Source organism: Mustela nivalis (assembly GCF_964662115.1).
Source record: "Mustela nivalis genome assembly, chromosome: 13".
In the NCBI taxonomy this organism is placed as follows: Eukaryota; Metazoa; Chordata; class Mammalia; order Carnivora; family Mustelidae; genus Mustela; species Mustela nivalis.
In genome coordinates this window covers 43144004-43216092 of record NC_139032.1, presented here as the reverse complement: position 1 = coordinate 43216092, position 72089 = coordinate 43144004, and the positions used below count along the sequence as shown (strand labels likewise).

The following is a 72089-nucleotide window of genomic DNA, read 5'->3' as shown; positions in this document are numbered from 1 at the left end:
TAACTTCTGCTTCTAGCCATCAAGAGCAACAGACACCAGATATGCCCTGCTGCTTTAAACAACTTGAAGATGATACAAAATATATAAAAATTTTCAGACACTGGACACAAGCAGCAAAGGACTATAATCCCTGAAGGGAAACTAATGAGGCAAACTGTATGATTACTTCAGGTTACTATGAAAAGGCAGTTTTCAAGCTATAGTGAAGGAAGGGGAAACCCAAACAGAGCTCACTCTCATTAAGTGGGGCAGGCACACACTGGAGTTCAGGAAATCCAAGGTAGATAGAATTTGAAAGGCAAAGTAATGGAGAATTAAACTGCATACAGAAAAAATTCCAGAGAGCACTCTTTGAGTATTGATCTGTCCATGACTGAGAAGAAAATACTTCATGCAAAGGAGAGAACCACTGGAAAGCAATAGAATGGATCATTTTCAGAGGTCACAAAAAGGCTGAAAATAGTTCATGTTCCCATCAGTCAGAATGGAAAGGCCTTGTAATATATACAGGGCATTAGGTAGAGTCACCAAAAAAGTCAGGGCTTAATAATGGAAATAAATTCACCCTAGTCAGGAAGGAAGGTTACCCTTGATCTATACTAACAAAGTTTAAAAAATATCAGACGGATCCACAAATAATTGTATTTAAGAACAAAGTTCAATATTCTTTAAAGGAATATAAACACTAAATATAAATTTACAATATTGAGAATCCTGTGAAAAATTACCAAACATGGGAATGCAAACTGGTGCAGTTACTGTGAAAAACATTATGAGTGTTCCTCAAAAGATTAAAAACAGGGGGTGTCTGGGTGGCTCAGTGGGTTAAAGCCTCTGCCTTCTGCTCAGGTCATGATCCCAGAGTCCTGGAATCAAGCCCCGCATTGGTCTGTCTGCTCAGCGGGGAGCCTGCTTCCTCCTCTCTCTCTCTCTCTCTCTCTCTGCCTGCCTCTCTGCCTACTTGTAATCTCTGTCAAATAAATAAAATCTTAAAAAAAAAACTGAACTAAACTGAAAACAAAAGTACCCTATAACTACTAGGTATTTACCCAAAGAACACAAAAACACTGAATCAAAAGAATATATGCACCTCTATATTTATTGCAGCATTATTTACAATAGCCAAATTGTGGAAGCAGCCTGTGTCTAAGCCTATGTTTGTTGATAGATGAATGGATAAAGATGTGATGTATACATATATACACATACACAATGTATATGTACATATACATATGTCTACATATATACGTATATGTATATATATACATGTATATATACATGTATATATACATATACAATGGAATATTATTCCACCATAAAAAAGAATGAAATCTTGCCATTTGCAACAACATGGATTTAGCGAGAGAGTATATATAATCTAAGCAAAAGAAGCCAGTCAGAGAAAGACAAACTGCATATGACTTAGTCATGTGTGAATTTTAAGAAACAAAACAAAGGGGAAAAAAAGACAAACCGACAAACCAAAAAAAAAAACCAGACTCTTACTTACAGAAAACAAATGGATGGTGACCAAAAGGGAGGTGGGTGGGGGGCTAGGTGAAATAGGTGACGGGGATTAAAACTACACTTACCTTGATGAACACTGAGTAATATATGGACTTGCTGAATCACTATATAGTACACCTGAAATGAATACAACACTGTTTGCTAGCTATATTGGAATTAAAACTTTTTAAAAATTATCAGGCATGCAAAAAAGCAGAAATATGATCTAAACTGTGGAGACATATCAAGGACTCAGATAATGGAACAGGAAATTCAAGGACTTTAAAATGGCCTTTTATAAATATTAAAGGAGCACCTGGGTAGCTCAGTTAGTTAACGATCCAACTCTTGATTTGGTTCAGGCCATGATTTCAGGATCATGAGACCCAGCCCCATGGCTGGATCCCCACTGGAGTCTGCTAGAGATTCTCTCTCCTTCTGCCCCCCCCCCCACCACATGTGCTTTATCTCTCTTTATCTCTCTTTAAAATAATAAATAAATACGTCTTTTAAAAGTTAAAAAAAAAAAAAAGTAAAGTATACTCAAGAGGGGTGCCTGGGTGGCTCAGTCAGTTGAGCACCCAGCTCTTGGTTTCAGCTCAAGGCATGATCACAGGGCCCAGTGACAGGCTCCATGCTCAGTGCCAAGTCTGCTTGAGATACTCCACCTCTCCCTCTCTCTCTGCACCCCCTACTCATGTGTACTCTCTCTTAAATCAATCAATCAATCAATTCTTTAAGGAAAAAATTAATATAATAGGGAGAAATGGAAGATTTAAAAAACTAAAAGAACTTCTAGGTGTGAAAAAAATGTAGTTTCTGAAATGAAAAATACACTGGAAGAGATTAATAGCAGATTGGACATTGCATATGAAGATATCATAAATCTTGAAAATAAAGAAATAGAAATTCTTCAAAACAGAGTTGAAATATAGTCTTACCATTGCCTAAGATCCTTTAGCTGAATGACTACGTTTTATTTATGAGTATGATAGTATTTTCCAAACAATACCATCTAAATGATACTGTGTTCATCTGAATAATTAACAATTCTCCGCAGTGAAAAGTCATTTAAAAGAAATCTCAAAGAAAAAAATACTACGGGGTTTTCTAAAGACTCTATATGCATTCAATGCAAACAAAAGTAATAATATTTAGAAATTAACAATCTTAGGGTGTTTCGTGGCTCAATCGGTTAAGCATCTATCTTCAGTTCAGGTCATGTTTTTGGAGTCCTGGGATGGAGCCCTGCGTGGAACTCCCTGCTCAACAGGGAGTTTGCTTCTCCCTTTCTGTCTCCCTCTGCCTCATGCTCTCTCTCTCTCTCTCAAATAAATAAATCTCAAAAAAAAAAAAAAAGAAAAGAAAAGAAAAGAAATAATAATCTCTATTTTAACTTCACTATGAAAAATCTGCTCCATCATACATTCCCTTGTGGTAGAACAGAATTAATCTATAAAATTTCTCATAAAAACACAAGTAAGAAATATATACATGGTGATAGTTGTCTTTTGCTCTCTTACAGCACAGCCACTAATGGAACTTCTGTATTTTAAAGAAATAATTTTTCAAAACTCCTTTTAAAATCTAACAAATCAGCGGTGCCTGGGTGGCTCAGTGGGTTAAAGCTCTGCCTTTGACTTGGGTCATGATCTCAGGGTCCTGGGGTCAAGACCCGCATCGGGCTCTCTGCTCGGCAGGAAGACTGCTTCCTCCTCTCTCTCTCTGCCTGCATTATGGTGGAATAGGAGATTTCAGCCATCATCACCAACAGAAACACAGATTTTGACAACCACACAAGGGTGATCGTATCTTTTTAAGAGGCCAGAGTCCAACAGAGAAATCCCAATACCTTGTTGCAGCAAAATATATCTGAGAATCAACACAGTGACAAGAGTAAGAACAGTTTCACTTTACCAGTTTCAGCTAAAACTTTGAGTTTCAGCTCAATGCCAACAGAGACCTCCTCAGGCTATGATTTCTCCCAAGGGAGAGTAAAAGCATAATGAGTATCAGGTTTCCCCAGTCATGTGGGATACTGCCTAAAAATTCCATTTGTTTCTCCCTTCCCCCCAAAATATTGGGGAGATTACTATGGTTGAATAGTTTGGGAGCAACTAGGAATAGGGAAAACTGGTGAGACCTCATAATAACAAGGGTGTGGGAATCATCAACAAAGAGTCTTTGACAAATGACCTCATGGACTCTATAAAGAAACCTATCCATGAACCCTGTATGAAGCATCACATATGGAATCCCTCAACTAACCTACATGTACACCCAGAATTCTGTGCAACCCTCTAACCTCATAGCCAGTACTTTGTAAGTACCCAAAAAGGCTTGTCACACAAGCCTCTGTTGGTTGTGCAGCCAGATAGCTCAACTCTGCTGAATTTAGAGGAGGCATATAACCTTGAGCACTTCAGGACGCTGACCTAGGTGAAATAAAAAAAGAGACTCTCACCACATGAGCTGGCTATGCAGAATCAAAAGAAAACAGAATTCTACCAACTACCCTCAAGGCAGAACAAGAGGATATGGTTAGAATATGCATTTAAAAAAAGTATGAGAAACTCCCAAATCCCTAACCAGGCTAACTAGGGAAGTTCTTTCTCTCTCAAAGTCTATCAATCAAGACTGAAGGAGGTGACTGCTCCTTCAAATATGAAGACAGCAATGCAAGACTTCAAGGAACATGAAAATGAAGGAAACATGACAAAACCAAAGAGATAAAAAATTTCAAGTGACCAACTACAAGGAAATAATTATCAATTAATTTCCTGTTAAGACTTTCAAAATAAATTTTTTAAAAGATTTTATTTATTTATTTGACAGAGATCACAAGTAGGCAGAGAGGCAGGCAAGGGGTTGGGGGGAGCAGGCTCCCTGCTGAGCAGAGAGCCTAATGCGGGGCTCAATCCCAGGACCCTGAGATCATGACCTGATCCAAAGGCAGAGGCTTAACCCACTGAGCCACCCAGGTGCCCCCAAAAGAAATGTTTTTTAAAAGTTGGGCATGCTATAAGAGAACACACATAGGCAACTAAATAAGATGAGGAAAACAATACATAAAAAAACCAAGAACTTCAACAAAAGAGAAAGAATCCATAAAAAATGAAACAAATTCTGGACCTGAAGAATACAGTGAACAAAATGAAAAAATGCAATAGTCAAGAGTAGACATAATCAAACATTAAAAAAAATATGTGAAATTGAAGACAAATCATTCAAATATCCAGTTGGAGGGGGGATTAAAAATGAAGAAAACATTGAATGTATGGAATGTATTGAATGTATGGAAAACATATTAAATGTATGGAATGTATAGTGATTTTAAAAAATCACTATATGTATTATGGAAGTCAAAGAAGGAGAAAAGAGGCGGGAAAAGGGTTAGCAAACTTATTTAAACAATAGGTAAAAACTTCCTAAATCACGAAGCTGTAAAAACTCCAATCAAAATCACACAGAGACACAGTTTAGCAAAGTTCTCAAAAATCAAAGACAAATACAGAGTTTTAAAAACACCAAAAGAAAAGCAACTCCTAACATATAAATAAACATTATAAGGCCCTCAGTGGATTTTTCAGAACAGATCTTGCAGGCCAGGAAAGAGTGAGATGCTTTACTCAAAGTTCTAAAAGAAAAAAAGTGCCAACCAAGAACAATATACCCAGCAAAGCTGTCCTTCAGAAATGAAGGAGAGATACAGACCTTCTCAGAAAACAAAAGCCGAGGAAATTTGTCACCACTGGATCTACCTTACAAGAAATGCTAAAGGGATCTCTTTAAATGGAAATAGCTGAACACTAACAAGAAAACACAAGAAATTATAACACCAACTGGTAAAGGTAAGGATATAGTCAGATTCAGAATACTCTTAATACTGGTGTTATAAAATTTCTTTGTAGTATAAATTTTAAAAGGCAAAAGTATTAAAAATAAATATAAATGTAATAATATATAATAATATAACATATAAATATAATAATATAAAATATATTAATATATATTAATAATACATATAAATATAATAATTGGCTAACAGATATAAAATATAAAAAGATATAAAGGATGACCACAGTACAATATTGTGAGGGTACAGGAAGTAAAAGGGTAAGCTTTTATGAGGCTGAAGTTATGTTGTTATCAGCTTAAAATGCTCTATTATAACTAATTGCATTTTCCATAAACTTCATGGTAACCACAAAGAAAAAACCTGCAGTAGATACACAAATGACACAGAGAAAAAAAAATCAAAGCATATAATTTACAGAAAATCATTAAATCACAAAGTAAGACAGCAATAAAGGAAGAGAAGAACAACAAATCAGCCAGAAAAAAAAATTAATGAGATGGAAATAGTAAGGACTTAACTATCAATAATTACTTTAAATGTAATTCTACAAACAAAACACAGAGAGTCCAATGGTTTAAAAAAAAAAAACTTAACAATATGCTGCCACAAAGAGTCTCAATTTACCTTAAAGGACACCTATAGAATGAAAAATATATATATACATATATATAGTGCAAAATAGATTTTAAGTCTCTCTCTATATATATAATGCTATATATATTATATATATAATTTATATGTATACATAATGTATATTATATATAATGCAAAATATATATATATATATATACATCGTGCAAAATAAACTTTAAATCAAAAACTGTCACAAGAGACAAATAAGGTCATTATATAATGATAAAGGGTTCAATTCATCAAGAAGATATAACAATTGTAAACATGTAGGCCCTCAACACTGGAGCACCTTAATATATGAAGCAAACAGTAACAGGACTGAAGTGAGAAATATACAGTAATATAATAACAACAGGTGATTTTAATAACTGAACCGCCTCTTTTCTCCTTCTTTGACTTCCATAATACATATAGTGATTATTTAAAATAGTATTCCATACATTCCATATGTTTTCTTCGTTTTTAATCCCCCCTCCAACTGGAACCAGCAGTTCTGAAATGAGGTACATAGCAATAAATACCTATAATAACAAAGAAGATCTCAAACAACATAACTTTACACCTCAAGGAACTTGGAAAATAATAAATTAAGGCAAAAGGTAGAAGTAGGAAGGAAATAATAAAGATTAAGGCAGAAACATATGAAATACAGACTCTAGAAAAATCAAAGAAACTAAGAATTGATTTATTAAAAAGATAATAAAAATAGACAAACCTTTAGAAAGACTAACAAAAAAGAGAGAAGACTTAAATGAAATTACAAATGAAACAAGACATATTACAAGAAACCCAACACAAATACAAAGGACAGTTAGAGAAAATTAAATGCCAACAAAATGGATAACTTAGAGAAAAAGGATAAATTCCAGAAAAAGACAACTTAAGACTGAATCACAAAGAAACAGTAAATATGGAAAGACCTAAGGAGATTGAATTAAATCAAAAACCTCCCAACAAAGAAAAGCTGAGGTCCTAATAGTTCACTGATGAATTCTACCAAATACTTAAAGAATTAACACTGGCCCTTCAAAAACTCTTAAAAAGAATTAAAGAAAACAGTGGTGCCTGGGTGGCTCAGTGGGTTAAAATCTCTGCCTTTAGCTCAGGTCATGATCCCAGGGTCCTAGGATGAAGCCCCACATCAGGCTCTCTGCTTAGCAGGGAGCATGCTTCCTCCCCTCTTTCTCTCTGCCTACCTCTCTGCCTACTTGTGATCACTGTCTGTCAAATAAATAAATAAAATCTTTAAAAAAAAGAATTAAAGAAAAGAAGACACATCTAAATTCACTTTATTAATCCAGCATTACTCTGACAGCAAAATAAGACAAGGGAACTACAAGAAAAGTGCAGACCAATATTCCTGATGAACACAGATGCAATAGTCCTCAACAAAATACTGGCAAGCCAAATTTGTCAACATATTAAAAGAATCATACAAATCCAAGAGATATTTGTCATTGGGATATAAGGATGGCTCAGTATATGAAAAGCAATAAACATGAAACACCACATTAAAAGAATAAAGGATAAAATTCATATAAAATCATCTCAATAAATGCAGATAAAACTTTAGCAAACTACATCTTTCATGATAAAAAAAACACTCAACAATTGGGTATCAAAGGAATATACCTCAACATGATAAGGGACATATATGATGAGCCCACAGCTTATCATAATATTCAGATATTATAAATATTATGAATATTAACATAATATTCAGCAGTGAAAGACTGAAAATTTTCTATGATCAGTAACAAGAAAGGGTGCACACTCTCATTACTATATATCATAGTACAGGAGATCCTAGCCAGAATAATCTGGCAAGAAAAAAGAAAGAAAAGGCACCCAAATTGGAAAGAAAGAAGAAATACTGCCTTCGTTTCCAGATGTTATGATTTTATATGCAGAAAATCCAAAGACTCCACCAAAAATACCTGGCAATGATCTTGGCAATCAATGAATTCAAGAAAGTTGAAGGACACAAAATTATCACACAGAGATCAGTTGTGTTTCTATATATCAACAACTAAAGGAAATAACTAAAGGAAACAACTAAAAGGAAATAAAACAATTCCATTCACAGCAGCATCAATAGCAGCAATGTCCACACAGCAGCATCAAAAACATAAATATAAACTAGAAAGTGAGAAACCTGTACAATTAAAACTACATGACGTTGATGAAAGAAACTGAAAAGGACAAATGGAAAGATTAGCCCACATTCCTGGACTGGGGTAATTAATATTGTTAAATTGTCCATACTACCCAAAGTCATCTATAGATTCAAAACCCCTATGTAAATTCCAAAGTTGCTTTTCACAGAAATAGAAAAGAAACAATACTAAAACTTGTATGGAACCATAAAAGAACTGCATTGATAAATCAATCCTGAGAAACAAAAAGAATACAGGAGGCATCATACTTCCTATTTTCAAACTATACATGAAACTATAATAATCAATATAGTAAGGACCTAGCATAAAAATAGATACAACCAATGATACACAATCAAGGGTCAGATATAACCAAAAATATGTGGCCATTAAGGGAGGCAAGAGTATGCAATGAAGAAAGACATGCCTCTTTAATAAATGGTTTTGACAAAACTGGAAAATCACAAGCAGAGTGAATTTGTACCCCTATCTTATACCACTTACAAAAATTAACTTGGAGTAGCTTAAAGATTTAAAGAACTAAAGCCATAAAAGTCCTAAAAGAAAATGAAGAGGATACTCCTTGAAAATGATCTTGGCAACAATTTTTGGATATGGTATCAAAAGCATAAGAAACAAAGCAAAAATAAAAAAGTGGGACTACATCAAACTAGAAAGCATATGCACAGCAAAACAATCAATCAATAAAATGAAAAGGCAACCTAAAGAATGAAAGAATATTTACAGATCATATAGCTAATAAAGGGTTAATATGCAAAATATGTAAAAAAAAGTCATACAGCTCAATGCATTTAAGAAGTAGGAAGAGGGCCTAAATTGTTATCTTCCCAAACAAAACATTAAATGGCCAATAGATAAATGAAAAGGTGTTCTAATCATTAATCACTGTGGAAATGCAAATAAAATCAAAACAAGATGTCACCTCACACCCATCATCAAAAGACAAGGAGATAATAACTACTAGGAAGGGTACAACAAAAAAAGAAACCCTATGTTCTTTTGGTGGGGATGTAAATTAGTACAACCACTATGGAAAACAGTATGGACATTCCTAAAAAATTAAAACAGAACTATTGTGTGGCGTTTTTAAACACAGGAACCTGGGGAAGATGTCAGAGCTCACACCCACCTTGTCAGACAACACACTAAGGCAAGAACTATATGTACTGCAACTAACTAAAAACAACCTGCAGAGTAGTAGAACAGATCTTCCATAACTATTCAGAGAGAGAAGACCACATCAAAGAGGGAGGGAAGGGCAGAGACACAGTGAGGAATAAAAGGCCTAGTTTGACTAATCACAAATGGGAAGAATATCATACACATGAAGAAACGAGGAGATCAGAACCTATACCAGGCCTAGCTCTATGGACCTGCAATGGGAAGATGAGTCCCCATTGTGTCTGGCTTTGAAAACCAATGGGGCCTTAACTCAGGAGCTTTAAAAAATCAGCAGGGCTTAACTCTGGGAGAGCTGGAAGGCTCTAAGAAACCATGGCTCCACTACTAGAGAGCCAGCATCCTAAATAACAGCCTGGGACATGGCACAGATGCACCAGTTCAAAAAGCACCTGGGAGATTTAGTAACTAAATCTAGGAGTGACTAAATAAAGGAGATTTAGTGACTAGTTTTAGGAGGTATGCTGGAGGGGTAGGGATCTACAGGAGATTTTTTCAGGAACAAAGTGCTGGTAGGTGCCATTTTTCCTGCCCTCTGCCAGTGGCAATAGCTGTATGCTTGTAGGAAGGAATTCAACACACTCCTCTTACCTTGTTAGCACCACGTGCCCCACCTAACCTGCCTGCCTCAGCAAGCACCCCTATAAAGTTACTCCTGCCCTGCCACACCCAATACACAGCCCCAGCCAGAACCAGAGCCCCTACAAAGTAACTCCTGCCCCAGCGATGGGAGAATATAACCCCACAGACCAGTACACCAACAGTTCTTGCAGCTAGGCTCCTTAGCTGGCAGCACAGGAAGCAGGCCCTGACCATTGGGGGACATGAAGCTGTCACAGTGGCTAATTACAGAGAGGTGAGCAAAGAGCCAGCTCCACCCACCAGCAAGCTCATCACAACTACAGCTGGGCCTCTCAACAACACAGAAAGCAAACCCTGCCCAGTGTGCCTACAGCAGGTGAAGTGAGTCCTTGAAACCAGCTAGGATGAGAGAGCCAGCCCCACTCACCACCATACCCATGATAACTGCAACTCAGCTACAACATAAGAACACATGCAGCCCACAGAGGAGATACCCCTACAATACATGGCTCTGGTAACCAGGAGGATTTTCTACAGGGCACCACAGGACCCCTTCTATATAAGGTCACTACTTTCAATACCAGGAGATGTAGCTGGCATATTGAGCACAGAAAAAAACACAGTGTTGGAAAAATGAAGACAAGGAGGAATATGTCACAAATGAAAGAAAAACAAAATCAGAGGAAAAAAAGCTAAATGAAACAGATAAGCAATATGCCTGATAAAGAGTTCAAAATAATGGTCATAAAGATACTTACTGGACTTAAGAAAAAAGTGGATGTACTCAAAGAAAACACCAACAAAGAGATAGAAAAGATAAAAAATAACCAATCAGAGTTGAAGAATATGAGAACTAAAATTAAAAATACACTACAGGGCATCAACAGCAGATTACAGGAGGCAAAAGAACAAATCAGTTATCTGCGGGACAGAGGAACGGATGGCAGCCAAGATAATAAGACACTAAAAGAGTAAAGAAAAAGGAATCCAAGCATATCATTTAAAAAAAAAAAAAAACACATCAGACCACAAGGGAGGAGAGCAAAAAAGAAAGGAACAGAGAACTACAAAATAATAAGAAAACAATTTTAACAAAATGGCATTAAGTACATACCTATCAATAATTATTATTATTTTTTTTTAATTTTTTATTTTTTATAAACATATATTTTTAGTCTCCAAGGGTACAGGTCTGTGAATCACCAGGTTTACACACTTCACAGCACTCACCAAAGCACATACCCTCCCCAATGTCCATAATCCCAACCCCTTCTCCAATCCCCCTCCCCCCAGCAACCCTCAGTTTGTTTTGTGAGATTAAGAGTCACTTATGGTTTGTCTCCCTCCCATTCCCATCTTGTTTCATTTATTCTTCTTCTACCCACTTAAGCCCCCATGTTGCATCACCACTTCCTCATATCAGGGAGATCATATGATAGTTGTCTTACTCTGCTTCACTTATTTCGCTAAGCATGATACGCTCTAGTTCCATCCATGTTGTCGCAAATGGCAAGATTTCATTTCTTTTGATGGCTGCATAGTATTCCATTGTATATATATACCACATCTTCTTGATCCATTCATCTGTTGATGGACATCTAGGTTCTTTCCATAGTTTGGCTATTGTGAACATTGCTGCTATAAACATTCAGGTGCACGTGCCCCTTTGGATCACTACGTTTGTATCTTTAGGGTAAATACCCAATAGTGCAATCGCTGGGTCATAGGGCAATTCTATTTTCAACATTTTGAGGAACCTCCATGCTGTTTTCCAGAGTGGTTGAACCAGCTTGCATTCCCACCAACAGTGTAGGAGGGTTCCCCTTTCTCCGCATCCTCACCAGCATCTGTCATTTCCTGACTTGTTGATTTTAGCCATTCTGACTGGTGTGAGGTGATATCTCATTGTGGTTTTGATTTGTATTTCCCTGATGCCGAGTGATATGGAGCACTTTTTCATGTGTCTGTTGGCCATCTGGATGTCTTCTTTGCAGAAATGTCTGTTCATGTCCTCTGCCCATTTCTTGATTGGATTATTTGTTCTTTGGGTGTTGAGTTTGCTAAGTTCTTTATAGATTCTGGACACTAGTCCTTTATCTGATATGTCGTTTGCAAATATCTTCTCCCAGTCTGTCAGAAGTCAAATTATCACTCTTCGCAGATGATAGGATACTATATGTGGAAAACCCAAAAGACTCACTCCAAAACTGCTAGAACTTGTACAGGAATTCAGTAAAGTGTCAGGATATAAAATCAATGCACAGAAATCAGTTGCATTTCTCTACACCAACAGCAAGACAGAAGAAAGAGAAATTAAGGAGTCAATCCCATTTACAACTGCACCCAAAACCATAAGATACCTAGGAATAAACCTAACCAAAGAGGCACAGAATCTATACTCAGAAAACTATAAAGTACTCATGAAAGAAATTGAGGAAGACACAAAGAAATGGAAAAATGTTCCATGCTCCTGGATTGGAAGAATAAATATTGTGAAAATGTCTATGCTACCTAAAGCAATCCACACATTTAATGCAATTCCTATCAAAGTACCATCCATATTTTTCAAAGAAATGGAACAAATAATTCTAAAATTTATATGGAACCAGAAAAGACCTCGAATAGCCAAAGGGATATTGAAAAAGAAAGCCAACGTTGGTGGCATCACAATTCCGGACTTCAAGCTCTATTACAAAGCTGTCATCATCAAGACAGCATGGTACTGGCACAAAAACAGACACATAGATCAATGGAACAGAATAGAGAGCCCAGAAATAGACCCTCAACTCTATGGTCAACTAATCTTCGACAAAGCAGGAAAGAATGTCCAATGGAAAAAAGACAGCCTCTTCAATAAATGGTGCTGGGAAAACTGGACAGCCACATGCAGAAAAATGAAATTGGACCATTTCCTTACACCACACACAAAAACAGACTCAAAATGGATGAAGGACCTCAATGTGCGAAAGGAATCCATCAAAATCCTTGAGGAGAACACAGGCAGCAACCTCTTCGACCTCAGCCACAGCAACATCTTCCTAGGAACAGCGCCAAAGGCAAGGGAAGCAAGGGCAAAAATGAACTATTGGGATTTCATCAAGATCAAAAGCTTTTGCACAGCAAAGGAAACAGTTAACAAAATCAATAATTATTTTTAATGAAAACAGACATGAACTAACTGAATAGATAAAAAAATAAGACTCATATGTATCCTGACTACAAGAGACTCACTTTAGACCTTTAGACACCCACTTTAGATACCCACAGATGTCTGTGGGTAGAAAATGAAGATGGAAATGGAAAATGAATGGAAAATGAAGAAATGGAAAAAGACATTCCATGCAAATGGAAGTGGGAAAAATAAAGTAGGGGTAGCAATACATATATCAGATTTTAAAACAAAGACAGGTAAAGGGCATTACATAATGATAAACAAGAGAATATAAAATTGTACAAATGTATGCACTTAACATGGCAATAAATAAATACACAAAGCAAATTCTGAAAGTCACAAAGAGAGAAACTGATATTAACATATAATAATAGTAGGTGTATTGAACATCCCATTTATGTCAGAGGATAGATCATTCATACAAAATCAGTAAGTAAACTATTGACATTGGACAACACGTTAGACCAGATGGACTTAAGAGATATACACAAAACATTCCATCAAAAAAGAGAAGAATAATTCTCAAGTATACATGAAACATTCTCCAGGACAGATAACATGTGAAGCCACAAAACAAGTGTCCATAAATTATTAAAGAAGACTGAAAACATTATCATGCATCATTTCCAAGCACAACGGTATGAAACTAGGTATCAGTTACAAGAAAAAACACAAATACACGCAGGCTAAACAACATGCTACTAAATAATCAGTGGGTCAACTAAGAAATCAAAGAGGAAAGAAATAATACATGGTGACAAATGAAAATGAAAACATAACAGTCCAACTCTTTGGGACACAGAAAAATCAATCCTAAGAGTGAAGTAGCAATACAGACCTACCTCAAAATACAAGAAAAATTTCAAAAATCTAATCTTATATCTTAATAAACTAGAAAAATGAACAAACTATTTCCAAAGTTAGTAGAATGAAGGAAATAATAAAGATTAGATTGAAAAAAACAGAAAAGATGAAAGAAACTAAAGGCTGTTTCTTTGAAAAGATATCCGAATTGGTAACTTTTACTCAGTCTCATCAAGATAAAAAAAGAAAGAACTCAAGTAAATAAAATTAGAAATTAAGAACAAAAATTACAACCACAACTGCAGAAATATAAAATGTAAAATAATATTATGAAAAATTATGTGCCAACAAATTGGGCAACCTAGAAAAAAATAAATTCCTATAAATAAATAATCTTCCAAACTGAATCATGAAGAAATAGAAAATTTGAACAGACTGATTACTAGTTACAAAATTAAAATGGAAATTTAAAAACTCCCAACAGGAGCAGTCAGGAGTCTTGGTCAGTAAAGCATCTGCCTTTGGCTCAAGTCATGCTATCAGGGTTCTGGGATCCAGTCCCATGTCAGGCTCCAAATAGGGAGCCTGCTTCTCCCTCTCCTTCTGCCCTCCCCCCGGCTCATGTGCTCCCTCTTTCTCTCTCTCAAATGAATAAATAAAATCTTAAAAACAACAACAACAACAAAAAAACCTCCCAACAAACCAAGGTCCAGGACCAGATAGCTTTACAGGTGAACCCCACCAAATATTTAAAGAAGAGTTAATTATCTTTTCCTCTCAAACTATTGCAAAAAAATAGAAGAAGGAAAACTTCCAAATTTACCCTATGAGGCCAGCATTATCTCAGTATCAAAACCAGACAAATATGACAAAAACCAAAACTTCAGGTTAATATCCTTGATGTACATACATGCAAAATTCCTCAAAAAATATTAGCAAATCAAAATCAACAATACCTTAAAAGAATCACTCACCACTGGAACTTATTCCAGGGATGCAAGGATGTTTCAATATTCACAAATCATTATGATACATCACATTAACAAGAGAAATGATAAAAGCCATATGAACATCTCAATAGATGCAAAAAAAAGCATTTGAAAAAAACAAAACATCCATTCATGATAAAAGCTCTCAAAAAGCTGGTTTTAAAGGAAACATATCTCAATATAATAAAGGCCATATATAAAAAATCCACAGCTAACATCCTAGTAAACGAGAAAAAGCTAAAAGCTTTTCCTGTAAGGTCAGGAACAAGACAAGGATGTCCACTTTCGCTTTTTTTTAACATAGTACTGGAAGTCCTAACCACATCAATCAGACAAGAAAAATAAATTAAAAGTATCCAAATTATAAAGGAAGAAGTAAAACTACCATCATTTGCAGTCAACATGATACTATATATAGAAAACCTTAAAGACTCTACCAAAAAAAAACTACTAGAATACTGGATTCAGTTACAGGATACAAAATTAATATACAGAAATCTGTTGCATATCTATACTCTAATTAAAAAATAGCAGAAAAAGAAATTGAGAAAACAATTGCATTTACCATTCCACCAAAAATAAAATACTTGGGAAAAAACAAAGGGTTGGTGAACAAACTATACTATGAGAACAGTAAGACTTTGATGAAATAAATTGATGATAACACAAATGAAAAGAAACACTATGCTCATGGATTGAAAGAATTAATATTTTTTAAATATCCCTATTACCCAAAGCAATGCAGATTCAATGCAATCCCTATCAAAATACCAACAGTATTTTTCACAGAACTAGAAAGAAGAATCCTAAAATTTGAATGGAACCACAAAAGACCCCAAAGACCCAAAGCAATCTTGAAAAGGAAGAACAAAGCTGGAGATATCACAATCTCAAATTTCAAGACAAACACAAAGCTACAACAAGATATGGTACTGGTAGAAAAACAGACTCATAGATCAATAGAATAGGACAGAGCGCCCAGAAATAAACACATGCTTCTTTGGTCAGTTAATCCAATGACAAAGGAGGCAAGAATATATAATGGGGGAAAAGATAGTCTCTTCAATAAATGATTATGGGAAAACTGGACAGCTACATGCAAAAGAATGAAACTGGACCATTTTCTAAAATCATATACAAAAATAAACTCAAATTGGATAAAAGGCCTAAATGTGAGAGCTGAAATCATAAAACTCCTGGAAGAAAACATACACAGTAGTCTCTTGGACATTGCCCTTAGCAATATATTTATGGAAATGTCTCCTGAGGCAAGGGAAACAAAAGCAAAAATAAACAACCAGGACTATATCAAAATAAAAAGCTTTGCACAGCACTGGAAACCATCAACAAAACCAAAAGGCAGCCTACTAACTGGGAGTAGATATTTGCAAATAATATATCCAATAAGGGGTTAATATCCAAAATATATAAAGGACTTATACAATCCAATACTAATTTCTCCAAATAATCCAATTTAAAAATGGGCAAGTGACCCGAATAAACACTTTTCCAAAGAAAACATACAGATGGACAAGAGATACATGAAATCATGCTAAACATCACTCATCATTGGGGGATGCAAATCAAAACCACAAGGAGATATCACTTCACACCAGTCAGAATGGCTAGTATCAAAAAAATAAATAATTAAGAAGTGTTGTCAAGAATGTGAAGAAAAAGGAACCCTCATGCACTGTTGGAATTGTTCACCGACACAACCACTGTGGAAAATAGTACTGTGGCTCCTCAAAAAGTTAAAAACAAAAATATTATATGTTCCACTAATTCCATTACTGGGTATTTACCCAAAGAAAACAAAAACACTAATTCAAAAGATATATGCACTTCTGAGGCATTATTTACAACAGCCAAGATATGAAAGCAACCTAAGGGTCTGTCTATAGATGAATGGATAATGAAGTGATATACACACAGACACACATATATACACACAGACACACACACACAGAGGAATATTCCTTAGGCATATACATGCCTAACATGGAAGGGCCTTTATTTCACTTATGCTAATGCGTCACTTATGCATTCACTTAATGCATAAGTGACGTATTTCACTTATGCTAAGTGAAATAAATGATACAGAGAAAGACAAAAATTAAATGATTTCACTTATATGTAGAATCTAAAATACAAAACAAATGAATAAATAAACAAAGAGAAACAAACACAAATATAAAGAATAGATTGGTGGTTGCCAGAGAGGACAGAAATGGGGGACAGCAAAAGAAGTAAAGGGGATTAAGAGATTAAAAAGTACAGTTATAAAATAAGTCACAGAAGGGAAAAGGACAGCATGGGGAATATAGTCAGTAGTACTGTAATAACCATATGGTGACAGTTGGTGATTTTACCTAACATTGTACACACTGAGTAATGTACAAAATTATAGAATCACTATGTTGTACACCCAAAACTAATGTACCACTCTATGTCAACCGTACTCCAATATTAAAAATAAATGTGTATATATTTATAATTACATTTATACTACCATGAACTACTGTGTGATTCAGTAGTCAAACTTCTGGGTATCTATGCAAAGGCAATGAAATCTGGATCTTCAAGAGATATTTATCTATACTCCTATGTTCATTCTAGCATTATTCATAATATCCAAAATACAGAAACAACCTAATTTGCAATCAATGGATAAAGAGATGCAGAAAATTTGGTACATGTATTGAATGAAATGTTATCCAACCTTAAAATACAAAAAAAAAAAATCTTTCTGTGACAACATAGATGGAAGGTATTATCTTAAGTGAAATACATCAGATGCAGAAAAACAAATACTTCAAAATCTCACTTAAATGTAGAATTTGAAAAAGCTGAACTCACAAAAGCAGAGAGTATATGGTATTTTCCAGGTGTTGGACATGTGGGAAATGCAGAGATGTTGGTCAGAGAGTATACTGTTTAGTTATGTAGGACAAATAAGGTCTGGAGATATAATGTATAGCACAGTGACTACAGTTATTAATACTATATTACATACTTGAAATTTGCTATGGAATTAGACCTTAAGTAGTCTAACCATAAGGAAAAAAGTACTATGAGAGATAACGGATATGTTAATTAGCCTGATTATAGTTATGATTTCACAATTCAGATATACATCAAAAATTCCATTAAAATAGCAACATTCACACCCACTCACTTTAAGGATCCCCGATAAAGGAAAACTGGGCTTATCTCATGACCTCAATGGGAAACTTCAAACAGTTGACTATTTTTCCATTTTGACCAGAAGATATTTACTTTACACCTGACTGCTTCTTAAGCACAGATTTATATACTAGCTTTCACATGTTAGGTGCATTTCTTATCTGGTGAATATAACCATATCTGAATATTAAAGGAAAATATAAATAATATTATCTTTGCTATGCAAATTAGAAATGCCTTTGGGATAAAACAAGGCCTCCAGGTATTTTCAAATAAGCAGAAGCAGAAGTGTATTTCATGTTCAGTTTACTTCCCAACTACTTTAAATACTATTGATCTCAGCATTGTTTATATATAATTATATCTGGTTCATTTTCCTTTGAAACATTTATTTTTGATGATAACGTGAAAATTTACCAAAGGCATTGAAGGGAATAGGTAAGCCTTTATCGAAGTTACTGAATGGCCAAAGAGTATTGTTGGGGTCTCATGTGAACATTTTAAAGTTACCACAATTGTTTGGATTTTTTTATTGCTCAAGACTCTATTTCAACATTTACATGTCTTTTCTTATTGTTTTAAAAAAGCAGGAAATATTTGTTCATAAGCTAATCTTTAATGTTACAGATAGTTTTCAAAAGTCCAATATATAGTAAAACACTGTAATCCTACTCAAGGGGGTTTGAGGGTTACTCTTTTCTTCCTGGTTTATATTCCCCCAAATAACCTTATCAAGTGATAAATCTATTAAAACAATGAGGATTGTTTGGTCTTACTTCCAGATAAGACAATGAATATGCCTGCATTCATAAGTATGATATAGTTTAGATTTACAATTGATTTTAATATGTTTTAGTTTGAGAGCACCTGAGTGACTTAGTTAAGCATCATGATTTAGGCTCAATTCATGATCTTGGGGTCATGGGACTGAGCCCCACACTGGGCTCCACTGTCAGTGCAGTGTCTGCCCCCCCTACCTCTGCCCCTCCCTCTGCTCATTCTCTCTATAAAATAAATAAAATATGGGGCGCCTGGGTGGCTCAGTGGGTTAAAGCCTCTGCTTTCGGCTCAGATCATGATCCCAGTGTCCTGGGATCAAGCCCCACATCAGGCTCTGAGCTCAGCAGGGAGCCTGCTTCCTCCTCTCTCTCTGCCTATGTCTCTGCCTACTTGTGATCTCAGTCAAATAAATAAATAAAATCTTTAAAAATGTTTTAGCTTGTTTACTAATTATAAATTGATTATACACTCACCCCACCACCAACACACACATAAAAGTAAATAATTCCCAATGGCAATTAATGGCCTAAACTTAACTACTAGAATTCTGGAATACTGTTGTCTACACATAAATGAAGATAAGATACTTTGAAGACAAAGACCCTCCAGAAACAACTAATGATCTATTTCACTTGACTTTATGAGTAACTTTATCAGTTTTATAAATGTTAGAGCTATCCCAGCTGAAAATCTCCCATTACAATTCACCTTAACTATGTTCAACTGAATAAAGCTCTAGGTCAGGTATAGCAGACAGGCTTTCTAACCTGTGCGAAAGCAGAGAGCTGACTGGAATGCTGTTTTAATTCAAGACTCAGTAGGAAAGAGAATTGTGAACAATCAGTAAAGACCACTAAGAAATGGAAGGGGAAGAATGATGACACAATGGCTAGGTATTTGTCTCCCTCCCCCAGAGTAAAAGCTTCACCTATCAACTGCTTAAATCCCAGAGTAGATTTTAACAATGTCATGTCTCTCAGTCCAATTAACTCCTAAATACAGTGTCAAAATATAAGTTTTTAAAATATGATCATCTTCCACTTATAGGAAAAAGTATTCCAAGGATTTCTATGTCTCCTTCAAAGTACAACTAAAAATCCTGGGAATTATATATAAAACCAGAAAACTGTGAAGGTGGAGGAAAAATGACAGGCTGAGAATCTTGGAGCTCAAGGAACAACACGGTGATGAGTTCCCTGGATTTTTCTTTTTGCCTCACATATCACAGATTTGGAGCTGGAAAAGTTGACAGCCTAGAAATGTCAATACATGCAGAAAAAAAGAAAGAAAGAAAGGAAGGAAGGAAGGAAGGAAGGAAGGAAGGAAGGAAGGAAGGAAGGGTCTCAGCAAAAGCCTGTTCTATCTAGCCAAAAAGATCAGAAAAGAGGCGGCCTAACAAGAAAGAAAACTTTAGACATTAACCACTCAATCTCAATCTATCACCATGAGAAAGAACAATGTGGCCCCACTACCACCCACACCAACAAGGGCCAGGTGGGGAACCCAGATTTCAATCCATGCAAGGCTGTACTAAAACTTCCCACCCTCCCCTTCCCAACTGGGGCAATGTCTGAACTTTCACTATTCTGGAGAATTTTTACAATTAGATCTTGAACATCATCCACACCTGCAACAAATCCCACAAGCCAAAAGATCTTCTCTAACAGGAAAAAGTAATCGGAACTTTCACCACTGAATGGAGGTGAGTGAAGGAAAAAGAATAAGGAGGTACTCTAGCTCCTCCCAGCCAGAGTACAGCAGTGAAGGCCTAGCAGAGAGTGGTTAACTCCTGTACCCACACAGCAGTAATGAAAAGCCCTTCCCCACTACTTAGGTATCAACAAAGGCCAAGAAGATGTCAACAAATACTAAGAAAGGAACCTGAACTTCTAATCTCTTCTAAAGAGAAAGAGAGGCACCACTTCTTCCCCTAATGGAGTGATATCAAAGAAAGCCAGTCTAAACAGGTTTAAGTTAAGACATGGAGTCCAACATGTCCAGTTGCAATTTAAAAAAAAAAAAAAAAATCACTCATCATACCAAGAGCCAGAAATATATAAAACTGAATTTTTAAAAAATCAATAGAGGCTAATACCAAGAGGACAGAACTGTTAGAATTATCCAACTAAATTTTTAAGCAAACCATCCTGAAAATGCTTTAACAAGCAATTATAAAGATACAAGAAACAAACGAGAAACCTCAGCAAAGTCACAAAAAGCCTCAGCAAAGAGACAGATGTACAAAGAAAAATTAAATGGAAATTTTAGAAAAGTACAAAAAACAAAATAATCCCGCAGAGGACAGAGTAAAGAATCAGTGAACCAGAAAAGAAAAACAGAAATTAGACAAATAGTTCTTACTTCCCTTAAAGACACCAACATTGTCTCCACAAACATTTCTACAAATCCTCCAACAGATTATAATCATTAATGTTTTTCAAAATTCTAGAAGTTTTACTCAGGTTTTCAAGGGTTATTTTCTTATAACTCTATGATGCCAAAAATAAAACATCAGCATAAATGAACAAAGTATTAATTACGTTGGATGCATTAATGTAAAGGACTTTTACACATCAAATACTTTAGAAAAGCAACATTTATAACACTTATAACTAGACTTAGCAACAAGTGTACTGTAATTCCTAGACATTTATGTTTGGTCAAGAATACATCTTTTTACCACATTCAACCTTTCAAAATAAAATTCCTCATTTTTAAATTTTAAATGCCTAGTCAATTTTAGAATGAAATCCAGAAAATAAAAAGAAACATCCATAGAAAAACCTTGGGCATTCCTACCTTTCATAATTACGAAAACTATATGATTTAAAGGCAGTAAACAACCCAAGTACTCGCAGTTATTTTGAATAATTTCCCAACACTCTGACACCGTATGTATTTTATTCACATGAAATTCTGAAAGTACTCACAGATTTCTTGACCTACTGGCATAGTAAATGAAATTTTATTCACAGGAAATTCTAAAAGTACTCATAGATTCTTGACCTACTGGCATAGTAAATGAAATTTTATTCACATGAAATTCTAAAAGTACTCATAGATTTCTTGACCTACAGGTATAGTAAATTAAAGTAATAAAACTATCATTAAGCATCTCCAAGCAGATATCCAAAAAAGAGAAGAAATCAAGAAAAAGGTAGTTCCATGTGCATTACTGTTACACTAGTTTCAGGTATACATAGTGATTCAACTTTATATATTATGCTACACTCACAAGTTTCACTACCCTATGTCATCCTACAAAGCTATTACAGTATCAGTGACTGTATTCCCTATGCCATGTTTTTATTCCCATTACTTATTCATTCTATAACTGGTAACCTGTATCTCCTACTCCCCTTCATTCAGTTTGCCCATCCTCCCATTCCCCTCCGCTCTGGCAACCATTAGTTTGTTGTCTATATTTATAGATATGGTTGTTTATTAATTTAGTTTTTTTAGATTCTACATATAAGTGAAGTGATATGGTATTTGTCTTTCTCTGATTTATTTCACTTAGCATATATCCTCTAGGTTGATCCATGTCACAAATATGGAGCTTTCATCATTTGTTACGACTGTATAATATTACATTGCACACAGATACTGCATCTTCCTTTTTCATTCATCTATCAAAGCACACTTAGGCTGCTTCTATATCTTGCTTATTATATATAATGCTAAAATAAATACAGGGCATTTATCTTTTTAAATTAGTGTCTTTTTTTTCTTTGGATAAATACCCAGTAGTAGAATTATTGGTCATATGGTAATTCTATTTTTAATTTTTTGCGTAACTTCCATACAGTTTTCCATATTGACTGCACCAGGATGCATTCCTACCAAGAGTGCACTAGGGTTCTTTTTTTCCCCATACCCTCACCAACACTTATTTCTTGAATTGTCTTTTTTATTTTAGCCATTCGGACAGGTACAAGGTGATATCCCATTGTGGTTCTGATTTACACTTCCCTGATGATTAGTGATGTTGAGTATTTCTTCGTGTGTCTGCTGGACATCTGTATGTCTTCTTTGGAAAAACATACTACCCCAAGCAATCAACCCCTATCAAAACACCAGAAGCATTTTTCACCAAACTAGAACAAATAATACTAAAATTTGTATGGAATCACAAAAGATACCAGAGCGCCAAAGCAATCTTGAGAAAGAAAAGTAAAGCTAGGTATCACAAGATTTCAAGATGTAGTACAAAGCTGCATTAATCAAAACAGTATGGTACTAGCACAAAAAAACATAGATCAATGGAACGGAATAGAAAGCCCAGAAAAAAATCCCATGTTAATATGGTCAATTAATCCTCAATAAAAGAGGCAAGAATATACAATAGGAAAAGACAGTCTCTTCAATAAATGGTGCTGGGAAATCTAAACAGCAACATGTAAAAGAATGGAACTAGACCAAACTTCTTTTCACCATACACAAAAATAAACTCAAAGTACATTAAAGGCCTAGATGTGAAACCTAAAAGTGTTTTAGAAAATGTTTAAGCAATAGCTATTTTAAAATTTTCAAGAAAAAAAAAAAGGAATTAAGTTTTAAAAATAAAATAACCCCAAGATCTCAGCAGCTTAACACCCAACTACATACAGTTGATTTCCACTAGCACAAGTTAGAGATGGATGGAAAGGGAAAGTGTCTGGCTTTGAGTCACTCAAAGTCCCAGCTTCTGGCATCTTGTGGATCCTTTGAATCCTCTGAATCCCTCCCATTCAGCTGGTAGACAGGACCAGAGAGCTGGTGTAAGAGTGCCTGGCCTAAAAAGTATCTTTCCTGTGCCAGGCCTTAAAGTGGGATATATTATTCCCACCCACAATTCATTTGCCAGAATTCAATTGTAATGTCACGCCTAAAGGCAAAAGAAACAGGAAAACAGCCTAGTTGTATGCCCAGAAAAAAAGAAAGTAAGCCCTAGCAGTCTCTGCCATAATAGTATCAGTACCTTATTAGAAGTCTGAAGAAATGGTATAATAATACCTGAAACATTTTCTATACATACTAGTATTCCCTATATTGCAGGTACAGTGGGCTTGACCACAAGGCTGTAAGCATCAAAAGGCTACATGACCCTTTTTCATCATTGTATTCACAGTGTCTGGTATAACACTTTATCACCCATATGGTTTGCAAATATTTTCTCCCATTCTGTAGTAGCCTTTCATTCTGTGTCCTGTGCTATTTTATTTTGAGGTAGTCCCACTTCTCTTTTGTTGCTTACACTTTTGGTCATTACCCAGAAATCACATCCAATACCAATGTCATATAGTTAGTCCCCTATGTTTCTTTTTAGTGGTTTTATAGATTTTGGTCTTAAATTTAAATCCTTAACTCCTTTTGAGTTGACTTTTCTGTACAATATAAGAAAGGATTCCAATTTCATTTTTTTGTATGTGAATAGCCAATTTTCCCAACACCACTGTTGAAAAGACTATCTTTTACCCATTTGGCACTATTACAAAAAAATCAGTGACCATGTCTGCATGGATTTATTTCTGAGCTTTCTGTTCTGCTCTATTGGTCTATATGTCTGTTATGATCGTACCATACTCTTTTGAATACTGTCACTTTGTAATATTATCATTTTAATTTTGAAAGCAGGAAGTATGATGCCTCCATATTTGTTCTTGCTCAAAATTGCTTTGGATATTAGAGCCTATTTGTGGATCCACATTTTAAGATTATTCTTTTTTTAAAAAAAAAAAATGCTATTGCGGGAGAGAGGGGGTGCCTGGGTGGCTCAGTGGATTAAAGCCTCTACCTTCGGCTCAGGTCATGATCCCAAGGTCCTGGGATGGAGCCCCGCATCGGGCTGCTCTGCTCTGCAGGGAGCCTGCTTCCCTCCTCCCCCTCTGCCTTCCTCTCTGCCTACTTGTGATCTCTCTGGCAAATTAAAAAAAAATATTGGGCGCCTGGGTGGCTCAGTGGGTTAAAGCGTCTGCCTTCAGCTCGGGTCATGATCCCAGGATCCTGGGATCAAGCCCCGCATTGGTCTGTCTGCTCAGCGGGGAGCCTGCTTCCTCCTCTCTCTCTGTCTGCCTCTCTGCCTAGTTGTGATTTCTCTCTGTCAAATAAATAAAATATTTTTTAAAAAATGTTATTGGGATTTTGATAGAGATGGCATTAATTTGTACAGTGAGATGAGTACTATGGACACTTTAATTAAATATTAAGTCTTCCAATCCAGGAACACAGGATGTCTTTACATTTAATTATCTTCTTAATTTTTTTCTTTGATGTATTAGCTTTCAGTGTACAGGCCTTTTACCCACTTTAAGTTTATTCCTAAATATTTTATTCTTTCTTATGATATTATAAGGAAATAGCTTTCTTACTTTCCTTTTAGAACAGTTCTTTGTTGGCATATACAAATGCAACTCATTTTTGTATACTGATTTTATATCCTGTAAATTTACCAAATTCACTTTTACCAAGTTTTTCTGTGGAGTCTTTAGGGTTTTCTACATGCAGATTATGTCATCTCCAGAAACAGTTTTTCTTCTTTCCAATCTGTTGTCTTTTACTTATTTTGCTTATCTAATTTCTCTGGCTAAGACTTCCAAAACTGTGTTAAGCAGAAGGGCAGAAAGTAGGAATCCCTGCATTTGTCCTGCTCTTTAAAAAAGCTTTCAGCTTTTCACCATTAAATATTTTTTGTTAGCTGTCAGCTTTTCATGTGGTTTTTCTTATGCTGAGGTAAACTCCTTCTATAGTTTGTTGAGAGATTTTTATTATGAAATGATGTCAAATTCTGTCAAATGCTTTTTCTGAATCGATATGATCATGTGATTTTTATCCTTCTTAATGTGATATATCACATTTATTTAGGATCCCAGGACCCTGGGATCATGACCTGAGCCGAAGGCAAAGGCTTTAACCCACTGAGCCACCCAGGTGCCCTGGTATATGATCCTTTAAAGACCTGTTGAATTTAGGTTGCTAGCATTTTGTTGAGGTTTTTTGCATCAATGTTCATCAGGGATGTTGGTCTGCAGTTTTCTTTTTTCATAGTGTTCTTTTCTAGCTTTGGTATCAGACTAATGCAAGTTTTGTGAAATGAGTTTAGATGTGTTTCCTTTCCTTTGGGTTTCTGGAAGAGTTTAAGTATTAGTATTAATTCTTCTTTAATTTTGGTAGAATTCACCAGTAAAGCCATCTGCTCCTACGATTTTCCTTGCTAGAAAGTTTTTTTTTTTTTTTTTTTTTAAAGATTTTATTTATTTATTTGACAGACAGAAATCACAAGTAGGCAGAGAAGCAGGCAGAGAGAGAGAAGGGGAAACAGGCTCCTGCTGAGCAGAGAGCCCTATGTGGGGCTCGATCCCAGGATCCTGAGACCATGACCTGAGCCGAAGGCAGAGACTTAATCCACTGAGCCACCCAGGCGCCCCGCTAGAAAGTTTTTGATTACTGTTTCAGTCTCCTTATTCATTTAAGGATTTTCAGATTTTCTATTTCTTCATGCTTCAGTCTTTGTAGGTTGTTTTCTGAAATTTATCCATTTCTCTTAGGTTATTCAATTTTTTGACATTTATTTGTTCATAGTAGTCTCTTATGCTCCCTTTATCTCAGTGACATCAGTTGTAATGTCTCTTCTTTCATTTCTGAATTTCTTCCTTCGAGTCTTCTTATTCTAGCTAGAGTTGTATCAGTTCTATTGATCTTTTCAAAAAACAAACTCCCAGTTTCATTAATTTTTTCCCAGTTTTTTTTTCTTATTGCTTATATAGTCTCTTTCATTTATTTATGCTCTGTATTTCCTCCCATCTGCCAACTTTTTACTACCTTGTTCTTTTTCATGTTCGTTAGGTGTAAATTTTTTTTAATCTTTCTTCTTTTTTAATGTAGATCTTTACCACTATAAAACTGCCTTTATCTTTTGCTGCATCCCATAATGCTTGGTATATTATGTTTTCTTTTTTCTTTTTTTAAGATTTTATTTATTTGACAAAGAGAGACAGCTAGAGAGGAACACAAGCAGAGGGTGTGGGAGAGGGAGAAGCAGACTTCCCACTGAGCGACACAGGGCTAGACCTCAGGACCCTGGGATCTTGACCTGAGCCTAAGGCAGATGCCTAACAACTGTGTCATCCAGGCGTCCCAGTATATTGTTTTCATTTTCACTTGTCTCAAGATATTTTATTTCTTTTGACTTCTGTTTAACCCATTGATCGTGCAGAAGTGTTGTTTAATTTTCATATATTTGTGAATTTTTCAGTTATCCTTTTGCTACTGATTTCTAAGTTCATTCTATTCTCATTAGAAAAAAATACTGATGATTTTATTTTTTTTATATTTGTTGAGACTTGTTACCTAAATGTGATTTACCTTGCAAATGTTCCATCTGCATTTGAGAACAATGTGTGAGTATTCTGCTGCTGTGGGGTAGAATGTATGTTACCTCTCTGTTAGGTCCATTTGGTCATCAATGCTGTTAAAGTCCTCTGTTTCTTTATTGCTATTCTGTCTGGATATTCCATCTATTGTTGAAAATGGGGTACTGTAGACCCTAGTATTACTGTTTTGTTATCTATTTCTCTCTTTAGATTTGTCAGTGTTTCCTTTATACATTTAGGTGGCCGGATGTTAAGGACAAATTGTTACAATTATTGTATCTTCCTGATGAATTAACTCGTCACTATAAAATGACTTTCATTGTATCTGGTAACTTAAAATGTTTTAAAGTCTACTCTGTCTAATATACATTTATTCATTCAGCTACGCTAGGTCTTTAGTTTGGAGAATTAAATGAATTTACATTTAGGGGCACCTGGGTGGCTCAGTGGGTTAGGCCGCTGCATTCGGCTCAGGTCATGATCTCAGGGTCCTGGGATCAAGTCCCGTATCGGGCTCTCTGCTCAGCAGGGAGCCTGCTTCCTCCTCTCTCTCTGCCTTCCTCTCCATCTACTTGTGATTTCTCTCTGTCAGATAAATAAATAAAATCTTAAAAAAAAAAATGAATTTACATTTAAAATAATGATTGATAGGTAAGAACTTTATACAGTCATTTTAAGAAATTGTTTTCTCTCTCTTAATTACTTTATTCTTTTCTTCCCTTGCTATCTTCCATTAAAATTGTTTGATTTTATGCTTTGATTCCTTTCTTTTTCTTTTGTGTATCTTCCACAGGCATTTTCTTTATGGTTATCAGGATGTTAATATAATACATTTTAAATTGTAACAGTCTGTTACAAGCTGGTAAGAACCTAACTTCAAGCCATACAAAAACTATGTTTACTCTCATCCACACTATTATTGATGATGTCACAATGTTTTCATATATTGAATATCTGTAAATATTTTACATTTACAATTATTCTTAAGACTTCTGTCTTTAACTTTTCTACTAGAGTTAAGTGATTTATATACCACCATTATGGTATTACAGTATCCTGATTCATATAGTCACTTTAGCAGTGAATTTTACTTTTATATACTTTCATGTTGCTCATTAGTATCCTTTTGTTTCAATGTGAAGAACTCCCTTTAGCATTTCTGGCATGGCAGTTTTAGCTTTGATGAATGACCATAGCTTTTGCTTACCTAGGAAAGTCCATTGCTTCTTCATTTTTGAAGAACAGTTTCGCTGGGGATGGTATTCTTAGATGGCAGGGTTTATTTTCTTTCTTCAGAACTTTGAGTATATCATCTCCTCCCTTTTGGCCTATAAGATTTCTGCTGAGAAATCTACTTATATTCTTATGAAATTCTCTTATATAGGACTACTTTTCCTGCTTTCAAAATTCTCTCTTTGCCTTTGCCCTTTGGCCATTTGATTATACAGCTGACACTTGAACAACCTAGGCACTAGGGATCCTGAGCCCATGCACAATCAAAAATCCACATATAACTTATGATTCCTCCAAAAATTAACAACTAATAACCCAAGCCGACCAGAAGCCTTATCAAGAATATAAACAGTCAATTAACACATATTTTGTATGTTCTATGTATTATATACCATATTCTTACAATAAAGTTCAAGAAAAGAGAATATTTAAAAAATCAAAGGAGAAAATACACTGATAGTATTCTATTTATGGAAAAAAATCTGCAAAACCTGCACAGTTCAAATCTGTGTTATTCAAGGGTCAACTGGAGTTTGATTCTGTGTATAATTCTTTAAGTTCACCCTACTTGGAGTCCTCTGAGCTTCGTCAATATTGATGTCCATTTCACTACCCAAACTTAACAAAATTTTAGGTCATTAGTTCTTTAAGTAAGCTTTCTCCACCTTTCTCTTTCTTCTGGGACACCCATAATACATATTAAATCATTAATGTTGATCTATAAATCGTTTAGGCTTTCTTCACTCCTTTTCATTCTTTCTTTTTGCTCCTCTAACTGCATAATTTCAAAGGACTTGTCTTCAAATTCACTGATTCTTTCATCTGCTGAATCAAGCTTACGATTAAACCATCTAGTGAATTTTCTAGTTGTTACTGTATTTTTCTGGTTCAGAATTTCTATTGTTCTTTTTTTATAGTCTCTCTTAGTTGATATTTCTTTTCTCATGTATCATTCTTTCAATTTCCTTTAATCATCGGTGTTCTCTTATAACTTGGTGAACTTCTTAAAAATCATTATTATTGTTTGCCAGGCAATTCATAAATGTCCATTTCCTTAGTTAGATTTATTTTATTCCTTGGAGTGTTTAATGTTTCCCCATTCTTCATACTCCTTGTGGTTTTGCACTGCTTTCTGTGCATTTTCAAAAACAGCCACCTCTCCCAAGTCTTTTGAACTGACTTTGACAGGAAAAGATCCCTACCAATAAGCCCAACATGAAATCCTAGGAGCCTCTCAAACAACAAGTACCAACCATTTTTCCTTGTTTTTAACTGTTTTCTCCACAGTATGCCAGTTCAATTAGTGCTCTTGGTGAGACAGAGAGCAGCACACTGAAAGTCTAGGATTCTGGAGGCACTCTCCACTCCTCTCCCTCCCTTCTGAGAAGAAGCTCAGTTTCTGTGCTTCTTTAAAAAAAATAAATAAATAAATTACTAAATTACACGGTTAACTCATGGTGTACAACAACCACAAGTTTCAGGACCTCTTAAAACTATTTCCTAACATTACCTTCTTAATATACAAATACACTTACTTATGTTCAAGATACTGGTTTCCACTGCCTTATAATTTAGTAGCATTCACTCGCTTGCTCATTCATTCATTCATTCATTCGGCGCCTTTCTGCACTAATACAAGGACTACGTTAAGCACTTGGAAAACATGTATCATATGATCTTTATCCTCACAATGTTCAATCAGAAAGGCAAAAGACTGACACATATAAATAACAAAATATAAATGCTATTAAAGTAGATTCAGGAAACTACAGACCTATATGAGCAGAATAGGTCTCTGCGTATGGTTTACTTAAGGATATTTAATGAATCACAAGAACACAACATCAACTTAAATGTGTTTTATTGTGCTCTTATCACTGAGTTAATTTCTGTAAAAGGGGAAAAATACTATAGTTACTATGATATAAAATAAATGCATAAGTATCTCAATATGTTACCTAAACCAGAAAACCAAGTAAGAATCTAATTAACATCTTCTCATCTAATTTCAAATCAATAATCAGCATAAGAAGCTATTCAACCCACTGAAAGCAAAAAAAAAAAAAAAAAAAGAGAGAACTTTACCCCACATCATTAGAAATGTTTCTGGTAAGCTCACTTAAGTTTATTGTTCTATGTCATGTGATCTACAAGCCATCCTGCCCACCAAACCACCTCTCTCCATCCATCCTCAGGTACAGTAACAAAAAAAGCAAATTCAGTGAGTCAGGGAAACATCTAGGTAGGAATTAATTACATCATCAAAAAGAGATTTTTGAAGCTCCTAAGTATATAAAGTCCACCCACAAATTTCTGCTCCATCACTAAAGCAAAAGAAATGGAAATGCAAATTTCCAATTACACAATTTTCATTATTTTGAAACTTTTAAACTTAACAATACTTTTATGATGCACTTTCTTCTTTGAGTTTATGCTTAATGGTGGCTTCAAGAACTGCTGGTGACTCCTTCAAGAATACTATTCTGGGGGCACCTGGGTGGCTCAGTGGGTTAAAGCCTCTGCTTTCGGCTCAGGTCATGATCCCAGGGTCCTGGGATCGAGCCCCACATCGGGCTCTCTGCTCAGCAGGGAGCCTGCTTCCTCCTCTCTCTCTGTCTGCCTCTCTGCCTACTTGTGATCTCTGTCTGTCAAATAAATAAATAAATCTTTAAAAAAAATACTATTCTGATTCTCTTCATATTTTACTCTGTTCCACTCACACAGCTTAGAGTATCTCTAGTGAAAGCAGTTAAAATCATAATACAGAATGTTAAGGTAGTGATACTCAAAACGCATAACTGTGAATTGGTTATTACTGGTTTACTATGAAATAAGGCAAAACAAGTAACAAAACTTTCTCAAAGAAAGCGTAAGTTTTAATTTACATCCCGGCACATGATCTTTACTGTTTGTTAAGAACACAAGTCTGCAGACCACATTTAGATCACTGCCCTAAGACATTTAAATGAATGCAAAATAATAGAAAAGAACAGAAAGTATGTAAAAATGAATTAAAATAGTAGCAAATGCAGTAAGTAAAGAGAGAGATGAATTTGTAGACAGGAAAACAAATAAATGTAGTGGAAGAAATAGACTAACAAGCTATAGCCCTTCTCTGAAAAAATAAGTAGCAGCAAAGAAATGCAGTAAGTCACTTCCTGGGATTCTCTGTCATCATAGGTGAATGACAAGCTGCAATACCTTAAGGCAGAGCTACACAAAATGGAGGACTGTTAGAAAAGCCCATAAAATCATTTACATAATTTTAGTAAGCAAATTAATTAATTTAGTAAGCAAATTAAATAATTTCAGTAAGCAAAATAATAGCAGTTTCTACTGTTCTATTTCAACCTCAAAATAATGTATTACAAAATTTAAAAAGTCAGAATGAAGTCTGTGTCTAAGACAAAGGTAATGAACTTTGGCTATACATATTTATAGTTATTCAAAGAAAGTTGAGTAATTCAAGTTTCTATAGTTCCTAATGTACTGATATTCTATGAAACTCCACGTTACTGTTTCTTAAACATTTATCATCCTACCTACTGAAGTGGCAATGTTACCTTATGCATTCAAAGATAAAATACAGTGGCAATATCTTATGGCACTAATAATATACCGAAGTGAGGTTAATATGTAATGGCAAGGCAACTGCATTTGTAGGGCTAATAAACAAGTGATATATCCAAAATGTGCTTTTGGCAGTAGTTCATAATAAAATCATAAAATGATAGGTAAACTCAAAATATAAAATAGTATTTTCTAGGGGCACCTGGGTGGTTCAGTGGGTTGAAGCCTGTGCCTTCGGCTCAGGTCATGATCTCAGGGTCCTGGGATTGAGCCCCGCATCGCATCGGGCTCTCTGCTCAGCAGGGAGCCTGCTTCCCCCTCTTTCTCTGCCTGCCTCTCTGCCTACTTGTGATCTCTGTCTGTCAAATAAATAAATAAAATCTAAAAAAAAAATAAAAATAAAAAATAAAATAGTATTTCCTACAAATTCATAAGGAAAATACAATATATAGAAATGTTTTCTATTTGTGTCATATTATTCTATTGGGAAATCAAAATTTTATTTTCAATAATAAACTTTTTAGAATTAGTGAAACTGTTTTACATCTTTTTTCAGAGATCAAGGAAAGAATTACACTAATATGAATATACTCAATCACAGTACTCAGCAAACTCTATCACAAATTGTCTCTACAAATTTTTCTCTGACTAGACAGTACTCTAGACAGCTAGGCACAGAGCTATCTTTATCTAACTTTCAGCACAGTGTCTGACACTCAGACAACACTCAGTTGATATTCGTTGAATGAGTAAATTTGGTAGAAATATTTACTTTAGTGATGGCTATACATTTCTGAATTTCATAACCTGGTTTCCTTGCAACATTTGATAGCCTCCAGACTACCAAATCCAAAGGTAATAAGGTTCTTTGAGGTATATATTAAAAAGGTCTTAGAGGCACCTGGCTGTGTCAGTTGGTAGAACACCTGACTGTTGATCTCAAGGTTGTGAATTTGAAGCCCATGTTAAATGCAGAGATTACTTAAAAATAAATCTTAATGGAGCACCTGGGTGGCCCAGTGAGTTAAGCCTCTGCCTTTGGCTCAGGTTATGATCTCAGTGTCCTGGGATCAAGCCATAGGGCTCCCTGCTCAGTGGGGAGCCTGCTTCCCCCTCTCTCTGCCTGCCTCTCTGCCTACTTGTGATCTCTCTCTCCGTGTCAAATAAATAAAACCTTAAAAATCAATCAATCAATCAATCTTAAGGAAAAAAAAGAAAAGAAAAACCTTTTAAAAAATGCTAGAATTTTCATTAGTTATCTTTACCCTAAACTCTATAAATCATATTCTTTGGTGCCGTGCCTTAAATATTGCTTTGTCTCAAAGTGAAGATATAAAACAGAATTCACGTTTAAAAAAGAAATCAGTAAGATATTCAGAGCTGAAATACCAAGAGCCTAGACAGAGAGAATGGAAATTAAGGACACAGAGGAATTACTGGATCTGACTGACAAAAAGAGAAAGTGACTGAGGTTGGTTAAGCCTCTGACTCTTGATTTTTGGCTCAGGTCTTGACTTAGGGTTGTGAAATGGAGCCCTCCATTAGGCTCTGTGCTGGGTGTGCAGCCTGCGTGGGAATTTCTCTCTCCCATTCTCTCTGACACTCCCTCACACACTCTCTCTCTTTTTCTCTCTCTCAAAAAAAAAAAAATAAAAAAGAAAAAACAGAGAGAGAGAGAGAAAGTAACTGAACATGGGAATTGATTTTCTTCAAAAAGAGACCAAATAGTATCAAAGATTACCTTCAAGATGTGAAATTTAGAGAAAAGAAGAAAATTGTATGCTTGCAATAGTAAAATAGTTATACAGTTTAAAAAAAAAAGTTACATAGTAAAAATAAATAAATAAATAAATAAGCCTCAAAGGAGAAGCCATTAAGTTCTATAAATAATATACTGAATTTGAAGGGCACTACAGGACGTGAATTAGAAATGCCATAGGAAAAGGATATAGAAAGATACATAAAAGAAAAAGTCCAAGGGTGCCTAGGTGGCTCAGTCATTAAGTGTTTGCCTTTCAGTTCCGGTCATGATCCCAGAATCCTGGTATCAAGCCCTGCATCGGGCCCTCTGCTCTGTGGGAAGCCTGCTTCTCCCTCTCCCACTCCCCCTGCTTGTGTTCCATCTCTCACTGTGTATCTCTGTTAAACAAATAAATAAAATCTTAAAAAAAAAAAAAAAAAAGAAAGAAAAGAAAAAATCCACATAAAAGAATATAAAATGGCTCTCAGACTTCAGTCATGCCTAGTAAGAAAAATGGAAGTTAAAATTATTTCAGGATATCATTTTTTACCTTTCAGATACACAAGAATACAAAAATTTGAAAAAATGTGATGGCGAGGATGTGGGGAAAATAGGCACCTTCTTACATTGCTAGTAGAAATATAAATTGGCCCAATTTGGTAATACCTATCAAAATTACAACTCTACAAATATTTTGTAAGTTTTGATCTAGTGTATAAATCTAACTTTAACAAATTCTCCCAAAATTTAGGAGCTTACAACAATACTGAAAGCCTGACATCTATCATGACGATGAGCTCTACTGACCCATTCCCTACTGAAACTGGTGAACGTTATTTTAAAAGTCACTGAAAACTTCTGTAATGGTCCTTAGGGCAAATGAAGAAATATCTTTTCAAGAAAATCTCCAAAAAAATCAGTAAGAAAGGCAACCATTTATAGAAATTAAAAGGGAAAAAACTGGGAAACTCACAAGAATGAGGAAATTAAACCCACTCCTAAATAAACACTAGGTCAAAGAGGAAATAAAAAAAAAACAGAAAATACTTTGAGATGAATGAAAATGAAAACACAAAATATCAAAACATAGATATAGCTAAAGCAGTGCTCAGACGAAAATTTATGGCTCTAAATAACTATATTAAGGAAGAAGAAAGGTCTAAAGTCAATAACCTACTGTTCCACCATTAGTGAAAAAGTAAGAGCTAACAAAATCTAAAGCAAGCAAAAAGGAAGAATAATAAAGATTAGGGAAATATTAATGAAACAGAATTAGAAAAGCAACAGAAAAAAACTGATAAAACCAAAGGCTGTTTTATTTTTAAAGACTGATCAATAAAACTGAGAAGGTTTTACCTAGGTTGGCCACAATAGAGAGAGAAGTCACCAATCAGAATCAGAAATAAGAAAAGAGGGTATTACCACCAATGTAATAAAAATGAAAAGGATTATAAAGGAATGCTATGAAAAATTATATGCCAGCAAAATAAACAACCTAGAAAAGACAAATTCCTAAAAAGACACAAATTAACAAAATTGACTCAAGAAAAAAGTAGAAAACCTGAACCAATCTATTCAATTAGCAATTAAAAAATTATCCACAAAGCCCAGGACTGGAGGGGTTTATGGCTGAATTCCATCAAACATTTAAAGAACAATTAATACCAGCTTTTCAATAAACCTTCTAAAAAAAATAAAAGAAAGGAAACACTTCTCTTCCCTTAAGTGCCATATTACCCTAATATAAAAAACAAAGACATCACGAGGGGAAAAAGAAAAAGCAACGAAAGACTAATACCTCTTATGAACACCTAAAAGTCCTCAACAAAATACTAACAAACCAAATCCAACAACATTTCAAAAAAATTATACATGATAACCACCAAATGGAATTTACCCCAGGAATATAAAGTTATCTGAAAATCAATTAAGGTAATACATTGTAGAATGGAAAACAAAAAACACACAATCATCTCAATATACAAAGAACATACATTTGAGGGCACCTGTGGGGCTCAGTCAGTTGACTAACTGCCTTCGGCTCAGGTCATGATCTTGGGAGTCCTAGGAGCAAGTGCCGCATCAGGCTCCCTGATCAGCAGGGAGTCTGCTTCTCCTTCTAACCCTCCCCACTCTTGTGCTCTCTCTCTAATTCTCTCTATTTCAAAATAAAAAAATAAAATCTTTTTTACAATTTTTAAAAATACATTTGACAAAATCCAACAACCTTTGGATTAAAAAAACAAACTATGAATAGATGGGAACTTCCTAAACCGGCCAAAGGACACCTATGAAAACCCCACAGGTAACATTACACCTAATGGTAAAGGACTGCATGCTTTCTCCCTGTGACCAAGAATAGAACAGGGATTTAAAAAAATAATAATAGGGGCGCCTGGGTGGCTCAGTGGGTTAAAGCCTCTGCCTTCAGCTCAGGTCATGATCCCAGGGTCCTGGGATGGAGCCCTGCATCGGGCTCTCTGCTCGGCAGAAGCTTGCTTTCTCCTCTCTCTCTTTCTGCCTGCCTCTCCGCCTACAGACAGATTTCTGTCTGTCAAATAAATAAATAAAATCTTAAATAATAATAATAATTATAATAATAATAATATTGTTGTTATTATTATTATAATAAAACAAGGATGTTGGCTCTGACCTCATCCGTTCAACAATGTACTGGAGTTCTCACCGGGCAAGTAGGCAAGAGAAAGAAAGAAAACACATCAGAGTTAAAAGGAAGAAGCAAAACTATCTATATTTATAGATAATACGATCTTACAGAAAATCCTAAAGAATCCACTAAAAAATGAATTAGAATAAATGAGTTCAGTACACTTGCAGGTTACAAGATCAATATGCAGAAATCAATTGTAATCTACACAGTTACACTAACCAATCTGAAAATAAGGTTAAGAAAATAATTCCATCTATAACAGAATCATAAATAGTAAAATACTTAGAAATAAATTTATCCAAAACAGTGCAAAATATAAACTCTAAAAACATTGTCGAAAGAAATTTTAGACTAAAAATTGGAAAAAATCCCACATTCATGATATAGAAATTTAACATTGTTAAGATAGCAATAGTCCCCAAACTGATCTACAAATTCAACATAATCCCTATCAGAATTCTAGATCACTTCTTTGTAGAAATTGATAAACTGACAGTAAAATTCACTTGGAATTATAAGGGACCCAGAATAGCCAAAACACTCTTGAAAACAAAGAAGCAGGATTCACTTCTGGTTTCAAACCTAGTACACAACAACAGTCATCAGGACAGTTTAACACTAGAATGAGAATGGACATACAAACCAATAGAATAGCACTAAGAATTCAAGAAAAAAAACTCATGCATCCCTGGTCAACCTATTTTTAACAAATGCAAGACCATCCAAGGTGGGGGCGGGGAGGGGGCGGTGGTTGGAGCACGCACAGATAGTCTTTTCAGCAGGTGCTGGGACATCTGGCTATCCACATGCAAAAGAATGAAACTGGATCCTTAATCTATAACATTTACAAAACTTAACTCAAAATGGATCAAAGACAGAAATGCACTATTATTACTGTGTATGAGGAAGGGACAGGAATAGCTGGAGACAGGAGTGAGAGGGAGACTCCCCATCGCATATTCTTTAACGCTTTTAAAATGCTGAATCATATAATCATATAGCCATATTAGCTAATCAAAAAAATTAAAAAATTTAAAGATAATATATATTAAAAAGTCGCAAAAAGTTAAAGAATTCCAGTTAATAGAGAAGAAATAAAAAACACATAAAATCACAACTTTTGGCTCCTACTGAAATAATAAATTCAGATAATCAATGTATACTCAAATTAGGTGAAACGCTGATAGAGAAGTGAACACTTGCAGGGCACCAGTACATTACTGTATTTACTTTCTAGATTACCTGTTGGCCATAAGGTAAAAATACAACTTTATAATGGAGGGATCACACTGTCATCACATTAATGCACTAAGACTATCATTACTGAAAGGAGCACAATCAGACAATATGTGCTTTCATTTGAGATATGCTACGGAGCAATTTATGAAATATTTGCCAAAAAAGTTGAACCTTAACATAATAAAGCTTTAGATTTACCTTTCAGTTTGTAATAATTAAAGAATAGAAGTCTGAGTGATAACACAAGGAAGCAATCAAGTGAATCCAGAATACAAGACTTACTAAAGGATAACTAACAACCACGGTGGTTTAACAAGCTGATGCCATTAAAAAGAAGAAGAATACAGAATGTTCAAGACTAAAGAGACACTGATCAAAGTTATCAGAAAAAGATCTGGATAATGGGGAGCCTGGGTGGCTCAGTGGGTTAAGCCAATGCCTTCGGCTCAGGTCATGATCTCAGGGTCCTGTGATTGAGTCCCACCTCGGGCTCTCTGCTCAGCAGGGGGCCTGCTTCCCTTCCTCTCTCTGCCTGCTTCTATGCCTACTTGTAATCTCTGTCTGTCAAATAAATAAATTATTAAAAAAAAAAAAGATCTGGACAAGACACTATGTGATTTATGATATGGTAAGAATTATATAATTATACCTCAAAGATTTTTGCCAAAACATGAGATCTGAATAAGTCTTTAGGTCTAATATCAAGGGTATGGTAACTATAGGATACAGACTATCACAATCAGAAAAATCCAAAATGTGAGAAACTCCACAGGATAAATGGACCAATTTATTATTATTATTTTAAGTTTCAAAGAAAGGGGTGCCTGGCTGGTTCAGTTGCTTAAGCATCCAACTCTTGATTTCAGCTTATGATTTCAGGTCATGATCTCAGAATTGTGGGATCAAGCCTCCCACTGGGCTCCATACTCCTTGCTCAGTGGGGAGCCTGCTTAAGATTCACTGTTTCTCTCTGTCCCTCCCCCACTCAAATAAAGAAATCTTTAAAAAAATAAATAGAGTTGCAAACTGCGTTTGAGTCCTCATAGGAGCAAACTAACTTTTTTTTTTTTGGAGAAAGAGCATGAGCAGAGGTGGGAGGTGGGAGAGAGAGAAAGAGAATCTCAAGCAGGCTCCACATTCAGCACCCCAGAACCAACCAAGTTTTTAAATAAGTATGAGCCTGGGTGGCTCAGTCAGTTAACACTGTGACTCTTGATTTTAGGTCTGGTCATGATCTCAAGTGTCATGAAATTGAGCCCCGTGTTGGGCTCCACGCTTGCTTGAGATTCTCTCTCTCCCTCTCTCTCTGCTCTTTCACCCCTGCTCAGGCTCTCTCTCATGTGTTCTCCTTCAAAAAAAAAAATAATAATAATAATAATAGAAGAAAAAGAGTTATGAGACTATTGGAGAAATCTGAAAACTGACTGGATATTTGACTGTATTCAGGAATAATCACAAAACTCTCAACTATGACCCCATGGTTTTATTAAAAAGAAAACTTATCATGGGTGCTTGGTGGCTCAGTCATTAAGCAGCTGCCTCGGATGAGGTCATGATATCAGAGTCCTGGGATCAAGACCCATATCCGGCTCCCTGCTCCGCGGGAACCCTGCTTCTCCCTCTTCTGCTCCCCCTGCTTCTGTTCCCTCTCCCTCACTCTGTGTCTCTCTCTGTCAAATAAATAAATAAAATATTTTTTTAAAAAAAGAACCCTTATTGTTTAGAGATAGAATCAATCCTCATTCCAGGACTCAGAATTTGTGAATTTTTGCTTATTCATTAAAATTCATTTATAAGCCTAAAATCAATACTCACGCCATTTTTCAGTCATAAGCAGGCATGCCTGATGTGGCAAAAATTTAAGTCACTCAAACCACATGTTGCCAGCAGAGGTTAGACAAGGGGATGTTCTGTTTCAGTTCTCATACCATTGACAAGTGTTCTCATGTTCTATTTAGTGCCACATTTTTCACAATTTTGCACTTTTGTTGTTGATTTCACTGTTAAAAATGATCACCAGGCACAATGCTGAAGTGTTATGAAGTGTTCCCAAGTGTTAAGAAAACTGTGATGTGCCTTTTGAAGTAAAGAATGTATTAGACAACTTTTGCTCAAGCATGAGTTATAGGGTATCATGAGTTCAACAGTAATGAATCAACAATACATATTACATAAGATAGGTCTTTAAAGAGAAACATACCTAAAACAATGTTATATGTTGACCAGCTGACAAGAAGTTGTGCCAAAAGCTCACAGAAACCTAAACCTTTACTTCCCCACAAGAAGTGGTCCAGTGTCGGCTAATTCAATGTTTTCAAAGACTTTATAGAACATAACTGCTGTGAATAACATGAACTGACTATAAAAACGTATGTAATTGTGGATGATATCTGGGATTTGTTTCAAAATAATCCATTACTGGTAGAAAGAGCAGACAAGAAGGAAGTAGATGTTTACTGATAAAATAAGGTTGGTCATGTGTTGATAACTGTTTAAGCTGGATGAGGAGCAAACATGGGAGTTCATTAAAATATTATCTCTGCCTTTGCATCTAATTGAAATATTCCATAATAAAAAGTAAAACACATGAACACAAATATATGGACCAGCAAACCTCGTTTTACTGTGCTTTACTATATTATGCTTTGCAGATACCGAGTTTTTCAAAAACGGAAGGTTTGTCATAATCCTATATGAAATTAAGTCTATTGGTACTATTTTTTCCAACAGTATTTGCTCACTTCATGTCTCTGTGTCACATTTGGTAATTCTTGCAACATTTTAAACCCTTATAACTGTTTTAGGGCACCACAGACCACATGCATGTAAGATGGCAAACTTAATTGATAAATATGTGTGCTCTGACTGCTCCTCAACTGGCCATTCCCCCATATCTTTCCCTCTCCTCACACCTCCCTATTCCCTGAGACACAAGAATACTGAAATTAAGCCAATTAATAACCTTACAGAAGCCACTAGTGTCCAAGTGAAAGGAAGAGTTGTACATCTCTTTTGAAATCAAAAGCGAGAAATAATTAAGCTTGGTGAAAAAGGCATGTCAAAAGCCAAGACAGGCCAAAAGCTAGGCTTCCTGCACCAAACAGTTAGCCAAGTTGTAAATGCAAAGGAGAAGTTCTTGAGGGAATTAAAGTTTCTACTCCAGTGAACACATGAATGATAAGAAAGCTAAACAGCCTTCCTGCTGATATGGAGAAAGTTTTAATGGGTCTGGACAGAAGATTAAACCAGCTACAACATTCCCTTAAGCCAAAGCCTAATCCAGAGCAAGACCCTAACTCTCTTCAATTCTGTGAAGCTGAGAGAAGTAAAGAAGCTACCAAAGAAAAATCTGAAGCTGGCAGAGGCTGGTTCATGATATTGAAGGAAAGAAATCATCGCCGTGACCTGAAAGTGCAAGGCGAAGCAGCAGGTGCTAATGGACAAGCTATACCAAGTTATCCAGAAGATCTAGCTAAGAGAATTAATAAAGGTGGCTATACTAAATGACAGATCTTCAATATAGATGAAACAGCCTTCTATTGGAAGAAGATGCAATCTAGAACTTCCACAGCTAGAGAGAAGTCAATGCCTAGCTTCAAAACTTCAAAGGACAGGCTGACTCTACTTTGGGGCTAACACATCTGGTGACTTTAAGTTGAAACCAATGCTCATTTACCATTTCTTAAAAACATAGAGCCATTAAGAATTACACTAAATCTACTTCTCCTGTCCTCAATAAATGGAACAACAAAGTCTGGATAACAGTACATCCATTTACAACATGCTTTACTGAATATTTTAAAGCCATGTTGAAAACAACTGCTCAAAAAAAAAAAAAAAAGAAGATTCCTTTCAAAATGTTACTGCTCACTGACAATCTACCTGGTCACCTAAGAGCTCTGATGGACAATGTTTTAATGCCTATTAACACAACATACATTTTGAAACCCATGGATCAAGGAGTGATTTTAACTCTCAAGTCTTATAATTGAAGAAATAGATTTCATAAGGCTAGAGCTGCCATAGATCATGATTTTTCTGATGGCTCTAGGCAATGTCAATTGAAAAGTTTCTGGAAAGAATTCACCATTCTAGATCCCATGAAGAACAGTCATGATTCATGGAAAGAGGTCAGAATACCAACATTACCAAGAGTTTGGACAAAGTTGATTCCAACCCTCATGGATGATTTTGAAGGATTTAAGACTTTGGTGGAAGAAGTAATTGCAGGTATGGTGGAAACTGCAAGACAACTAGAATTAGAAGTCGAGTCTGAAGATGTGACTGAACTGCTGCAATTAACAGATTATGAGTTGCTGCTTACGGATGAACAAAGAATGTGGTTTCTTGAGAGGATTCCTGGTGAAGATGCCATAAGATTGTTGAAATGACAACAAAGGATTTATGAATCTTTCAGTTTGAAAGAACTGACTCCAATTTTGAAAGAAATTCTCCTGTGGATAAAATGGTATCAAACAGCATTGCATGCTATAGAGAAATCTTTCAGGAAAGGAAGAGTAAGCTGATGTGGCAAACTTCATTGTTGTCTTACTTTAAGAAACTGTAACAGCCACCCCAACTGTTAGTAAATACCAACCTGATCACTCAGCAGCCATCAACATCAAAGTAACACCCTCCACCAGAAAAAGATTACAACTTATTGGAAGCTCAGATGATGTTTAACATTTTTTTAGCATTAAAGTTTTTTTTTGGGGGGGGGGACCAATATAGTATTTTTAAATTAAGGTATATACGTTGTTTTTCTAGACATAATGCTACTGTACACTAACAGACTACAGTATAGTGTAAACATAATTTTTATAAGCACTATCAAAAATTCCAGGGCACTGGGTGGCTCAGTCAGTTAAGTGTTTGCCTTTGGCTCTGGTCATGACCCTCAGGGTCCTGGTATCAAGGAGTTCCATGTTAAGCTCTCTGCTCTGTGGGGAAGCATGAGAGAACCCAGCAGAGGGACCTTCTGCAAAACCACAGGCCTGCGCCTTTCAAAAACGTCAGTGTCCTGAAACACCAAGGAAAAAGAATGTTGCATACTGCCGGACAAGAGAGAGACTGGACAACCAAGTCAGACACAAGCCAAGGGTGTCCCTTTGCCACTGGGAACACTGGTAGGAGACACACAACAACCCTGTAAAGTCCTCTCTCCGATAACAGCATTGTTCTGGGCGACACCATTGTCCTGCTTCTGGAAGGTGTACGTGTTCACCTAAGAGACAGTCCTTTTCTTTTTGAAAAACATCAAAGGATTTAGGGGTTCTGGAGTCATCAGTCTATACTCTTAAATGGCTCCAGTAAAATAAACACAGAAGACAGAAGCCAATGTGATACCATGTTTGTAATGGCAGAAATCTGGAAAGTTACAAATAAATTGTGTAATGATATCCCAACCTTGAGAATTATCCTCAGGCCAAGAGACAAGATGGGATCATAAATGAAGGACCAACCCCGTAGTTCTAAGCGGAGACCATAACCATTTATGGCTTCGTGAGCTCAGGCAAATCTCGTGAGCTGTGACTAGATGGTGACTGTCCTGCCCAGCAAAAGACTACTGGTGGCCAATGAGCTCAAGAATGGACCGGCACTTTCCAAGAACTCCAGAGCCAGACGCAATTCATGATAAAATACCATTTCCTTGAGCATAAAGTCTAAGTTGCCCTCCTTCACCAGTGAGCAAAGAAAAAAAGTCTTTCTGTAAAGGGAACCTTCTCAGGTATTACGATGGGGCCTGAAGGAGTCGTGCATCACGCAAGTTCTTTCTGGGACGGGGTGTGGTGTAGGATCCTATCTGGTCTCCTGCTTTCCGTGGTCCAGTTTTAGAGATGGCTTTTTTTTTCATTTAACATTCTATCATGTTCACAGCCAGTATTGATGGCTACATAACGTTTCCTGTGGGGTACAGTTAGTAACCCTCTGTTCCCCTATATTTTAGACGTTCAGGTTGCTTCCAGATTCCCACACAAACTCCTTTGTATCTACAGCTTTGAATGTATTTTGGATTATGTCATTAGACGGGGTCCCTAAAAACAGGATTAGTGTATCAAAGGGTACAAACCAGACACTTTCTATGTGGATTATCCCAGTTGTCATTGCCCATAACAATGTCGGAAAATAACAGTTTTACCAGCATTTATCACATTAGTATTTCGCTTTCCTATTTTTTCCCCAATTTAATAAGAAAATGTATCTCATTGCTATAATTTGTATTGTTTTGGCTATTAATGAGAGAAACCTTCCCCTATATATTTATGAACCATTCTGACTCTTTTGTCGCAATGTCTCCTTTGGCCATTTACCAGGATATTTGTGTTTATTGTTTTTTTTAACATTTCAGGGGCACCTGGCTGCCTCAGTCGGTAGAGCATGTGATTCATGATCTTGGGGTTTGAGGTATTGGCGGCAATTTGGGTGTAGAGATCATGTAAAAATAAAATCTTAGAAAAAAAATAATTTCAGGGGTGCTGGGGTGGCTCAGTGGGTTAAAGCCTCTGCCTTTGGCTTAGGTCATGATCCCAGGGTACTGGGATCAAGCCCCTCATCGGGCTCTCTGCTCAGCAGGGAGCCTCCTTCCTCTTCTCTCTCTGCCTGCTTCTCTGTCTACTTGTGATCTCTGTCTGTCAAATAAATAAATAAAGTGTTAAAAAAATGATATTCAGATTATATAATCATGATTCAATAAAGAAAAGGAAAAAGGCATCCATGTGCTTAGCTTCTCACTTAGGCAATGTACTGGAAACCATTTAATAAGAAACCAAGTGTTTTAATTGTTAGGCTAAGCTTCATGGAACTACTATATACCAAATGTTTGATAAAGAGTACCCAGCATCATTCCGCTGTTTCTAATGACCAAGGAGAGGACCAATAATCTATAGTTAAATGAATGGGCATCCCCTACAGTGTAATACAGACTACTAAGTGAAATCCCTCTGTCTATTTCAGAACATTTACTCTATTCTGACAATGTCATCTCAGACTTTAAAGTACACATTGCAGTTACCTCAGGGAAAAGTGAGCCATGTCTAGAAAGCTGTGAATAGAGGTGGTTTCAGAGTAAAAAGCCAAATAACAGGTACTTCTCCAATTTTTAAAGTTGAGCTGTAAGAGCTCAACACACACATATACACAGACACATTAGACGCACACAGTGTCCAAGTCATAGCATTATCTCTTACCTGCCAACTTCCCAAATACATCAGAATACAAGCAGGAGACATGGCCTATTTGTATCTGGTGACTCGGCACCCCTTGAAATAAGTCCAATAATTATAATATCATGCTCCACATTCATTTGGAAGTCAAATCTCTTTAGGGACTTAATGCCAAGTTTTAATTTTAATAATAAAGCAAAACAAATTCAACAAACCAAATACTCATAGAAAAGTAACTTGAGAGCTCACCTTTCTACAATCAAACTGACTGCTTGTGAGAGATCTGGGTTTGTTACCTGGAGACGTTTCCACAAAGACCATACAAATTCTTTATCAGCCTTAAAGAAACAAAAGACATTTTTAATGCACTACTTTGTAGTTAAATCAGAGAAGACACTACATTAAATGAAAACAATGAAAGAAATTACTTGATCCCTAGTTCTATTACTATACAGGACAGGAAAGCTTTATTTTAAGAAGTTCTTAGCACTCCACATTCTGGCACTTCACATTCATGTTTACTATTTCTACCAGCGACACTTCAGGGTTGTAAAGGTTGGAATGCTGAATAACATGACAAAATTTGCTTTAAAAGAGAATTGCTCTCTATTTACTGCTCCATTTTGCAGCCCCCCTTTTCAGCAAAATTCCTTAGAGGAGTTACCTATAATAATGGTCTCCACTTCCTCACTTCCATTCACTCTATTACTTTCTCCAGTCAGATGTCCCTCCCCGCTATGATGTTAAATTCCTTTTTCAAGGTCCTCTATGTAGCTGAATCCCATAAACAATGGGCAGTTTTAGTCGTAATGCCTAGGCCAGTTGTTACGACAATTGTGACTGAGTTATGAGTCACTTTGGGAGAAGTTTTTAAAAGAAGTTTTTAAAAACAGTGATGATCTAGAGATTCTGACTTAATTGGTTTCAGGTAAGTTTCAAGCACCAGTATTTTTTTTAAAAGTTCCTCAGGTGATTTTGTGCACTCAAGGTTGAGAACCATTGCTCTAGGTGACCTCATTCAATTCCATGGTTTTATGTATTAACTACATACTGAGGACTTAAAACATTTCCATCCTTAGCTGTTTTCTCCACCCCTAGGTGCAGACATCAATCTCCAACTCGATAATTCCATCTGAATACCTAGTAGATATCTCAAATTTAACTTAAACAAAAAAATTATTGATTTCCTACTTTTTACAAACTTACTACTCTTCAGCTCAGAAAATGATGCCATCATCTAAGTTGTTTGCTCAAAGGCCTAACACTTACAAGTCAATTCTGTTCTCTTTTCCTCATATTTCATATCTAGTCAGTATATCCTATTGTTTTTACCTACAACATATGTCCCGTTCTAACCATTTCTCACCACCTCCACCACCATCCTCCTAGTCCAAATCAACCCCATCTCTCGCCTACCCATCCATGGTGGTCCCCTGGCCTCCTTAGCTCAAAATCCTCCAATGGATTCCCATCAGATTAAGAAAATAATCCAAATTCTATAACAAGGCTACAAAACCCAACATTATCTGACCCATACACACCTCTGCAAACTCATCTATCACTCTCTCCATTTATTATACACACTGGTTTTCTTGTTCCACTTGTGCCAGGGCCTCTGCACATGTGCCATGCACCAGATTTTCATGTAGATTATTTCCTCACTTCATTCAGGTCTTTGCTTAAATGTCACCTCAAAAGAAAATTCTCTGACTACTATATTTACAGCCACCCAAACTCCTAAGTCTCTGATAACCCTTTACTCTATTTAATTTTTTTTTTTCACAGCACATTTCATATTATTTTATTTGGCTGGTTTACTTGTGCGACAGATATTTCTATTTGGATCTGTGTCCATCATCCATTCTCTCCTTCCTATTGGTAACATAAACCATTTGGCTCTTTGCTGCCCAAGTAAAACCCTGGCCCCTCTTACCTATGGGATGTGACCAAGTTCTGCAAATGAAATATAAAAGTTACTGCTGGGAATCTTAAAATTAGACTCATGTCCACAAAATGGGTTACAAATATTGTTTTCCAGTATGTTGTTGCTTATTTAACTTTATTTATGATGGAGTGCTTTTGCAAAAGGATAATTATTACTTTTATATATTCATATTTATCCATCTTTTCTATTCTGGCTTATGGATTTTATTATCAGTTTTTCTGATTGGCCTTCTCTACTCAGAGATTACAAATATACTTACTACATTCACTTCCTTCTAAAATTTTTATGTTTTCATTTTTTAATGCTCAAATCTTTGATCTACTTTGTTTGACTGCTTACTTACTTGTTTTCAGAAGACTTTTGACAGCCCGAGTACTAGAGAGTACTACCTTATCTAAACATTCCTATATATCATGCTTTACTTTATCCTTTTAGAAACAAGAATTTAGAATTTGGGTATTAAAATGATTCAAGTTAAAAACAAGAAATGTCAGTATATAAATCACATGTCATAACCTGCCTGGAAGGTAGGGAAGGTAAGAGAATAAACCATGCAACATAATGTGCTCTAATAGCTCTTATTTTTAAAAGGCATGATGAGGAAATTACAAAATCCCTGGAAATCAGTAATATTTATAAATTTATCTTACAGCTCACTTCAAAACAAAATAGCAAATATTTACATGTATTTTCACCTCAACTTTTCTACCTAAAATACTAAGAAAGGTTAGCATTAAGTAAAAATGTAAAAGAGTAAAAATTTCATAATTTATAAAATGAATTACTTCCACTTAAATATGACTTAATGACAAAGGGCTTAGCTCTAGCACAGTGAAAGAGTTACAGCAAGAAAACTGAAAAAAATCTCTACATCACAAAGTATAGTAAACTCAGCCTACAAAAGAGTTGACCAAATACTCAGAGATTTGAATCTATATTATCTTAGTAATGGAATCACCTTGGCTTTCACTTATTAGCTGGTAGGGAAATAAGTATCAACTTGGCAGACACAGACACCCAAAATTATCTTTTTCACTGGGTACATACTTTTCCCCCCGCACCTAGTTTAATGACTGGCAACATAACAGACCCTCGTTTTATCTCTACTGGAAGAATGAATTCAACAAACATATGAAAAACTATGTCCCTCATTAAATAAATAATTTGCCTACCAGAACACAGGGAAAACAATGGAATGAGTTTAATTACAAAGCATAGCACAAAGTAGCCTCTCAAAAATTATTATTATAAAAAGTAATTACACAAAAAGATTCACATACCAAAACACAACTACTAACAATGGTGAGGATTTTAATTATATAATAGGTTTTCAAGGGGCACCTAGGTGGCTCAGTGGGTTAGGCCTCTGCCTTTGGCTCAGGTCATGATCTCGGGGTCCTAGAATTGAGCCCCACATCCAGCTCTCTGCTCAGTGGGGAGGCTGCTTCCCACTCTCTCTCTCTGTCTGCCTCTCTGCCTACTTGTGATCTCTCTGTCAAATAAATAAATAAAATCTTTTAAAAAAATGGGTTTTCAAATTGTTCTTCTTTATGAAATGGATAAGTTTTCAACATACCTAAATATCTTAACAAAAAATATAACTAGTCATATAATCTTAATTCCAATATCACATGCTTCATTAAACTTAGTTTCATCACTAAAGTTGGAGTAATAAACATATATATATTTTTTTAATTTCATTTTTTTTTTAAAGATTTTATTTATTTATTTGACAGACAGAGATCACAAGTAGGCAGAGAGGCAGGCAGAGAGTGAGAGAGAGGAGGAAGCAGGCTCCCCGAGGAGCAGAGAGCCCGATGTGGGGCTCGATCCCAGGACCCTGGGATCATGACCTGAGCCGAAGGCAGAGGCTTTAACCCACTGAGCCACCCAGGCGCCCCTTAATTTCATTTTTTAAGTGAACTCTACATCCAGTGCAGGGCTTGAACACAACCTGGAAATCAGGAGCTGCATGCTCTACCGGCTTATCCAGCCAGGTATCAACATATATTTCATTTAAATGCCCTAAATAAGTTTGAACCTGAAACTGGCTCACAGGTTTAGTGAATATTTTTGGCTGCAACTGAAAAAGAAAATAAGCTTTGAGATATACATACATACATTACACACAAATATATGTGTATGTATATATATGTCTATATATAACACATATGTAACATTACTTCTTATCTTCTGGTATTCTATAGGTGGTAATAAATGTGCCCATACACATACTTACAATATCCTAAACTGCAAATAGAACACATTCTTGAAATTCATAATCAAAATTAAGAGTATGGTGAAGTTGGGTTCTAAATCAATGAATAAGGCATAAATGTCACAAACTTTAAATTGTCCTTTGAAGCACACTTGAAGGACAAGCTATATTAGGAAGCCAATTTCTTATCCTCAGTAGGTCCAATTCAGACAGCTTTTCTCCCCACACTGAAGTTAATGATGTTTTCTTCAGCTAAGCATTATGTGCATGTTGCTTGCTAGTATGGAGCCATTAAAAAAAAAAAAAACTTCAATTTTACACTCACATAAAGTTGGATGATAAATACTTGGAACTGATATTGTTTTCTTTTATATGCTTATTCTGAGTAACTTCAATGGGGTGGAATGGTATATGGACCCACTCAAATCTTGTTCTCCACCAAGTACATATAATTGAATTCTGTAAGCTAAACATGGGAAAAAACCCAACTAACCTGTATGAAGCTACTACTTATGACTAGATTAATTTGCAGAAATATTTTTCCCCAAAATGTACATTTGATCCATTTCTGTGTCGAATTAATTTGGTAGATCTGAGCGGTATTCTCTTAAAAAATAGAATTTTGGGGGCGCCTGGGTGGCTCAGTGGGTTAAGCCGCTGCCTTCGGCTCAGGTCATGATCTCAGGGTCCTGGGATCTAGTCCCACATCGGGCTCTCTGCTCAGCAGGGGGCCTGCTTCCCTTCCTCTCTCTGTGATCTCTTCCCTTCCTCTCTCCTACTGTGATCTCTCTCTGTCAAATAAATAAATAAAATCTTTAAAAAAAAAATAGAATTTTGAAGAAAAATCAAAGTCCATGACAAACAGAGTAAACATTGTTCCTGAAATTCTAGGTATATGTATGTGTGTATACATACTAGGTTAAGATGAAAAATGAATTTATGTTGAGTTGCAATTTTTGAAAGGTTTGAAAAACGGGGTTAATCCTACATTTTGGGGTATGTGATTTCTAGCTGAGAAAGTAAGTAGAACAAAATAAAAAGGTCTAAAAGTGAATGTTTATGTAAATTTTTTTTAATAAAACAATTGGGGGTTCAATTGTTATTTCTCCCAAGTTTACCCAAGAGCAGGAGTGTGGTTTGACCACAGTTTTGAATGGGATACTGCCAATCTCATCTCACATTACTGGAATGCCTGTGGTTATCTGACAGTGTCAATACTACAAAAATCTCAAGAACCATGATCCTAGCCCAATTATGACCATCTCTATTCTTACATCTGCCTAGAGCAATCTAATCATCTTCCTAGTCCATATATTTCCAAGGTCACAAGAGCCATATGTGAAACTACATTTTTAAAGACTAGGGAATGGATTTGGGGGAGGGGGTCAGTGGGCTGTTTCCAACAGAATGATTTCCTTAATCAAGTCAGTTGTAAAAAGTATCTCAGCTCCTTAGACAGCTATAACTAGGATATATAAAGGGAAAAGGGAGAGTAAAGAAGATATGGGCAAATAGCATCTGAGATTAGGACTTGTCCAAGTTACAAAACCCTTATCATGGGTTAACATCTTTATCCAAGGGTGAGGTGTGCAGAGGACAAAAATGCTTTAGTTCACTGGTGTCTCTTATTTGTTCCTTCGCTCCTTATCCAGTGAAGAACAGAAAATGGGAAAATGAAAAAGCAGTCACATATATTTCCCCAGCCTGTTTAAGCAAATGCATATTCAATTTGAACAAAACTGTCCTGTTTTTACAGCCTTGACTCAATCAGCAAGGACCTACAAAAGGGGCAAAATAATCCAATAGAACAAACTATGAGAGAGAATGAATTTCAAGAATTTTTACTAACCTAACTGATGATACTGTTCATAAAGTTACCCTGGTTGTTAGCAATTCCTAATCGGTTCTATCTTGAAGACAAAGTGATCGAACGATTTATTGTTGAGTGAATCCCCAACATTTATATCGCCCAACGCTGTCTAAAGGTTCTGGTAAAATCAGAGAAGAGATGGTGGTAAGGATGCAAAACTCAAATGAAATCTAATCTCTTTGAACATGAATGCAGCCAAGCCATCTTTAATAACCCTACATAGAACAGGCAAGTAAATTAACATAATTGATTTACTAAATGATTTTCACTGGCACGATGACATGAAAATGAATTTTCTGTCTCAAGGACTATAGAATTCGTATAGCTGATTAATAAACATCAAGCATCGTCTATTATGTATGAAAGTTCCCGGCCTAAGACACCCTAAAAACTATTGATTTGTGTTTACCACTTAAGTTTAACTTAGGTTGACTTAAGAACAAGTGTGGGTTTGCAAATTAAAAACAGGTTCCTTCATCGGTGGATTTCATTTTAATAGACGTGTTTCAACTTTCCTGTTCAACCTATCAACTCGTGGACTCACTCAACTCCTCTCCAAGTATCACTTAACCGTCACGACCGGGAACTTGGGCTTTTGGGGAGGGGGGGCGGTGCGACTGCACGTTTTGGTGGCATCCAAGTGAAGAAAACCAAACCCAGGGCGCCGAGGCGAACCCTGCCCAGCCTGTCCGGAGAGGGGTGGGAGCCCCAGGTCAGGGATCCGGGCACTGCCGCGTCCCCCCAGCACCAAGCAGCGGGCCGGGCTGCGTGTGGAAGCCAAGAGGGAGCGCCGCGAGGCGGAGATGGGTGGGTCCCGAACCCGCGCAGCGACGCCGCCTGAGGCAGAGGGAGAGGGGCGCGCCTACCCACCGGCCCGGCCCCGGCCCCGCTGTGTAGGGGAAAGGCCGGCGGCCACCTCGATACCTGACACAGGGCCAGCTCCTCCTTTAGGCTGCTCAGCTCTTCCTCCAGCAGCTGCGTCCGGGTCACCATCGCCTCCTCTACCGAGATGCCCTCTAGCCGCTTGGACCCCTTGGGCGAGCTGAGGAGGGGAGCCTGAGCCGGAGCCGCCCCCCCTGGCCCTCGCCGGCCCCCTGACCCTTCTTCGCCCCGCCAGCATATATCATTTTTGTCCACGACGCCTTCCCGCACTGCGCTCGCAAGCCCCGAGGCCTCGCTGCGCACTGCGTGTACCACAGTTCCCCGCCCAACACGTGGGGACCAGGGGCCCAACTGTCGCCCTGAGGGCGGAGGGAGCGGCGAGGTCGACGAGCGCGCCGCCATAGCCGCGGCTGCTAACGGGTCAAGTTCCCTGTTGGAAACTCCACCTCCCCTTCCCCATCCCGGCGAGCCCGAAGCTCCGGGACGCGCATGCGCGAGCCTTTTCCCGCCTTGGACCGCGGGGTCTCGCGTTTTTGGATCCTGGCGGGCTTTCCGCGGGACGCGCGCCCGGCGCCAGCGCTAGACTGCGCACGCGCCGTGGCCCAAGGGGTTAGGCTTGTCCCTTGCGCGCGCCAGCGGGACAAGCGCTGCGGGAGTCTTCGGTTCCCAACGCCACGCCTTCCCGCCCGCCTAAAACCCTACCCACTATTTAGCGCCTAACTTAACTCCCACCTCTTAAAGTCTTCCTTGACAAGCCCCTAGCCCCAAATGATCCTTAACTGTGAATTCCTCCGCCTCCAAGGCCCCTGCCAACTCGTTTGTCACGTTTCATTGACCGCCCTGGAGTGTTAGTTACACGGCTAATCTCCCCAGCGCTGTTGTAAGTTCCTTGAGGATCAGGGAATAAATTTTACACTTAAGTGTTTTCTTCACACCCTTTAGCAAAACTGCTTTAGGTGCAGCTGAAGTCCAGCAAGCTGACTTAATGTCAGGGAGATGTGGAAAGCCTTGTGTTGAGCTGGGACTATCGGGCGGATTTCCCATTTGAATTATGATCCTTTGCGCACCCTTTGTCCTTTGTTTTGCAAGAGTCACGATTTCCTTTAAGTTTTTATGGCAGCTTCTTTATTCAGTTGGCTGAATATCAGAGCGAGTGTGACCCACACGGCCCCGCAGTATGTGTCCTTGGACCTATTGAAATCAGTAATTCTGAGCTTAGTTAAAGAAGACCAGCTTTCTTTCCACCGGCCTATCCTCTTCCTTCATCCCTCTCTGCCTCTCGGTCTCCCTTTCTCCTTCCTTTATTCCTTCCTTCCCTCCCTCCCTCCCTTCCTTCCTTCCTTCCTTATAAACTTCAAATAGTCAATCACCATCTTTTTCTTTGCCATGCTAACGCGTCCTACTTGTGATGATTTTAGTAAAGGGATCGCGTTGAGCTAGCACTAGAGTTTTACCAAAAGTAGATTGCTCTCTTCTGTGAAAGGGTTCTGGAATACAGAGAGCTGAGGTGGGGAAAAGGTGGCTGTGAAAGTAGGGAGGTGAACACTTTAACTGATGACCTTTTCATTTAATCAACATTACTGCTTTGTGCCAGAATTTAGTCAGCATATCAAAAGACTCGCTCCCTAATAGAACCCTGCTAAGGCAGGTTGAGTGGGCTTCTTTCCCACCAAAGGTAAACATCCCACGAAACTTATATAAGGATTAGAAAAAGTACACAAAAGCCTGTTTTAGAAGTAACTCCCATACCGAACATTTACTATAAACTGGGTCCAGGGCTAACTACTTTTCATATATGTACTTACTCAATTCTTACATCATGGTAAAATAGATATTATTCCCACTTTACTCATGAGAAAACTGAGACTTGAGAGATTACTATACCCGGCCCAATGTTCCACATCTGGTATTAGAAAAGCAGAATATGGATCCACTTAATTCTAAAACATGTCTCTGATCCCTTACTCTGTAACTGTCACTTGAAATACAGCATTATGTCTGAGCTTGTAAGATTTCATTGGGTTTAAGATTGGAAATTCTAATCACATAATTCAAAAGGTTGTCACAAAATCAATATGAATGCACATTCTTAATGGTTATTTGTTGTTCACTCAAAAGGGTATCATTTCATCCAGTTATAGAAAGATTCTTTTGAAAAACAGTGAAATCTCTTCTATCATGTACAAGAATAAATATACATACCTGCCTCAAAAGAATATCCTGAATCTATGAGTGGGCAGAAAATTTTTTTCTTTTTCTTTTTTTGGTGATAAAATACACATAACATAAAATGTAGCATTATAACCATTTAAAGTGGCTACAAATAAAATGTCTTTAGGCATGTTCATGGTGTTAGGCAACCATCACCAGTATTTAGTTCCAGAACATTTTCACCTTCCCAAACCAAAACCCCATATCCATTAATTCACTGCCTGTTTCCACTTCCCATCTTCACCCCCGAGGAGATCACAAGTAGACAGAGAGACTGTAACCAGGTTACCATCAACTTGCATTCTGTCTCTTGGATTGGCCTCTTCTGAATACTTACTACAAATGGAACCATAACATGTGACCTTTTACATCCGTCTTCTTTCACTTAGCATTGTTCTCAAGACTCATCCATTTTGTAGCATGGACCTACGTCATTTTCTTTTAGCCAAATAATATTCCATGATATGAGTATAACACAATGCGTTTCTCCATTCATCCTCCGATAGATATGTGGGTTCTTTCCACCTTTGGCCTATTGTGAATAGAGCTGCTATGAGCATTCACATATGGGTTATTGTTTGAACACCTGTTTTCAGTTATTTTATATATATACCTAGGAGTGGAATCACTGGGTCATATGGTAATTCGATGTTTAACTTACTGAGGAGCTACCAAACTGTTTTCTACAGCAGCTGCACCATTTTACAGTCCCACCAGCAACGTATGAGAGTTCCAGTTTTTTCACATCCTCACCAACACTTGTTAGTTTCCCTTTTTTATGGCCATACTAGAGAGTGTGTAATGGTATCTCACTATGGCTGTGATTTATATCTTCCTAATGACTAATGACATTGATCACCTTTTGATGTGCTTTGTGGACACTGATCTTTTATGAAGAAATGTCGGTTCAAGTCCTTTGTCCACTTTTTAATTGCATTGTTTATTTATTGTTGAGTTACAAAGGTTCTTTACTGGCAGACAATTTTTAAGCATAGAAAAATAGCACATTTTCAGGGTTCCTGGGTGGCCTAATGGGTTAAGCCTCTGCCTTCGGCTCAGGTCATGGTCTCAGGATCCTGGGATCAAGCCCTAGCATCCATCTCCCTGCTGAGCAGGGAGCCTGCTTCCCCACTCCCACTCTGCCAGTCTCTCTGTCTACTTGTGATGTCTCTCTCTCTCTCTCTCTGTGTCAAAAAAAAAAAAAAACTTTAAAAAAATTGCACATTTTCAGAAGATACATAAGAAGTTCTTTCTTGTATTATTTGCAAAAATGACACAACTATGTGAAATACTGAATATTAAATTTGTAACTCAAAACAATAAGTTAAAGATCTGTAATACTATCTGAATAAAAATGCCAAAACAAACAACAATGTCTCTCCTGTGCAATTCTTCGTGCAAACATTTAAAAGTGATGATGTCTCTTCTACAGAAATTAATAATAAAGTCTGCCAGGATGAAATATTTTAGAATATAGAAACATAAAATTCTGTCCATATCATCATTGTACAGTTGAAATATTGTGGAAAATGTAGGAAATGTGCAAATTAGTATGGTATTTAAATTGCATCTCTCATTTGAATTTAAAAAAATTTAATTCTAACTTCTGTTTAAGAAGAGAAATGTATTAGCAGTTTCTCAGCCTTGATGGTTCTTTGTTTCCAGAAAGAATGCCAAATTTTAAGACATATTTATTTCTCCTTTACAGATTTGGCATAATCTTTATTCGATCAGCAGGGTTTAATTATTAAATTTTAAACCACTATTAGGTACTGATCAGACCTTAAATATCACAGATTTCTTTCACATCATTTTGAAACTTATCTCAATTCTTAGGGCTTTTCTAAGTGAGTCAAATCAAGAGTGGCCTACTGCCCTCCCCTTCAATGTTAAAATAGAAATCCGCATGCTCAATGTGCCAATGTGACACTTGAGTCAGCAGCAGACATATCTTGTCAGTCTAATATAGACAAATTGCAATCCAAGAGTTAGTCAAAGTAAACCAAGAAAATTATTTTATGCTTACAATTACTATAATTTTGTTTGAGCAATTCCTGGCAACTATTGATTCCCTGATCAGTCTGAGAGTGCTCTGTCAAGAACACAGGTATCCAAGGATGACATCATCTCTTCCAGTTGTCCCATGGGATACTCACACAGTTTAAAAACGATGACCTTACAGAGCTCTGACAACAGAACTTCATTTTTCAGTTTCATCTTTACTGATTATACAACAATTCAAAATTATTTAAATAATTGTCTTTTTTCTGTAATAATAGGCTTTTCTCAAAATTATCTCCATTGGGCACCTGGGTGGCTCAGTGGGTTAAGCCGCTGCCTTCGGCTCAGGTCATGATCTCGGGGTCCTGGGATCAAGTCCTGCATCGGTCTCTCTGCTTAGCAGGGAGCCTGCTTCCCTCTATCTCTTTCTCTGCCTGCCTCTCCATCTACTTGTGATTTCTCTCTGTCAAATAAATAAATAAAATCTTAAAAAAAAAAATTATCTCCATTGAATCCTAATCCCTGTAGGTATTGTTCTGGGAAAAAACAGGCAAGCAAACAAACAAACAGACCCAGATGTTTTAGGTTTGAGTTAGCTTAGCAAAATTTGGAAGACAATCCCAAATTCCATGAGGAGTTTAACTGATTTAATACAGAGGGTTGCAGAGTTTCAGTTTGTTGTTTTAACATATGACCAAAGTGAGACACATTCCACCTTTTTTGACCTGTGTTGCAATTTCCTCCTCCCTAAGAGATGGGATGGTAGCCCCATAGTCTTAGGTATTCCTTACCTCAAGACAATATTGCAAAAATATTCCAGCTCTTCCATCTCTTTTGTTCCTCTGGTTTTGCCTGAAACATGAAGGACTTCTTCCGTTGCCAGTAACCTTATTTAACATCTCTGTCTTGATGAGGCTTACCCATTCCCTATTCCAGTACTCATATACTATTAAAGCACACACACATTGGTATTTGCTCTTCTCTGATACTGTGATTTAACATCTCCATCCCCATTTCTGGCACAGACTTCCCAAAACCTTTAGAATTTTCTAAATGATGAAAGCTTAAAGGTACCTTTTTCTATGTTAATAACTTTTGGAATGGAGGTAAGAATGGGACTTGGTTACCACTGAAGCCAACCATGGGATTAGAGGGTTAGACATTTCAGACTCTGACTCCCTTCTCGTTTGGCAAGTTGATCAGAATCTCAACAGGAAGTTGATGGCAACTTATAGGAAATACTTTAAGGAACAGTCAAGATAGAGACAAATTACAAAGGTCAGGGTAGGATGGAGGGAAAGCACAAGTGATAGTAAAATACCTCAAAGCTAATCCAAGGCTGGAAGATGTTATCTCTCTAAACAGGAAGAGGTAGGGGGAATGGTACCAGTTAATGGTACCAGGAGACAGAAAGAACTGTGTACAGAATGCTGCCTGTTGAGAGATACAGACCCAAGAGCCTGGGAGCCAGGGGAACAAATACTCAAACCTCACTGCTTTCCCTTATGCCCATCTCCTATGTTTCCTACTGGCTGAACCCAACCAGTTCTTACAGGGAAGCCCAGCAGGCCACAGAGCAGGATAGAAAAACATCAAGAGATAGTCTGGAGGGGAAAAGAGAAGATGTCCAGCTCAAGAGTCCGATATAGTCTAATAAACGACAACAGGGACACAGTCTGACTAGCATTCTATACTATACTATAACTATAACTATAATTGTAGAACTAGTGTTTTATACTATAACTAGCATTATAGCCAATATATGATTTAAAGTAATAACTCTCATGTTGTTCCCATGGCAGCTGGTTGGACATTACAACTTACAAGTCCATCAAGGAGAAAAAGGTAAATCACATGTTATAAAGAGGAAGTGGAATCCAGGCAAGAGTTAGGTAAAGAGTTCAGGGCTTGTGAACAGAAAAGCACCAAAGGGAATGCATCTACTTTCTTTATTGCCTTCACATTTTAATTTAAAACTCAGTTTTCAGGAATTCTAGGCTAGTCTGTCTAATTCAACTAGTGTGTGTGTGTGTGTGTGTGTGTGTGTGTATACACATTTATATAATATGCCTCCCATATTTTATATATATATATATATATATATATATATATATATCTCCAAGATAATATTATTCAATTTGTATTTTGAATCTATTTTATATTTTATATTTTGTATCTTTCTTATCATTTTATCATTCTCACATTTTATATACATATGGTTTATTTATATCACTAAATAGATTGTAAGATTTAAGAAGGTAGAAAATACCTGTTTTTTCTATACCCCTATCCGTATGCATATTTTTCTGTATACCTATCACGATGCCCTCAAATAGGAGGCGTGTGAGAAATGTCTCTCAACTAGCTCCTATAAGCCAAAGAAACTCTTGCCCTCGGCAATTACTAGACATTCCTGATGGTCCTTAAGCATATCCCACATTAGCAGATATTGTTTTGGTATAAACAGGAAATATTTTTATGGATTACATACTATTGAAGTTAATATCTGAGGCAAATAGATCACATGCGTGTTAACTACTACTATTGGGGGAAAACTGGGACTGTTAAATCATGGACAAAATGGTTCCCAGAACCACTAATATTTCTTTTTCCTAAGTGATGCTTCCTGATATAGCAAAATGCCATGGGAATAAAAGAAGGAAGAAAGAGAGAACACGCAATCAATTTTGAGACCCCGTAGCCAGAACACTGTTCATTCATTCCCTCATCTTTTCAACAAATACCTACTGAATGCTACTAGGGATAGAGCAATAAACAGTCACAATCCCATCTTTGTGGAGCTTATATTCCAGCAGAAGAAAACACAGCATAAACAAATAAGTATACTTGTTAATTAGTGAAAAGTTATGTAAACAGAAATAAAGCAAGGAGGGGAAGGGAGATGACAGTGGTTGGGTGCCGTTTTAGGTAGAATGGTCAGGGAAAGCATTTCTAATAAGGAGTCCTTCAGCAAATGATAATACTTCAATTAAATGGACAGCACACCATGCAGGTATCTGGGAGATTGTCCAACCACAGGGAAAGGTGAAAGTATAAACAAAAAGCAAACACTTATGAGTGAAATCTGAATAGCATAATTACTCATAGGCGGACACATCTACACAAACTCTCCTCCAGGAAATATTTGTTCTCCTGGTACCCCAAAGAAACCCAATCCCATGCAGATAAAAATATCTACATCATCAGGGAACAAGTTTTGTGACCCACAGATAAATACCAAACTTGAAGTGGCCTTTACAAATCATTTGGTAAGGGCCATAAAGAAATGTTTTCTGTCTCTCCAGAAATATTTCTTGGAGAAATCATTTGAAATAGGATCCTACTAAATGGCATTAATGAAGGAAGAAAGGAGGTGATCTGGAGGGAATAAGTTACCCACAGATATCCCAAGGTGGTTGTAGATTAATAATCCACTAACGGAGCTTTTCAAATAATGGTACCTAGATCCCACCTCCAGAGACTCTGATTTAATGGATATGGTGTGCAGACAAAGTGTTGGTACTTTTTTTAAAGTTCCCCAAATGAGTCTAACATGAAGCCATGATTGAGAGTCACCGAGTTAAGCTGTTAAAAAAACAGGCCAAGAATTACTTCTGAAATGCAACAGACATCTCATAATTATTCGAAGTGAGTCAGATTATGTATGGAGTACCTACTATGTGCTAGAAGTTTAACACTGGGGATACAGACAAGAAAAGGCAAACCCACCCCAACCCTCATGGAATTCACATGGGGAAAGGCAACTGACAAAGAATTAAATAACCTTTTAAAAAACAAGATAGTGTGATAAATGTTACAAAGTACAAGAAAGTGTGATAAGAAAGAGAATATCTGGGTAGGGCTATTTTTGTTACATTCATTAAGGAAAGCCTCTCTGAAGAGTGAAATTTAAGCAGAAACCCTGAAGGATGAAAAAATCTACAGTGTGAACGGCAAAACAACGACCTGAGATACAAAGTTGCTTGGTGTGTTCTAAATACAGAGAGGAGACAAGGATTACTGCAGTTAGAAAAAGTGAAAGAAAAAGTGGTGTAAAATGAAGGAAGAAATTTGGATTCTATTCCAAGACTAATAGGAAACCTTTGAAGGATTTTAAGTAGAGGAAAGATAGGATTTCACTACATTACTGAAAGACCACTCTGCTATGGAGAGAATGGATTGTGAGGTTAGAAAAGGGGGAATTGAAGCAGGAAGACCAGTGCCAGAAAGAGATGATGGTGGTATGAACCAAGGTATTTGCAGGGGAGAAGTAGAATATGCTGGAATTAGGACATATTATAAAGATTGAGCCAGTAGAATTTGCTGATGGATTGGATGTAGAAAAAGAGGAGAAGGAAGGGATCCAGTCAGACTTTCAGATTTTTGGATTGAATATCTGAATCTTTAGAGGTTCTAAAATGATTATTGAAGGAACAGGTCTAGAAGCAGGAAATTAAAAATTCTAGTTGGGATTTATTGCATTTGAAATGCCTGGAAGATCTCCAGGTAAGGATGTTGGGCAGGCAAATGAACATGCAAATTTGAAGTTCTTAGTAAAGGTTTTCAGCTCCAAATACACATTTGGGAGCCATCAACATGACTGGTATCATATGTAGAACTTATGGGTAGATAGGAGTTCAGTAAATATGCATGCAATACACGGTGCCCTGAAGGAAAGGCATCAAGCCTCTTCTCCTTCAAAATTTGACATTATTTTAGAACTTGAGGATTGGGATGTTCTTGATTGAGGCCCAATGATAAGAAAGGTCCCATCATAGAAGGAACAGTCTGGATTGGTAAACCCAGCCTCAATACTAGAACAAAAGTGCAGTGTAAGGGCCAGTTCTGACATGGCACATGGCTGATACCGAAGGTTCAGTCTGACACTTGTTGCTGGAGGTATGTTTGGGACAATGGCTGAGCATATGAATGTAAACCATCAACTTGGAAGTCCATTGGAAGTCCATTTACCTGTCAACTTGGAAGTCCATTGTAATTGCTCTTAGTCCAGCAAGAGCTGGAAAGTGTGGGGTCCTCCTCCCAGATAGAGGATGAGTGTGCCCTACACAGTGTTCTGTCCTAGCAATGGTGCCATTTCCTCTTCAAAGAAGAAAGCTGTTTCAAACTCTGTGTGGTCTGTTCTCAACTACAGGTAAGGCTGCACCAAAAACAATGACCCCTGGAAACTGGAACTTTTCAAATCCCGAAGAGATTTGCCAGTTTTTTCCTTATTTGGCTGCTGGAATCAGAAGGAATGTCTTCGTCAGAGTTAGAATTTGGGCAATAAAAAAAAAAAGCCCCTTTTGGAACAGACACATTGCTAATTGAGCTACTGGGGTCTTGAATATTTAATCTGCTTATTATAAAGATAAATGACCTCATTTGTACCTCAAATTAGTGAGGGACTTCACACTAAATATATAAATACAGAAGTTCATGTTTATCCTTTTTAAAGCTATTGAGGCAATATGATTTAGTAAGAGATAAGAGTTTTAGATCTGAATTTGAAGCACAGATTTATCATATGAATTATGTGACTCTGGGAATATTACCTACCCTTAAAAACAAGAATTAAAATAAGTTTCATAGCAGGCCTGGGTGGCTCAGTCAGTTAAGGCTTTCCTTCAGTTTAGGTCATGATCCCGGGGTCCTGGGATGGAGTCTTGCCTCTGGCTCCCTGCTCATCAGGGAGTCAGTCGGCTTTTCCCACTCCCTCTGCCCCTCACCCCTGCTCATGTGCTCATGCTCTCTCTTTCTCTCTCAAATAAATAAAATCTTAAAAAAAAAAAAAAAGTTTCATGAAGTAATATAAGGACCAAGTGAAATAACAAGGGTAAAGCACTAAATAGTCCCTGTTTCATAGTAAAAGCTCAGTTATTGTTAACCTCTTATTAAGCATTATTAAGCTATTTACACTATTTAAATTCACCTCGTTACATTCACCCCATTGTTTTGAATTCATACTGAATTCCACTCTGTTCAGCTTCATGCCAACTGATAATTTAATAAATTGCATCATTTCTGCTCTCATGTAAATATTTTTTTAAAAAATTACAGAACAGAGCTTCTAGGTCACATTAATTTCTTCTTTTAATGAATCCATATATGCAAACCTACCCAATTATAGTTCTTGATTGTGCTCTAGGTATTTCCTATGCCTTCATTTTATCTTCCTAACTGAACTGCAATTTCTTTTTTTTTTTTTGAAGAGTTTTTTAAATTATTTGACAGACAGAAATCAGAAGTAGGCAGAGAGACAGGCAGAGAGTGAGAGGGAAGCAGGCTCACCACTGAGCAGAGAGCCTGATGCGGGGCTCGAGACCGAGACCATGACCTGAGCTGAAGGCAGAGGCTTTAACCCACTTAGTCACCCAGACACCCCTGAACTGCAATTTCTTGAGGATAAGGATTAGATCTGAATCTTCTTTTTAATCATCCTACCACATCTTGAACAGTATTAGGCATATAGAAACCAAAAATTATATATTTATTTATACAAAGATGGTTTTTGAGCAGATTTGCACACAAATATTATTTTCTCCTTTTGGTTTATTGGTCCCTAAAAATGTAATACACATACACTTAAAAAATCCTATCTTTGCACCATAATTTGTGAATCAGTTTCCTTTGAAAATACAAGACTCGACCAGGGAAACTTTAAAGTCCTTTTCTGGTCTAAAAATCCCGGATATTATTAAATAAAGAATGACTACACACCTCAAAATTTCCCAAGATAATGAACAATCCATTCATTCATTTATTTGACAAATATTTACTGAAGGTATATGTGCCAGGGACTTGTCTAGGTGCGAGAAAACAGCAGTGAACAGAACAATGTGTCTAACCTCATGGAGACTTCATTCCAAAGGATTCAATTTATTTAAAATCTTCACCAAGGAAACTTTGAAGTCAGAAAGAAGAAATAAACAGACCATCCATTAGTGTTTTCATGTTTAGAAAGAAATCTTCAACGTTAGTATTTCCTTTATGTTCTACTCAAAAAGAAAAAAGCCCTGGTTCCTAGCCAGCCCATGTATTTGACATTCAACCATCAAGATATAAAAGTCAGAAATAGACAAGGTTCCCTTCATTTACTCTGTCTTCTTTGTCCTGAAAGTATCTCCCATTACTCACCCATCCCATCTATTCCTATTGTCCCTGCCTGGTTTAGCCTTCATTCATTCTAACTCAGATGAGTAACAGTCTCAGACTTGGTCCCCCTTCCCGCCACTGAACTCCTGCAGCAAGTCATTGCTTGACAAAGGATCGCTTTCATCACAGTACTCTGCTGTTCCAGAAGCCTTGAGCGATTCTTCATCTCCTTTACAACAAAAACCAAATTCTTTGACCTGGAAGATCAGGCCTTTTAATATCTGGCTTAAAACTGCCTTTTAAAATGATTTCCCTTTACTTTCTCTTACAATACTCTACGCTCCAACCAAAACAAACCACATATGTTCCATCCCTTTCTTCTACCCCACACACCTCCTATTTCTGATCTCCAGGTTTTCTGTTCCTTCCATCTGGGATTTCTGCCCTTCCCCAGGAGATGCATGGCCATGCCTACCTATCAGTAGCATAAAGAGATAGATCGTTATTTTCTCAGCTAACAAGAAGCCCAGACTTGGGAAATCCGCACTGCCCAACTTCATCAAGAGCCTGGGCTCTTCCTAAATTCCTGCACTGTGGAACTAGCAAGTGTTTTTCATCTCCATGAAAACAAGAGTTGTTAAAACTTCTGGAATTACACTGCCATGCCTCACTGGACAAACAGGAGAAGAGGAAGAGGAAGCACCTTCATCATGAAAGCTAAGACTTTCCCAAAATTCCCTAGAAGATTTTCTTTGGCTGCACTGTACCACCTCGCCACCAGGTGAAAGAAAGGCTGAAAGACAAGTTTTTTAAGTGAGAATATCACCACTCCAAACAAACAAACAAACAAACAAACAGGTCTCTTAATAAGAAAGATGGGGACAGTGGACCCCAAGACACCCTTAGCAAGACAGCCGGAAGTACCCACCGTGGTCGGCACCGTGGTCGGCACCTCAAGCATACACAGTCAAAAGGTTTTAGTGACAATGCTTGGAACTCACACTGTTGCGTGGTTTGGCCTCTACCTTTTCAATTCCAAATAAACAACAAAAGCAGGGGCCATCCTCACTTATAAAGGCACAGCTTCTATGTGATCCTGGCCAGGACCTTGCTTTCCTGTTACTCCATTCCTTCTACTCATCCCACTTCACCAGATGGGAATAATGCCTCTTTTCCTCGGTGCTAATGATGCCTCGGACAGAAGCAGAAGGAGATGGGAAAGAAGACTGGATGGCTGGCATGGGCATAACTAAGGATGCCCTTTATATGCCCTACATATAAACTACGGACACTTGTTCTGTTGTGTTACGTTATTACATTTTTATCAAACACTCAGAATTAGAAAAATATGAAATTCTTCCATTTTAATTTTTTTAAAGGTGTATATTTATTGATTTATTGGAGAGAGAGAACACACGCGCGCACACCAGCACAGCGTGGAGGGAGGGTGGTGGAGGGGCAGAGGGAAGAGAATCCCAGACAGACACCCGCTGAACATGGGGCCAATCGTGGGGCTTGATCTCACAGGCCTGAGATCACAATCTGAGTCGAAACCAAGACTCCAGTGCTTAACCAACTGAGCTACCCAGGTGCCCCTAAATTTTTTCTATTTTATACCAAATTCTAGTGTCATTCCTCACAGATACTGCGTGCATCTGTCCCCTTTCCTTGTCCTAAACTTGAGAAGCTCGATTCATAGTGGAGATGAAACTCAAGAATGGTTTCAGTTTGTATAAACTATACTTTATTGTGGTAAAACATAATTAACATTTACCATTTTAACCATTCTTCTGTGGTACATTTTAGTAACATTTAAGTACGTTCACAATGTTGCAGAACTATGCTTTCCCAGAACTTTCTCATCATACCAAACAGAAACTCTGTCCACACTAAACAATAACTTTGCCATCTCATCTCAAACTTTCTTTCTACTTTCTCTCTAGGCATTTGCCCATTCTAAGTGCCTCACGTAAGTGGAATCATACAATATTTGTCCTTTTATGTCTGATTGATCTTATTTAGCAGAGTGTTTTCAAAGTTTACTCATGTTGTAGCATGTATCAGAATTTCAATGCTTTTAAGGTTGAACAGTATTCCATTGTATGTCTACACTACATTTTGTCTATCCATCACAACCATTGGTGGCAAATTGGGCTCCTTCTACATTATGGCTATTGTGAATAATGTTACTATGAACACTGATGTAAACATAGATGTTTGAGTCTCTGCTTTTTATAATTGGGAGAGAAAATGTATCTTCAACAATGTTGTGATTAAAATATTCAGGTACATCATGTATCTGTGAGGCTTCTATGGGCCAGTCTCAAAAACTATCAAGCATTTGTAACATATTTCTAGCCAAATACAAATTCTAAGTTTTAAATAACTAACAGAAAGGAACCTGTGTAACCAAGATATTGTAAACTGGCAACATGGTATCTCCTATCTAAGAATTTTAAATTTATCTATAAGTCTAAATATAGCTCATTTACATATTTTAGTTCTTTGGCTATCCAGAACCGGAAGAATGAGGCAACAGACACGATTCTGGGCTAAGCAGTGTCATGGGGGAACTGAGTCTCTGTTAATCAGTCCCCTGTTAACAAAAATGAAATAAAGCTGGGGGCAGGAGTTGAGGCATATGTTTCTCGTGATTCCTTCTACCTGCTGTCTCCCTGGAAACAGATGCTGTAGATTCTTACAATCAAAGATTCCCAGAGGAGCATAAAAATATAAAATAATGTGGACGCAATACTCAGGGTGAGAGGAGAAATTTGAAGAGCTTAAATGCTATGGACACCTTTTTTTTTTTTTTTTTTAGAGGCCTTACTCTAAATCACATCGAAGATATAAAAGGCATCCATGTCCCATATTAAGTGCATTTGAAAAAGTGAGAAAAGAGTTGAGATGAAGTTGAGTGGTTACTACTACTTTTGTAGGCAATTGAACATCTATCAATTCTTATTTTCCCATTTCATTTTTGTATTTTGAAGCCAATAAATTATTTTTCAGATCTCAAATATTTTCACTGGCTCTTAAAAATACCTAGGCCATGGGCGCCTGGGTGGCTCAGTGGGTTAAGCCGCTGCCTTCGGCTCAGGTCATGATCTCGGGATCCTGGGATCGAGTCCCGTGTCGGGCTCTCTGCTCAGCAGGGAGCCTGCTTCCCTTCCTCTCTCTCTCTGCCTGCCTCTCCGTCTACTTGTGATTTCTCTCTGTCAAATAAATAAATAAAATCTTTAAAAAAAAAAATACCTAGGCCATAACCATATTGATAGGTTGCTCTATAGTGAGTTCTGATTGCAGAATAATTCTCATTTGCACACTTACTTCTGACAATATAGCTCTGACCATAACTAATTTTTGGACACTAATGCAGTGGCCAGAAGAACAAGCAAACAGGAAAAAAAAAATACTGTCTCTATAATTTCTGGGTATGAAATAAAATCATGATGGTAATCAGAAGTTTCTAGACTTGAGAGTCACAACCTTCCTAAAATAAGCTACCAAATTCCCGACTCCAATCAGCTTCCTGAAAAAGGAAAATGCTGTACTAAAAAGCAAGCACTGAAACAAATCACCTCTCCCTACTCCCACATGCCCACAAGTAAAGAGTCTGTGATTAACAAACTCATCTGTTAAATTTCAAAGCTAACTCCTCTCAAGTTTCTTAAGCATCCATTGTGAATTACCTTAATAGCATAATAAAATTACTTTCTACCTAATACAGAACTGTGGCTTCCAGTCGCCTTGAATGCTGGAGATGTATTTACCTTGTGATTACCCTTCTATGACTCTAAGCTTTGATATGACCAGTTCCTATCTTCCTGGAAGCTTGTTCTACCACTTTCTAAACTAATGAATGCCTACCCATCCTCCAAAGCCCAATTTAAATGTTAGTGTCTCCACAGCCCTTTCCTGGTTCCCAGAGGCTCCCCGAGTCATGCCCTTTTCTATGTTCCCACAGGACTTACCACACTTTATTTAATGTATTTGTTAACATGCTTGAAGTCTGCCGCTAGACTTTCAACTTCTGCAGAGCAGAGCCCAAACATCTAGCGCAGTTAATTTTATAAGCAAGTGATCATTTTTGTCTACTATGCTTGCGTTATGCTTTGCTAAGAGTGGCAATCATTCTATTAATTCTACCCAGACAATGAAGACCACAAAACTGTTTAACCATCTGTTCTCTCTCTTTGTGATGAAACAACATATTTGAGTATTATTTCGGTTAACTTTCTCATTCTTTCATAACAGCTAATTGTTGGTCTTTCCACTTGTCTTAAAGTTTCCATCACCTTGTGGAGATCGTTACGATCAGACAATGTTTCAACTGTATCATAAAAAGCTGCTAACATAGCCAAAAGTTTTTCCACTTTTAGATTTCTGGGACGGTGTTCGGGGAGAAGATGTAGTTAGGTGAGTGTAGCTATGTGAGAGCAAGAGGAACTGGGGGAGAGGTTGATAGAGTGTTATTAGTCTTCTGAGGAAGCTGGTTTATGATGTTCAAAGATCACTCGTTGTGTTGTTGATTTCTGGGGGAATAATCAACATTAACTTTCTATTATTATGGCCCTTCAGCTATAAAAATTAAGTAAATTTCATTCAAAGAATTTCCCTATTTAGATAGGAGAAAACTCTTCATTGATGAAGATGAGAAAAACTTTCTAGTTTACTACTTCCGGTGAATCCCAGAATCACAGATAATTACTCCCTTCAGGTTCAACTACTATAATTATATTACTGCCCTCTGCTGTACATGAGTGAAATTACAGAAAACTATGTGACCGTTCAAGATTTGTCTACACGTTCTTGGCACTGGCATTTTCCAAAAGAAGGTCTTCAAGAGCATCCTTATTTCATTTCAACTAGGTAACTTCAACATGATGGTGAAATTTTCCCTCCTGTAATTATTGGCTAATCCAAACAGAATAATAAATAGTGTGTCAGATGAATTTTAACAGATGAGTTTGTTAATCACAGACTCTTTACTTGACTTTAGGCTTATTGTTATGCTAAGGAAAATATTAATTAAATGTTTGTAAAATGATTGAAATTATTTTATGATATGTCAATTATTTAAAAGCCAGCCTCGCTTCTATAATCGCTGTACACTGATCATTTTCTCCTTGACTTTGCTTTTGAATATCCTCCTGTGCTTTTTTAAATCAGAGTCAATTCTGAGATTCATAAACCTTTTTGCTGGCTTATGGCATTCAATAATTGTTTTATATGACATTTGTTTTGTGCCATTTGATTTGTTTCTGTGCCCTAAATTAAAAATTTCTGGTTCTGTCTGAATCTTATTAACTGAAAATCATATTAGTCTGAGACCATAGCTGTAAGTCGCCCTCTGTCAACCACTTATCTTTTTGTTTATCTTTCGTTCCAGGTTATGAAATTTTAAGCATCACACTCACCTTTAAATAATCATTCCCCATCTTTAGAGCACCATACTCCGTTCACATTTACATGCTATATCTTAATTTTGTAAATGTTCTCTCTATGAATGGAGAAATATTTAAAATTGCACAGATTAAAGTGGAAACAAGGATTTGTTTATACATGCTGCTTTGGATAATAATCTGTGAGTCTGGGAAAAGAGTGTTTTGAATTTATTTCTTTCTACTGTACAGTGAATTTTTTCCCTCTAAATCCAGGTATTTAGTTCATATTTACAAGTTTGGTGTGAGTTTAGGTGCTATTAACCAAATATTGTTCTTTACTTTTAAGAACTATCTCTATGTTTAAGATATATGAATGTATCTTAGGAAGTAATTTTTAGTAGGTTAATTTTTGAAGAAATATTATGACAAATATTTTTCAAAACTAGAAAAACACATTTAAAATCACACTAAATTAACATGTCTAGATAGAACAAAGGACAATGAATGTCTTCAAATATTATTGGACTTTAATTTCCAAATTTCAGGGAAAATTAAGTTGATTTTCAGGTCTTGTTCAATGGATAAGGACAATCAAAAAGAAAAGGGGGCTAAGGTGAAAATAAGGAAAGTAGTGTTGGAAAATGTTTTATAACATTTTATAATATAATGTTTATAACATTTTATAATATAATGTTCTGTTATCCAGTTAAATGTTTTCCCTCTAAATATAATTTTCACTTTTGGGTGCTTCAACCTAGATAAATATAATTGACTAGGAAAACATTACAAAGGCTGATAAATAATTTCTAGATTTATTGTTTTTTATTTCAACACATTATATTTAGCTTGACAATAAGATACATTCTATATTTAAATGTATGAAATATGCATTTAGATACCAACATATTATATAAAAGGAGTATTTGTATTTGGGGAGTTTAAAAATAAATTAAAATAGTCGGTTTTCATCAGGGAAGGGGGAACGCCCTAATAAAATGCCACGTGTGACCTGCTTACCTCCGACAGTGATTTCACATACCAGCCAGGCTGCTCTTCCCACACCTACTCATACTCTGTGTTCACCTAGGATGAAAGTTTGTTCCTCAAAGTCTGAAAATTGATTCCAGTCTCATAGGGACACACTTCAGATGGCTGATATTCCAACTCCTAACTTTGTTTTAAAGAAAAATGCTTTTTGAAACAGAAACAGTCTATATGTTGCTGAAAACTCATGACTACTAAGAAATTTGAGACGTTAAACTCCATTGATGAAGTAAGCATATTTTTTCAAACAGAGACAAAAAGTTATCCTTCTACACTTTCCTGGGAATGATGTGTTTTTATAGTCAATGCATGTGGAATAACTTGAGCAGGAATAACATTAATAAGAGAATTCAAATGTTATATAAAATGATCAAATAATTTATTTTATTTTTTCCAAAAAGGAAAAAAAAAAGATTTCATATGTCCTAATTCATATGTAAAGACAGATACAGATAACAAAGATACATTAAAACAGAGAGCTAGTGTTAAATCAAACATCCTCTCTCACTCTTTTCTTTAGAAACAGACTTGGGGGGCGCCTGGGTGGCTCAGTGGGTTAAAGCCTCTGCCTTCGGCTCGGGTTGTGATCTCAGGGTCCTGGGATCAAGCCCCACATCAGGCTGTCTGCTGAGCAGGGAGCCTGCTTCCCCCTCTCTCTTTGTCTGCCTCTCTGCCTCCTTGTGATCTCTCTGTCAAATAAATAAAATCTTAAAAAAAAAAAAAAGAAAGAAAGAAACTTGGATGTATGTGAATGTATGTGTATACATGTGTATTTGGGTGTGCAGGCAATATGTCCAGCTAAAACACTACCATACACAGCTTTCCTTGAAAGTAGCCATTGTCATATGACTGAATTCAGTCAATAGGTGGGTAATCAGGTTATTTGATAATCTAATACAATTGGGTTCTTATTCTATATGGAACCCCTTTTATATTAAAACACACATATAGGCTAAAATCTAAATGACAGAAAAAGATTTATACCATGCAGTCACGAACCAGAAGAAAACTAGAATGGTCATATTAACATAAGAAAAAGGATAATTCTTTCTCTTCCCCCCAATGTGATAATTTGGTATACATATACATTATGAATTATTTACCAGAATCAAGCTAATTAACATATCTATCACAGCAGATATGTTACCTTTAGTGTGGTGAGAATGCTTGAGAGCTACTCTCTTACAAACTTCAAGTGTACAATACAGAGTCATTAACTATAGCCATCGTGCTGTATATTAGCACCTCGTCTTATAACTGAAAGTTTGTACCCTTTGACCAACATTTAATTTCCCCCATCCTTTATCCCCTGGCAAGCACCGTTCTCTATTTCTATGAGTTCCACATTTTTTTCTGCTTTTAGATTCCACATATAAGTGATACTATACAATATTTGTCTTTCTCTCTTTGTCTTATTTCACCTAGCAGAGTGCCTTCTGGTACATCCATGTTGTTGCAAATGGTGGGGTTTCCTCCTTCTTTATGTCTGAATAATATTCATTATAATGTGATATATGTATCACATTTTCTTCATCCATCCATGGACACCTAAATGGTTTCCACATCTTGACTATTGTGAAAAATGCTGCAATGAGCATGGGAGTGCAGATTCTCTCTTCAAGACCATGACTAAATTTCCTTTGGATATATATCCAGAAATGGGATTGTGGGATCATATGCTGACTCTGTTTATAAACTTTCAAGTAATGTCTGTACTATTTTCCATGTCTGTACCAATTTATAATCCAACTAACAGTGTACAAGTGTTCCTTTTCCTCCACATCCTCACCAATGCTTGTTATCTCTTGTCTTGTTGATGACAGCCATCCTAATAGTAATGAGAGGACATCTCATTGTGGTTTTGACTTGCATTACCCTGATGATTACTAATGTTAACTACCTTTTCATGTACCTGTTGGCCATCTGTATGCCTTCTATGGAAAAATTCAGCTCCTTTGACAATTTTTAAGTTGGATTATTTGGGTTTTGTTTTGTTTTGCTTTTGACTATTGAGTTGTAAGAGTCCTTTATATTTTTAGTTATTAATGCCTTATCAGATACATGGTTTGCAAATATTTTATCCCATTCAGTAGGTTCCCTTCTCACTTTGTTGTTTCCTTTGCTGTGCAGAGGCTTTTTGGTTTGGTTTAGCTACATTTGCTTATTTTGGCTTTGGTTGCCTACGTTTTGGTGTCACATCCAAAAACTTACTGCCAAGACTAATATCAAGAAGAATTTTCCTTGATTTTTCTTCTGAGGCTTTTACAGTTTCAGGTCTTACATTTAAGTACTTGGCCTATTTTGAGTTTAATTTTTGTGAGCAATGTAATACAGAGGTCCAGTTTCATTCCTTTCCATGTGGAGATAGTTCTCCCAATACCACTTATTGAAGGGAGTAAAATTTCCCCCTTGAGTGTTCTTGACACTCTTGTCAAAGATTAGTTTACCAGATGTGTGGGGGTATATTTCTGGAATTTCTATTCTATTTCATTGGTATATGTGTCTGTTTTTATGTCAGTACATACTGTTTTGCTTACTATAGCTTTGTAATATAGCTATAGCTTGGTTTGTAATAGAGCTTTGTAATGTAGCTTTGAAATCAGA

At 36.6% G+C, this 72089-nt stretch overlaps 1 protein-coding gene across 2 annotated transcripts; it reads right to left on the bottom strand.

Annotated features, from left to right (window-relative positions):
- Positions 1-45080: 45080 nt before the first annotated feature.
- Positions 45081-52231, bottom strand: LOC309846452 (centlein-like; the record flags this gene model as incomplete). 2 transcript variants are annotated; one of them, XM_082695366.1, is made up of 2 exons in its annotated part: positions 51793-52231; positions 45081-45173 (listed from the first exon to the last, which is right to left on the bottom strand). In XM_082695366.1, the coding sequence occupies exons 1-2, from the start codon at positions 52150-52152 to the stop codon at positions 45081-45083; spliced, it is 453 nt and encodes a 150-aa protein (XP_082551492.1). In that variant the 5' UTR covers positions 52153-52231. The 2 variants fall into 2 exon arrangements, with proteins under 2 accessions (XP_082551492.1, XP_082551493.1); XM_082695367.1 differs by lacking the exon at positions 45081-45173 and adding an exon at positions 48215-48272.
- Between the last annotated feature and the right edge of the window lie 19858 nt (positions 52232-72089).